The 70,805-nt window shown below is 45.1% G+C and overlaps 3 protein-coding genes across 3 annotated transcripts; 1 reads left to right on the forward strand and 2 right to left on the reverse strand.

Moving 5' to 3' along the window:
* Positions 1–2,532: 2,532 nt before the first annotated feature.
* On the reverse strand, positions 2,533–5,109 carry TMEM186 (transmembrane protein 186). Its single transcript, XM_015825977.1, has 2 exons — positions 5,063–5,109; positions 2,533–3,270 (listed from the first exon to the last, which is right to left on the reverse strand). Exon 2 carries the CDS (start codon positions 3,268–3,270, stop codon positions 2,542–2,544), a length of 729 nt encoding a protein of 242 aa, XP_015681463.1. The 5' UTR covers positions 5,063–5,109; the 3' UTR covers positions 2,533–2,541.
* Positions 5,110–6,034: 925 nt separating this feature from the next.
* On the forward strand, positions 6,035–24,439 carry PMM2 (phosphomannomutase 2). Its single transcript, XM_015825978.2, has 8 exons — positions 6,035–6,142; positions 8,161–8,272; positions 11,060–11,136; positions 13,122–13,213; positions 15,241–15,340; positions 17,099–17,174; positions 21,396–21,511; positions 23,229–24,439. Exons 1-8 carry the CDS (start codon positions 6,071–6,073, stop codon positions 23,331–23,333), a joined length of 750 nt encoding a protein of 249 aa, XP_015681464.1. The 5' UTR covers positions 6,035–6,070; the 3' UTR covers positions 23,334–24,439.
* Positions 24,440–32,561: 8,122 nt separating this feature from the next.
* Positions 32,562–59,345, reverse strand: CARHSP1 (calcium regulated heat stable protein 1). The gene is made up of 4 exons (XM_015825979.1): positions 59,251–59,345; positions 42,441–42,620; positions 36,918–37,040; positions 32,562–33,950 (listed from the first exon to the last, which is right to left on the reverse strand). Exons 2-4 carry the CDS (start codon positions 42,596–42,598, stop codon positions 33,788–33,790), a joined length of 444 nt encoding a protein of 147 aa, XP_015681465.1. The 5' UTR covers positions 42,599–42,620; positions 59,251–59,345; the 3' UTR covers positions 32,562–33,787.
* Positions 59,346–70,805: the final 11,460 nt, after the last annotated feature.

The raw sequence follows: 70,805 nt of genomic DNA on the forward strand, positions 1-70,805 counted from the left end.
TCTGGGTAAACATCTATGAAAGGGTGACCCAGGGGATCACAGGTCATCTACTGGACGTTTAAAATTAAGGTCAACAACAGCAGAGATCCACGTCCATCCTTATTTCTCAGAATGTCTTCGCCTACCAATTCGTTCTTCCTTACCCTAACCCAGTAATGGCGAATCTTTTAGAGACCGAGTGCCCAAACTGCAACCCAAAACCCACTTATGCATTGTCGAGTGCCGGGTAGGTGTGGCCCATTAGGTGGGCGTGGCTGCGGTGGTAACGGCAGACTGGGTGGGACTAAAAAGTTCAATCAATCAATTCCAACTTTGCAAGATCTTTTTTTTTCCCGCGAGAAGTTGAAATTGACTGATTGAACTTTTTTTTTTTGCACGCGGAGGTGGAGGCCTAAAGCGAAAAGGTTTTATAAAACCCAGCTGAAGGCCTAGGACTGGGGCGACGGCATGCGTGCCCACAGAGAGGGCTCTGAGTGCCGCCTCTGGCACCCGTGCCATAGGTTCGCCACCACTGCCCTAAGCCAGGGCTTTTCAACCTTTTCACCCATTGTACCACTTTTAGGATATGGCAATATCCGAGTACCACGTCGCCTAGCAAGGTGTCAAAAACTTGATGACCCCCCCAAAAAGGAAAAAGTGATAAAATACAGATAGTTCTCGACTTACAACAGTTCGCTTAGTGACTGTTCGAAGTTACAATGGCACTGAAAAAAGTGCCCCCCAAGCCACAGCTGAGCAAGACACCTGCCTGGCCGCCCAGTGGCGCTCTTCCTCCTGTCCGAGGTTTCCATTGTTGTGAGCATTTCTGTTGAGGATTGACAGCGGGGGTGGGGTGGGGGGTGTTTGGTTTTTATTCCCCCCGTCTGCTGGGTGGCTACAGCAGGTTTTGGTCACTTCACATGACCCTGGGACGCTGTGACCGTCATAAATATGAATCGGTTGCCAAGCATCTGAATGTAAATCACAAGACCCTGGAGATGCTGCAACATTCCAGCTGACCGGCGCTTCTTCTGGGCTCAGCAGAAGCACCAGGATCAGCGCCGAGTTCCAACTGGAGCCTGGCGCTGATCCTGGTGCTTCCGCTGAGCCCTGACAGCCCTGCAGCTCCAGCCATCTCTTGCTCAAGCTTGTGCGGTGCTGCCACCGGTTCAGCTCATTCCCCTCCCCCGCTACCACTTTTCTAGGATGGTCGCGTACCACCTGCCAGGTGCCAATGTACCACAGGTGGTACCCGTACCACTGGTTGAAAAGCCCTGCCTTAAGCTACCCTATCCCTGCATGAATTTGGTAAAAGAGCTCTAATGCTAAGCTGGTAGTAGAAACAGCTGCCCAAGAGGTCTCTCGGGTGCCATCCTCCCACCAAGAAGTCCTGCTGCCTGCTTCGTTGAAGAATGGCGGCAGGAAGCCATGGATAAATCCATTAAATTCCCGAAACATGCAGAGAGCGGGCTGAGTTCTTGCACAGAGACTGGGCCGCCCCAAATCCCATATCCCCACTTGAGCTTCTCTATCCCCAGACCAGGAACTTTGGTTTACCGATGGGGCTTCATGGTGGAAGTGGGGGGCCCAACAGACCTCTCAAGCAGCTGTTTCTACCACAAGCATCACAGAACAAAACTTTAATTTCTATTCCATCATGGCAATTATCGGTAAAACTATGAATTCATGCTAATTCCTGGTTGGTTTCTTCATTTCCATCTTAAATTTCTTAGCCAAATACAACACCAATAGAATTGAAATAAAATTTAGATGGAACTATTTTAGTAGTATTTAGCAAAGTTACCAAAACACTTAAATTATATTGAACTGTTTTGATTTCAGTTCCGGTTAGTAATTCTTTGTACTACCTACTGGGAAAGTGGCCAACAAAATAAATCTGGTTTGATAACCTCGAGACATCTATGTGTACGAAACAATGACATCAACAATGATGAAAATGAAATAGCTTGTAGGGGCAGAAGTATATACAAAATACTGAACTTTTGAGTGTGCTTAATAGCATATTTTATTTATCCTTAAGATTTTGATTGCTTTTCAAGGTCTCGATGTCACGCAACTACCAAATTCTCAGGTATCCAAAAGATTTTATGATGCATCAGGAAGCGGCAGGGCATAAATTACACTACGTGAAATTTCCTAGATGGGTAAGCAATCTGTTGAGTGTGCATTGCCATACAATACAAAGGAGTTTCATACCTGACTGGTTAGATTTTAGAAAGGAATTGTGTTCCACTTTGGGTGGGCATGATCTCTTGTCCTCGTCATCCAGATCACGGTGGTCCCAAAGGTGCTTTTGTCACCAGGCAATTGGACTTTCTTATTTTTTCCTTTGAAGATGTTTCTCTTCTCATCCAAGAAGCTTCTTCAGCTCTGAGTGGATGGTGGATCCTTCCATTCCCCACCACACAGTCAGAACTGAAGAAGCTTCCTGGATGAAAAGCGAAACGTCTTCAAAGGAAAAACAAGAAAGTCCAGTTGCCTCCTGAAAAAGCATCTTTGGGACATTGTGGATGTTAAAATTTCTCTTCCCCCCTCCCCCTCTCACACAGACTTAGGAATAACACCGAACACTTTGCCAAAGGCTTCTTGATTCACAACCTGCCCCCAAAGAAGTGAAAAATACAAGACTTTTTTCTGGTCCTGCTGTCTGAACTTCAGGAGGTGCCTGTTGCTCTCTCCGCCTTCGACTTCCAAGGCCACGACAGACTCCACCGGACAGCAGAAATCCCTCCTCTTCCCCCAAAAGGTCAAGTGGGAGATCTTCAAGAGAGTCCTGCTTTCGCTCAGATACATGAACCCGATGACCCGTTGCAGAAAGAAGCTGAGGGCGTACAGAAAGACGAGGGTGAAGGAGAAGAGGCCTGTGGCGTAAAAGCCCTGAGCGAAAGTAACCTGGTTTATCCCGTGGAGATACCAGAGCGGAGGGAGGACCACCAGAGCGAGGCCCGTCTGCAGCACCTTCAGCCTCGAGAAGAGTTTCAACAACCTGATGCTGGGGAATCGGTAAATCAAGGTAAACTTCTCTGAGTTTTCAAGGCTAGATTGTGGCTTCGGATCGTGTTGAGACAAGTCAAGGCTACCCAGCCAGCGGGGCTGCACCCGGCGGACGACGGGCATCCGGCTACCTCCCTGTTGCAGAATTGTAGGACTTTGAAAAGAATGGAGCATCTGGTGGCCTCTTTTCCACAACTGAGGAGCAAAGCTGTTTTGAAGACAACAGGGCCTGAAGAGGACCAAATGCCGACGGGCGCAACCAACAAGGGTCTTCATCTGGAATGAAACAGATCAGGTTTTCACCCAGTCGCAAAGTGGAGTAGAACTTTCACAGCAATTGTGTGTCTTTTCAGAAAGCAGCACATTTGTGACCAGGCTCGTAAATTAAAAAAAAATAGAAGCTATAATTTAATTAGAGGCTAGGATATCTTATTTTTTGTTTTTCCTCCAGGTAGTTACAAGGATTTGATTCTTTATATTTCCCATTCCCAGCTTTTGTCCCTCAGTTGTTTTTTCCAAAAGGCAACTGAGCTTTCTTGGTTGTTTTCTTTGAAAACATTTCCCTCCTCGCCCAAGAAGCTTCTTGGGTTCAGTTCTTCGGAACTGAAGAAGCTTCTTGGATAAGAAGCGAAACTTCTTCAAAGAAAACAACCAAGAAAGTTCAGTTGCCTTTTGGAAAAAAAGACCTTTGCAACAACAATTGAGAATCTCTAGCTTTTGTCTTCACAACAACCGTGTGAGGTGGGCCAAGGTGACCAGTGGGGACTGACTCTCAGGTCCCCCAACATGCTGCTGGTCTGTCCAAGATAAGAAATGGCTTCCTAGCCAAAACGACTCAGTAATATTATGGGATTTTTTCCAGCCTTCTGGACCCAAAGCAAGGCTTCCGACCCTCCGACCTCTTCCGTAGGTCTTGAGGCTGGTCTTCTCTAATGTGTTGGACTACAACCACCATCATCCTCACGGGACGATGGAAGGTGCCATTTTAACAGCCTCTCAGCAGCAAGCTTGGATTTGGAAAGGGAGCAAACTCAAACCCAGTTAGGACCTGGATGAGAGTCCATTAGCAACTCCCAGAGCTTAGGTGAAACCTGGAACATTTTGGGAGGAAACCGAGGCAAATTATAACCGTTATTCGGAGAAGAAAATTGTTTCCATGTCAAAAGAGACTTCATTTGTTCTGCTGAGGCCGGCCTTAGCAGGCTCAGCCCAAGTGAGCCTGTGGACAGGACACCACCAAGAAATGCCAGGGACGCCAGCCAAATTAGGAGGCCCCAGGCACCCCCTACAAAACCAGACACAGAGCTTACAATTCAATGCCTGATGGAAGCATACAGACAGCCCTCGACTTACAACAATTCAGGTCAGTTTAGTGACCGTTCAAAGTTACAACGGCACTGAAAAAAGTGACTTATGACTGTTTTTCATTGTTCCAACCTTTCCATTATTCCCATGACCAATCTGATCAAAATTGCTTTGCAACCTGTTCATATTTAGGACGGTCAGTGTCCCCGGGGGTCACGTGATCCCCCTTTGGGACCATCTGACAAGCCAAGTGAATGGGGAAGCCAGATCCACTTAACAACCGTGCTAATTTAACAACTGCAGTGATTTACTTAACAACTGGGACAAGAAAGGTCGTAAAATGGGGCAAAAGTCACTTAACAAATGTCTCGCTTAGCCACAGAAATGTTGGGCTCCATTGTGGCGTAAGTCGAGGACTACCCGTATTGTAATAGAAAAAGACATGCTGCGATTAAGAGGTCAAGGTGCCCACTATTCCTGGTGGTCTCCTCTCCAAACCGGCCCCCAGACCCAACCTGGCTCAGCCTCTTTGGAGATCAGCCAGGACCGCCCTCCCCGCACCCTGGTGGTCTCGCTGGGTGGTCTCCACTCCGCAAGGAGTCAACCCCACGCCCGATGCACCCTGCAAGAAGCCTCGCTTTGCACGCGTGACCGCCGCACCCCCCGTCCCCAACCCGCCCGTGCAATGCAATCCCATAAAGCCCACCCACCCCTCGCTGGGGAAGATGGGCCCTGCAGTCCAAGGCGCCGAGACCCCGATCACCTTCCCCGCGGAGGCTCCGAAGGCGCCGGGAGCTCGTGCAGACACCCCGGGAGGCGGCGCGGCGCGGTGCCTGCTGGGAGTTGTGGTGCCCGCGCGTGGAGGCGGCTGACGTCACTTACGGGCGGCGGGCTGGGATTCCCGGGGCTGCCGGACCTCGCGCAGCCACCAGATGGCAGCAAAGACACGCCGGGGGGAACTCCCGGGATTTGCCGCCCCTTTTGGTGCTCAGAGTCTGGTCCGCGAGGGGAAAAGGCGCGGTGGGAGCAAAACTCCACCGTTCAGGCTAGGAAGCAGGTTTTTCCTCTTTTTGCAATGCAAAAAAAATGCAAAAGTGGGAGCTGTTCTTAACATTTCATTTTTCATTTTCATTTTATTAAATTTATACCCCGCCCTTCTCCCGTAGGACTCAGGGCGGCTTACAGCCAGTTAAAAACAGTTCATACAATACAATAGAGGTTTTAAAAATCATTAAAAATAAATGGGGGAATATCTGGAGGAAGAATCCGGGGGGCTTTTTCTGTTTTCGTTCGGATGGGCAAGCCCACCGGATCCTCTCCTCGACTGCCAGGAGCTAAACTTGCAGGTGCTATTTTGAGTTAAATCGGTGTTTCTCAACCTCTAACTTCAAGATGGGGGAGGCTTCAATGGGGTGGGGGGAATCATGGTGGCTAGTGGATTCTGGCCGTTGAAGTCCAACCTTCCTGAAGCTGCAGAGGATGGAGAAACTGTGCCCTAACCGGACCTAACAAATCCCGGCGAGCCACGTAGCTTTCCCCCACTACTCTTCCGCCCCGCATTGGGCGGCAGCCGAAGGAAAACCGAAAGCGACGAGCGCCGCCCGCTCCTCCCGCCTCTACGCGCTCTGCGTAGGCCTCCGCCGTGCTTGCAGGGGAGGCGCGCGCATGCGTAGAGGTCGCCTCGGCCGGGAGGCATGCTGGGGCCTGTAGTTTTTGCTCGGCGCATCCAGTTCGAAGGAGCCGCGGCGCTGAGCAGGCGGCGGGCAGAGCCATGGAGGGCGAGGGCGGCGGCTCGGTTCTCTGCCTCTTCGACGTGGACGGCACCCTGACCGCGCCTCGGCAGGTAGGACTCGGGGGATGGCGAGCAGAAGGGTGCCTCTGAGCATGGGCAGAGTGCTTTAAGTCCGGGACCAGCTATGCAGTCAGTTCCTCGCCTAAAAACTGCTACAAGCGAGTAGTGCAGCTGCCTTTGCCGTTTACACAACTGCCTGGCAATTAGTGGGTGGCAAGTTACAGGTGGTCCTCGACTTGTGACTACATTTCTGTTGCTAAGCGAGACTGCCGTTAAGTGAGTTTTGCCCCATTTTACGACCTTTCTTGCCCCAGTTGTTAAGTGGATCACTGTAATTGTTAAGTTAGTAACACAGTTGCTAAGTGGATCTGGCTTCCCTATTGACTTTGCTTGTCAGAAGGTCGCAAGAGGGGATCATGTGACTCCAGGACGCTATGCGACTGTCATAAATATGAACCAGTTGCCAAGTATCTGATTTTTGATCACGTGACCATCGGGATGCTGCAACAGTCATCGCTTTTTTCAGTGACTTTGCAACTTTGAACAGTCACTAAACAAATTGTTGTAAGTCGAGGACTTATCTGTATTATTATTAATTATTCTCTGATTAATAATAATAATAATAATAATAATAATAATAATAATAATAATAATAATAATAATAATAATAATAATAATAATAATAATATAAAGTTGGAAGGGACCTTGGAGGTCATCAGGTCCAACCCCCTGCTCAGGCAGGAAACCCTACACCATTTCGGACAAATGGCTGTCCAGTTTCTTCTTAAAAACTTCCAGTGTTGGAGCATTCACCGCTTCCAGAGGCAGGTTGTTCCACTGGTTAATTGTTCTGTCAGGAAGTTTCTCCTTAGTTCTAGATTGCTTCTCTCCTTGATCAGTTTCCATCAGTTGCTTCTTGTCCTGCCTTCAGGGGCTTTGGAGAATAGCTTGACTCCCTCTTCTTTGGGGCAGCTCCTGAGATATTGGAACACTGAAAGCTGCCTACTGGCCTGGCTTTTAATGCATTACATAGTATTCCATTACATCTTGGGTTGCTCCTCTTCAGATTTTAATCTTTATCACAGTTTTAATACGTAGTTGCAATTAATGGTCGATACTCTCTTTGTAATGAGAAGCAAGTAAACCTGGATGGGAATGAATAAACAGCATCCTCAGTCGTGGCAGCCTAGAAGCTCTGTTTCTTGTTTAACTCTTGATGGTTCCTTGCTTGGAGTGATTTATGCTAACTTAGTTGTGAGTTTGTTGAACTTTGTAGTTTGGGGGCATTTGATCAGTAGCACCTTGGTTTTTGTGAGCAGTTGTGATTTCGTAACTCCTCACCTTACTTTCATCCCAGATCAAAGTTACCGTTTTTAAAAGGAATTAATGATAAGGACCATGATTAGAGTAGAATAAAAATGCAGTTATTGTGACAAAATTGTCTCTAATTCAAGACCACTTCCTGATTTGATAAGCTAGAGCTAGACATTTTATTTCCTTGTGGCAATGGTAGAAAAGGTTATTAAAGTCATTTCTCCATTTCTTCACCTGCAGTTATATAGGCCAGGGGCAGGCAACCTTGGCTCTTTTATGACTCGTGGACTTCAACTCCCAGAATTCCTGAGCCAGCATGGCTCAGCTTGGAAACCTCTCCCTTTTCCCTCAGCATGGCTGGCTCAGGAATTCTGGGAGTTGAAGTCCACGAGTCATAAAAGAGCCAAGGTTGCCTACCCCTGATATAGGCTGTGAGAATTTGATTGATTGATTCACTTTCATTATATACATGCACTGCCCTACCTTGTAAAAACCTCTGAGGTCCCTCCTAACTCTGCTATTCTGTTAAGAGAGCTTGAAAGTTGGGCTTAAGGTGTGCTCATTCAACCCTGTTGGATCACTTCATGGCCTCCCCTCCTACCTCAACGGCACCATTTTAAGAACAAGATGGAAAGAAATCCACATTATGAATGAATGGTCTGGAAATAATAAGGGAGATCACCAAGAGAGCTTGTGAGTATAATCCCTGCTTGATCTGATTGACACACGGATTTCTCTCTTCTCAACCGATCCAGAAAATCACTTCCGAGATGGCAGATTTCCTACAGGCTTTGCGGCAAAAGGTGAAAGTCGGCGTGGTGGGAGGCTCAGACTTCGAAAAGATTCAAGAACAGCTGGGCGAGGACGGTAAGTAGAAGGTGAAGGTGTGGGAAGCCGATCCAGGAGTGGCAAAATTGATGAATCGCCATTATGGGTTGGGCGGCTGTTCTCACCTCCTTTATTGCATTCACTTCTGAGGTCAGCGGGTTCAAATACCAGGTATGGCTGTCAGCCAAGCAGATAGAAGAACGTGCCACGTGGCAACGGGCATGCCTTAAATTGAATTATTCCTATTTTCAGATTGGAAAAACCGTGTGGCTTGAAATCGGGGCAGGAAATCTCTCCACAGCTTTTCAGCCCTGTGGCTAATTAGCATCTGTGAATTTAGAGAGAGACTGTCTTTCTGAGAAAGAAACCTTAAGAGAAAACAGAGCTGCTGATTGGATAAACAGTTTGTGCTGCGCCCAAAGTCACAGTTTGGGAGACATTATTATTTAATGGTGACTTTATTACAAGGGCTTGTAACTTGCCAGGAGAAGAAATTTACACCATCAGCAGAATACGGAGTCTAAAAGAGGTATTGGAAGAAGGAGGAGTGGTTTGAATTTTTCATGCCAAAAATGGTTTTTCAAAAATGGTTTTCAGCTTTACGAAAAGAAGAGTTAAAAATAACATGCAATTAATAAAGGGCATTGGAAAGGGAATCCATTATTCCAATATAGCTCGCCTGATACGCCAGTTGCGCCCCTTTCTGGATCGGGACGCCCTACGCACGGTCACTCAAGCCCTCGTTGTTTCCCGCCTGGACTATTGCAATGCTCTCTACATGGGGCTCCCCTTGAGGTGCACCTGGAGGCTCCAGCTAGTTCAGAATGCGGCCGCGCGGGGGATTTTGGGGGCGTCTAGATACTCCCATGTAACATCTCTCCTGCGCGAGCTGCACTGGCTGCCGGTGGCCTTCCGGGTACGCTTCAAGGTGTTAGTAACAACTTTTAAAGCCCTCCATGGCAATGGACCTAGGTATTTGCAAGACCGCCTCCTACCAAATATCTCCCTTCGACCAGTCCGCTCCCACAGAGAGGGCCTCCTTAGGGTGCCGTCGGCCAGTCAATGCCGGCTGGCGACCCCCAGGGGGAGAGCCTTCTCTGTGGCAGCTCCTGCCCTCTGGAATGACCTACCCCCCGACCTACATACAACTACGGACCTGCGCCTCTTCCGCCAAGCCTTGAAAACCCATCTATTCCATGCGGCCGGCCTGGCGTAGTTTTGATTGGGCTTTGCTAGGGGTTTTATATTTTAGAGCAGGCTTTTATGTAATATTTACTGTGATTTTTATTATTGCCTGTTCACCGCCCTGAGTCCCGTAAGGGAGATAGGGCGGTATATAAATTTAAATAATAAATAATAAGTAAAATAAATAGAAATGGCACTTAGAATCAAGTGGTAGAAATACCTGGCAGAAGAGAGACATCTTGACTTAATGCCAAAAATGCACCAAGTTGGATGTTAGGTGGGCTTTTGGGGGGGGGGGAACAAGGGTGCCAGAATAACCCCCAATGAGGACGTTCCTTAGCTTCCTTTGTTTAGTGGTTTATTATATTTATTCAAGCTTTCAAGTGCTTTAGATTTAAAGGCAGACAGAATCTTCAAATCATCCTTTGGTATTTTAAGGTGCAAACTCCTTAAAACAGCCGTCCCTTTTACCAGAATTGGCAATGTAATCTGAGAAAAAGATGTATCTATACACTACTAACATTCTTGTTACCCTGACTTTTAAGTGGGCAAAACGGTGAATCATAGGGCAACAGTTTTTGAGCCAAGGTCTCAAACTTACAGAATGTATCCAAAGTCTGGGACCCAGGACTCCTGAGGGAATGAAATTTGGGGGGGTTGCAGTCCTTCAGTGCTACTAACTGCTGCTACATTTTCAACTTTCTGTGACAGTTTCTTCATTTTCAACTTTCTGTGACAGTTTCCCAGCCAGTCTTGCAATCCCTTGCCCCTCCCTTACCCAGCAGCAGGCACTTGCTTGCCTGCTGCGAAGGGGAGGGAGGGAGGAAGGGAGGAAGGAAGGAAGATTTCTGATGTTCTCCACCACATTTCCACAAGGAAAATCATTGGGGAAGACAGCAGGAAGTCGAAGGTCCCTCTTGCTCCCACTGCTTTTTTGCCCATCCTTTGTCATTTTGTTTCTCTGTTTAAGTAAGGCAGTATCTCTGAAACTATGACTCGGTGGGGCGCGGATTGTCTAGTTTAGTTTAAGGGTCTGCTGATAGCTGATATTAAGGGCTACAAGACACCTTCTTGCCTTCAAATTTGCTACTGCACAACTCCCCTTGCCCCATCCCCTTTCCTCCAGACAATTTGTCTTCACAGCAACCCTTTGAGGGAGGCTGGCTGAGAGATACAGACCAGATCAAAGCGAACATTGATTTGAACTTGGAGATAAACCTATTCCAAAGAGGGGGGTGGCACCCACCCTGCCAGCTTCATTTTCAAAGATACTGTTTGGTTTATTTGGGGCCTGGAGTCATTTTTGTACAATAAATAAACATGATGTTAAAAACTGTCACTCTGCTTTGTAACACACCAGTTCTCTGTGGAATTTTTGTCATCTGGAGACACAGAGATTGTCAGTTATTCTTGGGCATATTTACCGCACATCCTCATGTAATCAATTTGCCCAATTGCTTTGAGGTGTCTGTACAGACTTTTTTTTAAAAAAAAAAAAAATCAGGTGCTTTATGAATTCAGAGGGGGGAATAGGAAAGAAGATTTTTTCTGTTAATTTCGTGGAAATTTTCTCTGAGTAAATAATAAAAATTAAAGCTCCTTTGTTTGTTTGTTTTTCTTCTCTTTTTTTCTGGAGGGCAGTGGTTGGAAAATATGACTATGTTTTCCCGGAAAATGGTCTGGTATCATACAAAGATGGAAAACTTCTTCATATACAGGTTTGTAAGTTAGGATCAACTGACATATTGTGTAGCATCTGATATTTTGATATTAATGCAGGATTAGACCTTAAGGCAGGGGTAGGCAACCTTGGCTCTTTTATGACTTGTGGACTTCAACTCCCAGAATTCCTGAGCCAGCCATGCTGAGGGGAAAGGGAGAGGTTTCCAAGCTGAGCCACGCTGGCTCAGGAATTCTGGGAGTTGAAGTCCACAAGTCATAAAAGAGCCAAGGTTGCCTACCCCTGCCTCAAGCAGTGCTTCCCAAACTTTTTCCTCATTACCCAAAGCCACCTTGAACTTTGAAGACTAATCATAAAACCCTTTCTTCAGCACTGCCATCACTTCAGTCACTGAATAAATGATCGTAACTCAAGGACTAAAAGAGAGCTCAAAAGAGACTAAAAGAGAGGACTAAAAGAGAATTCAAATGAACATTTTATCTTAAAAATTCTCACAATCTTTAACCAGTCCTCATATTCATTAAAAAATACATGGAATTCAAACAGAGAAGGATATAATGTTTGAGTACAGCATATCACACTGAGAGATTTTTTGTTACCAGGATAAATATCAGAGACCTGAAATCAAAAAAACCAAGGGGGTCCTAAAAGTGATAAGAGGGAAGAAAAGTATATGCACAAAACTTTCTTGGAACAGAATGTTCTGGAGAAGTCCAGAACATTATGATCCCTTTTCTCTAAACCCTACTTTTCTGGCAGTTTTTCTCAAATTAATCTTGGTGCAGTGTGAAAAGAAGTGGAGTGTTCCATTTTCAGGGATTGTTTCAGGTGAAAATCCGCTTAAACTGATTTATTGCTAATCATGCAAGAATCTCCTTAACTAGCGGTTAGCCCCTGCAAGAGTCAAAGGAATTCAAGGCAGGGGGGGTGGTGGTGTCTGGACTTAATTTTTTTGTGGCTATGAAATGATGCTAGTCTGATTCCTCTTTTAACTCTGCCCCCAAATTCTATCACTCCTTCACCTTTGTACGCCCCTCAGAAAGAAGGCTTCCTTCATTTGTCAGTTATAGGTTGTCTTCGACCTACAACTTCTTAATTAATTGTAGTATTTAGGTATTTTTTGACTGTTTAGCTTTGTTGTGCGGCACCAGTCACTTGCTTGACGAGATGGGCAGTTGATAAATTGGACAAATAACTAGCTAACTAAAATACTTTGAGATTGAAACAGTCCAGACTCCCATTTGGGGCTTCTCCAAATGTACAAGGCAAGGGGTCACTCTGGCCTCAGAAGAGCCTCTTTTGGGGTTCAGAACCTGTCAACCTTGAAAGGTTTTTGCACATCTCTAACTCTGGCTCTGCTCCACGGCTGCTCCACAGAACACACCAACAGAAATGCCTCTCCAACCAGGGCAGAATTCACCTATGGAATGGTTGGCCCAAAGATGTGAGAATGGCTCACGTATAGGTGGATTTAAAATCAATTAAGTCCCGGAGGGTGATGGACCTGAAGGAAAGGTTGCAGCACGGAGAATATCCGTTCGCTTTTCTGAGAAACACTCTGTTCCTCCCTCAGGTCTCCCTCTCCAGAAGGCCTTCTTAGTTTAATTTAACATAATCTAATTTATGATAATTTGCCTTTATTTGACAGGTTGGTTGCCTGTTTTGGTGTATTCTGTTTTGGCGTATTGGATGTCCCCATTTGTCACTTAATTTGGCAACAGTAGTGAATGGTGAAAGGTATACTGTTCTTTTGCAAAAAAGAAAAGAAAAGAAAAGATGTTTAGCTGCGGTGAGAGACACGGTGGACTTTTAGCCTAGTCGTGGCTGCTGAACCCGTGTAAAAATCACCCTGTGGGGACCTTGCCCATCTGATCCCTGCCTGGTCAGTAAGAATCCCCCAGATTCAGGAAGAAAAAGTCCTCCAAAGCTTTGAGAAGTAGAACCCAGGAAGTATTTTGTCTTGAGAGTTGCTTCTTGGGGTTTGGGACTCTGGCATGATTCTTCTTTGCGTCTTCTGGGCAGAGCATCCAAGACCATATGGGGGAAGAGCTGCTCCAGGATTTGATCAACTACTGCCTGAGCTACATTGCAAAAATTAAGCTCCCCAGGAAAAGGTATGTGCATTTGTGCTTTATAGTCCTCAGCTTATGACTGGCCACTTAGTGACAGTTCAGAGTTATGACTGACTTCCCCAGGGGTACTTATGAACCAACTCCAAAGTTACAACAGCAACAGGATGGTCATATGACTGCATTTAGGGCACTTGGCAAGTAGCCTGCATTTAATTTTTAAAAAAAAACTAAATTGAAATTTTTAATTTGTCAAATGAAAATTACAATTTCGAATGAGCAAAATGGAAAAACATTAAAATGTGACAGGGGTGATAGGCATGTCAGTGCACTTACTTATGAGTGCCCCTTTAGGAACCTCTTAAATGTGAGGTCCACAGAAGTTAAATTAGAATTAAAACTGCGAACGTTAGTAGCTGAGACAACTGAATTGAGTAAATGTTCCAGACTTTGACAACTCTGACAAAGAAATCTAATGTTTGCAGTCAGGTTTAAAGTGGTTTACATTAAATTTAAAGCGATTGTTTACATGCATTGCGTTACAATTAATACTAAAAAAAAGTCATTTACAGGTAAAAATGTTACTATTTACAACCATTTGCAGCATCCCATGGTCATATAACAACAGCATTTTAGAATGTTTTTGCTGAAAATTGACATTTACTTCAGTTTTTCAGCACAACCAGCCCATAGTAAACAATGGATTTGCTTTACAACTGTGGTGGTCACGTAACAAACACTGCAGAAAAGGTCATAAAATTGGGTCTCTGCAACAGTCACAGTTTGTGACCCTAATGGTCAGGCTCCATTACAATTGTAAGCTGAGATTACTCATATGTAACTCTTCCTTGGAAAAGGCGCATGGTAACTATTTCGTTTAGTATTTCCTGAGAACTCTGCAACATCAGACCACAGTGTTTTGAACACAGCACCCTGGGCAAGCCACAGCATGAAAGTTAGAGCCTCCTCTGGCTTTTGTTACACAGCGAGTCAAGCAAAGAGTGCGTCACCTTCTCATCCTTGACAAAATAATTAACCAATATCACATGTCTTCCTCCGTGCAAAATAAAGATGTCAATCTGGATTTATGTAAAAAAAACCTCCCAGTACAGAATAAACTAGCTAATCAGAGAAGGGACCCCGATAAATATCTCTTGAATGCTAGCTTTCTATTGCAAGGCCCTTGTATGGAGAAAATGCAGTCCTGCAGCTACAATAAACAAGGGGAACACTGCCTCCCTGGTCCTTTTTGTGCAATATGGCTCTTGAACATTATAGTTTGTGCTAGAAACACCCTAAAAATGGATAGATTCCCTTTGGTTATTATGCGGTTACTCTGGTGGAGTGCGGCTCAATCAGAATAGAGGTGGAAGAGACCAGGGAGGTCTTCTAGTCTGACCCCCTGCTCAAGCAGGAGACACTATACCATTTCAGATAGGTGGTTGTCCAGTCTCTTCTTGAAAACTGACAGCGATGGAGCACCCACAACTTCCGGAGACAAGCCATTCCACCGATTAATTATCCTCACTGTTAAGGAAGTTTCTCCTTAATTCCAGGTTGCTTCTCTCCTTGATTAGTTTCCATCCATCGTTTCTTGTCCTGCCTTCAGTGCTTTGGGAAATAAGTTGACCCCCCTCTTTTTTGTGGCAGCCCCTCAAATTCTGGAATACTGCTATCATGTCCCCTGTAGTCCTTCTTTCCTCTAGACTAGCCATATCCAGTTCCTGTAATCGCCCTTCATATATTTTTGTCTCCAGTCCTTTAATCATCCTAGTTGCTCAAATCAAATCATTCTAGCTGAAAGTCCTGGGTGTGTGGTTCCAACAACCACAGAGGATTTAGGCCAGTCCCTCTCTCTCAGCCTAAGCCACCTCACAGGGCTGTTGTGCGGAAAATAGGAGGAAGGAGAAGGGAAAAAATGTGTGTGTGTGTGTTCACTGCCTTGAATTATTTGTAAAAGTAATAAAGGCAGGAAAAAGTCACTTATATCTGCCGTCCCCTCGCCCAGGGGGCTTGGTTTATTCTGTCCTCCAACTATATATACATGGTCTTTTTCCCCCCTCTTTTTTTAGGGGCACTTTCATTGAATTCCGAAATGGGATGCTAAATGTTTCCCCCGTTGGCAGAAGCTGTAACCAAGTGGAACGGATGGAGTTTTTTGAGCTCGATAAGGCAGGTGATGGGCTCGCGTTTGATCCTTCCGGTGCCTTCTTAGTCATCTGGAGTGTTTTGGGGGGGGGGAGGCAGGAATTGAGTCAGGTTTTAGGCCTCAGTGAACCATAGCTGAGCAATTTTTGCATGCAGGAAATCCTTGTGTTACAACCGTAATGGCACCCGCCCATCATGGTTGGAACTCGTGATGGTTGTAGAGCAGGGCGGTGACTGGCCCAATTCTCCGACATTTTTGTGGCAGTCACTAAGCGAATCCACAGTTGTTAAGCAAATGCTGCCATTCTTAAGTGAACCAATGGTTTATTGTAGGGGGGGCAGTTTTACCGAAAACCATAAGTTGAAAACAATAACTTGTAAAATGAGGTCACGTGATTGCCTGATTGCCAAAGCCCTGAACTTCTGTCATGTGACCGCAGGGGGCCCAACTATTGGGACCTCAGATCTGGGTCACAAGTATCCGCCTGGTAGGTCCATCGGAATTTCAAACAGTCACTAAGCAAGCGGTCATAAGTTGAGGACTGCCTGTATTGGGGTATTTTAAGAGATGTGACGGGTGGACAAAACCAGTTATTTCACCATTCAAGCATCTACCCAAATTCCCAGAAATTGATTAGACATTTCTGGGAAACTGCGAATACAGGTAGCCCTTGGTTTACAATAGTTTGTTTAGTGACCGTTCGACGTTACAACAACACTGAAAAAAGTGACTTATGACTGTTTCTCACACTGACGACCATTGTAGTATCCCCACATGATCAAAATTCTGAGTCACAGGACACTTATGTGTCCCGGGATCATGTGATCAGCTTTTGCGACCTTCTGACAAGTAAAATCAATGGGGGAAGCCCAATTCACTTTGCGACCGTGTTACTCGCTTAACAACGGCAGTGATTCACTTAACAACTGTGGCCACAAATGTCGTAAAAACTCACTTAACAAATGTCTCACAACGACAGAAATTTTGTGCTTGATTGTGGTCATAAGACAAGGACTATCTAGAGGTTGAGGGCCTCATGGTACCATTTCTGAAGCTGGTCTGTGGGGCACAGACATGGAATTGTGGGATTACAGTGCAAATCTCGTGTGCTCAGAAGTACCGTATTTATCGGCGTATAACACGCACTTTTTCCCCCTGAAAATAGGGGGCAAATGATGTGTGCGTATTATACGCCGATATAATGTTAAGAAGTGGTAATAATATTAATAAAAAAAAGTTCTGAGCTACCCTTATTTTGCTTCAAAGTTCTTTATTTGAAATTTAAGTTTTTTTCCTGAAATTTCCCTCTTAAAATGAAGGTGCGTGTTATACGCCTGTGCGTGTTATACGCCGATAAATACGGTAGTTGCCTTTGAATTCGGTTGAATTACACCCAAGTAACTACATTTGTGCTAGCTATTTATTAGTTGTGTTGATGATTGTCAGTCCCACCAACTGGTTCCACCAGACTAGACTAGGAAATCAGTTCCACAAGAAGGCTAACATTTATATTTATTGAGATTGGCTGATTGGTTTTCAAAATTATAGTGTATATGCATAATTCGTTGCCGTTATTTCGAACTTTTGTAAGGGGTGGGAGAATATATCAGAAACGTTCTAGGAGTGCGGGGTATAAAAAAGGTTGGGAACCGCTGCTCTACAATGACATAGTCATAGAATGTTATCTTGGTGTAAATTATTTTGTGATTGTGGCATCAGGCTATTGGAAAAATCATCTTTTCTCCTAAACTGATGGGTTTTTTTTTTAATTTCTTGAACAGAGGGAACAGATCCGGGAGAGATTTGTTGCTGATTTACGTCGTGACTTTGCCGGAAAAGGCCTTACGTTTTCCATAGGTACCACTTTTTAAAGAACAGAAGTAGCTGCATTCAGAAAGTATCCTAATTGCCTGAAGATCCAAAAAATACTAAGGGAAGACCCTCTTCTCTTCTGTGCCAGCCTAGTGGATGGTCTGTTTTCGGAGGAAAAAGCTCCATTGTTTCTCAGCCAGTGTGAAGAGAAAACAGCCTGTCTCTTTTGCTGGTTTTCTCCCATTGGCTGTTTTCCAGGGGTGCTCAGAATCCCTCTGGGATTTAAAACCCATTTCAGGTGGAGGTCACCAAGTTGCATAAAACCAGGCTGACTTGGCAGTGCAGGTGGTCCTCAACTTACGACGGCAATTGGGGGCCACAATTTCCATTCGCAAACAATGTGGTTGAAAAGCATAATGTCACATGACCACATTGCTTAGCAGGAATAATCCCTGCAGTCCACATTGCTGTCTCCTTTTTATAATTCAGCAAGCATTGTGGGCCATACAGTGAGGACCTCCTCACAAAGCCCTGTTGCTTTCAACAAGCAAAGTCAGTGAGGGGGGCCGAGCACCTGGGCAGGAAAAACCAAAGGTACAAGTACAGATTAGGCAAAACCTGGCTCACAAACAGGAACTGTGAGAGGGACCATGGAGTCCTAGTGGACGATCACTTAAACCTGAGTCAGCAGCTAAAAAAGTTAATACAATCCTCGGTTGTATAAATAGAGGCATAGAATCAAAATCATGTACCACTTTATAAAGCCTTAGTAAGGCCACATCTGGAATACTGCACCCAGGTTTGATCACATTACAAAAAAGATGTTGAGACTTTGGGGGAAAAGTGCAAAGAAGAGCAACTAAAATGATTAAAAGCCTAGAGACTAAAATAAAGAACGGTTGCAGGACTTGGGTTTGGCTAGTCCAGGGGTAGGCAACCTTGGCTCTTTTATGACTCGTGGACTTCAACTCCCAGAATTCCTGAGCCAGCCACGCTGAGGGAAAGGGAGAGGTTTCCAAGCTAAGCCATGCTGGCTCAGGAATTCTGGGAGTTGAAGTCCACAAGTCATAAAAGAGCCAAGGTTGCCTACCCCTGGGCTAGTCTAAAGAAAAGAAGAAATAGGGGAGACATGATAGCAGCATTCCAGTATTTGAGGGGCGGCCACAAAGAAGAGGGCATCAAACTATTCTCCAAAGCACCAGAGGGCAGGACAAGAAACAGTGGCTGGAAATTGATCAAAGAGAGAAGCAACCTGGAATTAAGGAGAAACTTCTTGACAGTGAGAACAAGTAACCAGTGGAACAGCTTGCCACCAGAAATCGTGGGCACTCCATCACTGGAGGTTTTTAAGAAGAGACTGGACAGTCACTTGTCTGAAATGGTATAGATTCTCCTGCTTGAGCAGGGGGCTGGACTAGAAGACCTCCAAGGTCCCTTCCAGCTAATTCTGATTGAAAAAGTTTCAGGTGCCAGGCAGCTTTGCAAACAGGCCAGTGGCTGGAAAAGTGGTGGCAGCTGAATTTGCACGTGCCCAGGGAGGCAGAGGATCAGCCCAGCAAGGCCTGGGGACAATGTATGTACGGGGGAGACTTAAACCAAGTGATATGGGACCTTTCCTGCCAGCCTCCCCATTGACTTTGCTTGTGGGAAGCTGGCAGGGAAGATCACAAAGGATGAATCATGTAGCCATTAGATGCTGCAACCAGCCACAAAAACAAACTGGTTGCCCAGCTCCGGAATATTTTCATGTGGCAGCAAGGATGTTGCAGTGGATGGAACCTCAAGGACTGTTCGTAAGTCCCTTTGTTCAACGCCGTTGTAACATTGAACAGTTACTATACTAGTGTCGGTAAGTGAGGAGCACCTCTAGCAGAATGCAAGTTGTTGCCCCTTTCGCAAACAAAACAGCAAAAATGTCCAGTGTTGGTGTCAGAATCAGATGTACGGACAGTGGAAATGCAACTGAGATGCTGAGTTTTGGAAGATGCAACTAATATTTGCTGATTAAAACTGAGATTGTTGAGGGATGTGACAGCTCAAGAGTTGCAGAGATGACGATGACCATCATCCACCAAAGGATTGCGGTCTTAGCCTGCAATTGTGTAGAAATTAATTATTATTTAAGATTTAATCTTCAGTTTGATTCACAGTTTGGGACTGGTAAAAACCTAACAGTTCAAGGACCCAACAGCTTTTAAAGTAGTGTCTGGGTATATAGGCAGTTCTGAGTAAGGTGTTTTTTTTTTTGCAAAGTCAGGGTATTCAGGTCTAATGTTGTTGTAACAGCCAGCCAGCTGATCAGACTGGATATGGCATTTTTGTCCACCTACCAAGTCCTTCCCAAAGACTTGGGATAAGCAGTTGTTGTTGTTATTATTCTCCTTTAACAATATGTAGCACAAAAAAAGAACAGCAGAGTTTCAACTATCCAATAAATTTAGCTCAGAAAGCACTAAACAAATGCTGACCTGAAAGCAGCACATTTAAAAACAATGTCCTGGAATAAGATGAAATATTAGTATATTCATAATAATTGACAAGCTGAGAGCTGGTGGCATTTCCCTATTGGGCCTTCCCCACTGAAGCTCCAGCTTCAAGGGAAGAAATCTGGTATCTCACATGCACACACACACACAATCACACCATTGCTAGCCTTCCGGGTGGGCTCTTTCACGGCTGAAAAGTTTATGTAAATTGTTCAGGTTTACTGTGAGGTGCAGAGGCTCTCCAGGATCCCCACCTCTTCAGAGACATGTGCACAGGACTATATATAAAGGTAGCCCTTGATTTATGACTAGGGAAATCCAGGTCACGGTTGTCCCAAAGATGCTTTTTCAGGAGGCAACGGGACTTCCTGTCAGAACTCGTATCTATCATATTTCATACTTCCCTGGATCCTAAAGCACCCCGACCCAGATAAGCCGTTCGTAATCCAAGCCGATGCAAGTGACGTAGAAGTAGGGGCAGTATTGCTGCAGAAAAACGACAAGGGGCAGCTACACGTCCAGAAAGCTCTGACACGGAGCAACGTTGGGCAGTGTGGGAAAAAGAGGCGTACGCCGTAAGGTGGGCACTCCTCACCTGGCGGCACTTCCTGGAAGGGAACAAAATCCCATTCCAGGTCTGGACAGACCGTAAGAACTTAGAAGCACTAAAAATGCCCAGAAAGCTCAGCCCCAAACAAGTCTGGTGGTCACAACACTTCCACCGGTTTACATTCAAAATCAAACACTTGCCAGGGGGGAGGAATTTCCTGGCAGATACCCTATCCCGCATGCCCTACTACAATAGCTCCCGGCCAACCATCACCAAGCCGCTCATGCCGGAAGCGCAGCTGGCATGCAAGTAACCACAAAGAGCTCAGGCAAAACGAAAGCAACTGGTAGCCAGCCAAGCAGGGATAGAATTCAGGAAGGCTCTAGAAACCGACCAATGGTTCCAGAGCCACAAAAGCTTTTCAGCTCTGACTGAAGCTCCATTCCCCCCCCCCATCCAGTCAGAGCTGAAGAAGCTTCTTGGATGAGAAGCGAAACGTCTTCAAAGAGAAACAAGAAAGTCCAGTTGCCTTTCTGAAAAAGCATCTTTGGGACACCTTTGATTTATGGCCCCAATTTACATTGCTGAGCAAAGCGATTGTTAAGCGAGTCTCACCTGATTTTACAGCCTTTTATGCACACCTGTTAAGCGAATCACTGCAGTTGTTAAAGTGAGTCACATGGTCATTAAGTGGATCTGGCTCCCCCTCCCCATTAACTCTGCTCGTGGGAAACTGTCTGGGAAGATCACAAATGAAGATCATGTGTGCCTGGGACCCTGCAGCTGTCCTAAATACATGTCAGTGGCCAAGTGCCCTAATTTTGGTCTCCTGACTGGGGGGAAGGGGGGCTGCAGTGGTCATAAGTGCAATAAGTCCCTTTTTTCAGGGCTGTTGTAACTACGAAGGGTCGCTAAACAAACGATCGTAAATCAAGGGCTACCTATAATCTATCGCAGCTTCATAACTGACCAGAGATGTCCCACCGAGGGCTTGGAGTTTTGGAAACCCTGGAATTTTCCCCATTAGAGGAAAATTAGAGGGACATTTGAGCCAGGAATGCCACCATTTATGGTCAGGGCTGAACGCTCTTTTGGGTTCATTCATGGGCTCCTGCGTTCTGCGTCTTTGGATTTTTGTTCCATTCGGAGCTACCCTTGCTCAAATCAGCTCCGTCACTTCTGTTGCTCAGCCCACCCATCCCACTCCTCTCCTCTCTTTTGTCTCTGCAGGAGGGCAGATCAGCTTTGACGTCTTCCCCAACGGTTGGGACAAACGGTACTGCTTAGGAATTGTTGCCCAGGACAACTTCGAACAGATCTATTTCTTTGGAGATAAGACCATGCCGGTGAGTAGGGAACCATAAGAGGTTAGAATGCAGTATTGCAGGCTATTTCTGCTGACTGCCGGCTGCCAGAAGTTTGGCAGTTCGATCCTGACTGGCTCAAGGTTGACTCAGCCTTCCATCCTTCCGAGGTCGGTAAAGCACTGTAAAGCGGTATATAAGTCTAAGTGCTATTTTCCTTCCTTCCTGCCTGCCTGCCTGCCTGCCTGCCTGCCTGCCTGCCTGCCTGCAATATTGAGGGCTGACTTTGCCCACAGTCAGAAGTTTGAACCTGACCACTCAGAGTGGACTCAGCTTTCCATCCTTCTGAGGGCAGCAAAGTGAGGACCCAGATTGTTGGGGGGCAAAAGGCTGACTCTGGTGTAAACCACTTAAGAGAGGGCTGCAAAGCATTATGGGGCAGTATATACGTCTAAGTGCTATTGCTATTGCACAGCCTTGTGCTGCTTTGGGGCCACAGCATTGGGGGGTGGGCTTCCAGATTCCAAATCTACCCTTCAGACCTGAGTTCTCCTGCCATCCAGGCCCTGTCTAGCTTCTTAATGTCAGCCACAGCCAGATCTAAATGTACAGCAGTACCTTCTCTCTTTTTTTTTTTTTTGCAAACTGAGCTGATTACAAATTGCGGCAGTTAAGCAGAGTGGCAAGGGATGGCCTCCTTATTTCAATGAAACATTTGAAATAATGAAAAGGAAACCTGGTTGGGGTTTTTTTGCAAGTAAACCACTGCAATCTTTTATGAACACATTAAGGGGGGGAAACTTCTCTTCCACACCTAGTCCTCTACTTACCAACCACAATTGGGACCAGGATTTCAGTCGCTAAGCTAGGTGGTTGTTAGGTGAGTTGCAACCCATTTTAGACCTTCTTTTGCCACGGTGAAGCAAATCAGTGCAGTTATTGAATGAATCACATGGCCATTAAACAAATCCAGATTTCCCCACTGACTTTGCTTCTCGGAAGCCAGCTGGGAAGGTCGCAAATGCGAACACGGGACCCTGGGAGACCGCAGCGGCCGTAAACCTGTGACGGATGTCAGGTGCTCGAATTTGGATCGTGTAACTGTGGATACTTTGATGGTCAAAAGTGTGAGGACTGGTCTTGCCCCTTTTTCAGCGCTGTTGTAACTTTGAACGGTTGCTAAACATAGCGTTGTAAGTCAAGGACTACTTGCACAGATGATCCTTGACGTACGGCCCCAATTGAGCCCAAAATTTCCGTTGCTAAGCGAGACAGTTGTTGGGTGAGTGTTGCCCCATTTTGCAACTTTTCTTGCCCCAGTTGTTAAGTGAATCAGTGCAGTTAATCAAACAAAATCTGGCTTTCCTATTGACTTTGCTTATAAGAAGGTCGCAAAAGGGGATCACATGACCCCGGGACACTGCGACCGTCATAAATGTGAGTCAGTTGCCAAGCATTTGAATTTTGAACACGTGGTCATCGGGATGCTGCAATGGTCATAAGTGTGGAAAATGGTCATAAGTCACTTTTTTCAGTGCTGTTTTAACTTCAGATGGTCACTAAACTAAAAGTTGTACGCTGAGGACTACTTTCATAGAACTTTTCCCTCTGGAACATAGCTGCTGAAAATCGGAACAGAAATCTTAGCAGGAATATCCTGGGCTATTTGTTCATTTCCTGGGCAAAGTGGGCTGAGAGCCTTTTTTTCCTTCTGCCGTTTCATGGGATCAATTTCTTCCATTGTTCGTCTCCTTCGCAGGGCGGGAACGACTATGAAATTTACACGGACCCCAGAACCCTCGGGCACAGCGTCTCTTCGCCTGAGCAGACGAAGGAGATATGCGAAGCCTTGTTTTTCAAATAGATCGCGGACTGCCTTTGCACCGAAGGGACGCAAGCCGGGTTCAGGACCACGATTCGAATCCAAATCATGGAAATCGGGGAAAGGGTTAGGGTAGCTTCAGGAATGGGGTTGTGGGGCGCTCCAATTATCCCTTTTGTCCCCTGGGCTGCTCTGAGCCATTGCACAAGGCTACGCTTTCTTCCCCTCTACTTAAGGGACAGTCTTGGGTTTGCATCATGCATTCTGCCCTAAACCAGGATTCCTAATTCATCTCTGCACAAACTTGGTTCCCCAGAATAAAACAGCCCGTTTGATGGCTTAGTGCAGTTTGTGGATCAGCTCCGTCTTGGGAAGGAAACAGCCATTTTCCATGGAGAAAGGAGAGGAGGGGAGGTCTTATGAGTGAAGTCACTTCGAATCTTGTTTGGGAGTCTTCTAACTTTGGGGGACGAGTCCTAATCACAGAGACCTTTTCCCAGCACCTGCAGGATTTTCTTGGTCTCCCAAGGCCCCTTTCAGATGGCCCTTGTCCCCCCATCAATTTGTGGGAACAGCTCATGTGACTTGCACAGCTTCACATGTGCCTGTTGGGTAAGAAATACGCCACTGGCCAAAAATACACAATCCAGGCTGTTAATGACTTTCTACGGCTGAGTAATTCTTAAACTCTACTGTTGAGTCATGATTCAGTTTTCCTCCTACAGAATAAGAATATTCTTGTTCCAATGATGTTTGGATGTCTTCTGAAGGAAGTTGGCTGACACCGTGCTTGTGCCTTCCATTCTCGTGCCATGCCTGCAATCTGACCAGCCCCACAGTTTGTAGAGCCTTTTTTGGAAAGATAGTCCAAAACATCTGGAGAATGTCATTTGGGAAGCCAGGTTTAGAGAGATGCCCTTACTTTTCCCTGAGTCCACCTGTGTTCTGAACCGTTCTTGAACCTGGGACAGTGTTCGATGCTTCTCTTTTATGTTTGGAATTTAATGCACTGGAGAAAGACTGGAGGGTTTTCAAGTCTAACAAATCAGCAAGGTTGATCTGGAATGAGGTTTCTGGAAACTGTACTGTACTGTATTTCTGGATCAAGCTGGATCCTCTCTGATTAAAATCTCTGTGAATCGTTTGCATTTTCTGTCCAGTCTTTGATCTCCAGGGGCTTCTCTTTCCACCCCTGAATCCAGAAACGGATGTTGCCGTTCCTGAGGTTTTGAGATGACCGGAACCATCAGGACCCTCAAGAACTCTTGAACCTGACTTTAAAAATTAGGATCGGCATTATGCTGCCTTTTGAGAAGTTTGGAGTCTGCCTTTTAATCAAACTGGAAGGAGAAAAACTCTTATGCAAAGTTGGCTTTAAAATTAAGACCCTGCTCAATTAACCTAACTGATCCTTTGAAAGAAGGAGAACCAAATTCGTCACACTCAAAACATTGATGGTTCCTGAATAAACCACAGGAAGTTGGATTTGTTCCCTTGTTGGGAGCAAACCAGGTTTTGGTTCGTTTAAACTTCTGTAATATCGGTTTAGTTCAGGATCTCAAGGGAAACTAAATGGTGCTCCTTCCTTCCAAGTCACAAAATATTTGCTTTATACTTAAAGCAAAAGACCATTTTTAAAAAAGTATGTTGGATCCTAATTTTGTGCCAGGAAAAATCATTAATTTTGCCCTATTGTGCTGTCATCATTTTCATATTTTTAGGCAGTCGCTATATACCTTCCTACAGAAACATAAATATGATCTTATTAGGAATTATTTACAACAGGGGTCCCCAGTCCCCAAGCTGCAGACCGGTCCCGGTCCATGGCCTGTTAGGAACTGCACCACACAAGCAAGCAAAGCTTCATCTGCACGTGTGGGATCTAAGTTGCACATGAAACCATTCCCCCCTACACACACACACACACACACACTGGTCTGTGGAAAAACTGTTTCCCACAAAACTGGTCCTTGGTGCCAAAAAGGTTGGAAACTGGTGGTTTACAACACATATTCAGATTTTATCAATTTAAAGTTATGGTTTTAAGTTTCTAGCATCCTGCAGCACATTTATGCCTCAGGAAGCATATATATATATATATATATATATATATATATAAGCATGATTTACTGTAATCATAGCTCTGTAATTAAGATACAGGAATACCTGGTAAACGTACAACTTTTCAATTTTTTACTTGAAATATTTAACTCTTGTAGGAGGAGAGCCAGGTTAGTAGCAAAAACCAGGAGTCTCTTTAACACCTGGAACCTCTCTCTGGCACCTTTAAAATGGGTGGACTTCAACTCCCAGAATTTTGGCAGAGTTGAAGTCCACCCATCTTAACGCCGTGAAGGTTGAGAAACACTGCTTTAGACAAACACGTTTTATCAAAAAGCAAAACTGTTGGTGAACTGCAGTGCACTTGAGCATTTTTTAAAAATACGTAATGTCAAAATGGCATCTTTGTGACTCCTTGCAGAAAACTCCTTACTGAAATCTCAGCGTCCAGGGTGTAGACGTTGGGGAGTGGGTGGGGTGGGCTTCTGCATCCTTCCCATTTCCAGGAGAGTGTAATTAATCTCAATTAGGCAAATGTAGAGGAATGTAGCAAGAATGTCCCCAATTCAGGAAGAAGGAAATGGACTCGGCTTCCATATAAGCCAAGAGATACCATAAATAAAATAGTTCAGCATTGCATAGATAGAGAGAAGTGGGAAGTTGTGAACTCCCACAGTTGTTTTCTTAAACCAGCCAGCAAGTCCATGGAATGCATTTCCTGCCAGTTAAAGGAGGGGAAATGGCAAAAGAGGAATAAACAGCACAGAGTTATCAGAAATATGGAATTTTTCTTCCACTAATAAATCTCTGGAGTTGCAAAGATGTTAAAGAGGACTTTAAAAAAGACCTTTTCAATGAAAGGTAGTCCTTGGCTTACGACCCCAATTGAGCCCTTGCTAAGCAGGACAGTTGTTAAGTGAGTTTTGCCCCATTTTATGACCTTCGTTGCCACAGTTGTTAAGTGAATCACTGCAGTTGTTAAGTTAGTAACGTGGCTGTTAAGTGAATCTGGCTTCCCCCATCGACTTTGCTTGTCAGAAGGTTGCAAAATGAGGATCCAGTGAGTTTGGGACACAGCAACGGCCATAAATATGAGTCAAGACGCTGTCACCGTCATAAATACGAGCCCGATGGCAAGCATCCAGATTTTGATCACATGACCACAGGGATGCTGTGAAAGACGGTCGGAAGTCACTTGTTACTTCAAATGGTTAGTAAACAAATTGTAACTCGAGGACCACCCATACCAGCATGATGGCTTCAGGACTGAGGGGCAAAATCATCTCCCGTTTGTGAATCTACTGGAACCTCACAAGATTTAAACTTTCAGTATTTCCCAGATCTTGCTGTTTGCTATTTCTATTCTTTTCTTCCTGGTCTGGTGTGTCACTTTAATCTTTCTATATCATCTTGTTTGCAATTAGGTGGCATCGTCGTCATCGTTGTCATCATCATCATCATCATCATCATTATTTTTATTATTATACTTTTATTCATTAAACATGAACCTCAGTCAACTGAACATTCAAATTGGCTGGCGCTGATGGTTGACACGGATTGCTACCAGCATCCTAGATGTCAACCAGGTACCTCCTTAAAATATAAGATGTTCCGAGTAGCGCAGTTTTTTGTAACATTGCTGGAGTTATTGCAGGAAGCTGCAGTTTCTTGATGTGTTTTGCAAAGTTTTTGGACATAGTTCCCAGTGCCCCAATGACAATGGGTACCACTGTTACACGTTTCATCCATAATCGCGCAGTTTCGATGGCCAGGTCGCGATATTTCGTAATTTTCCCAGTTCTTTTTCTTCGACTCTGGCATCTCCTGGTACAGCGATATCAATCAGCTGTATGCTTCAGTTCTCTACAACTGTGATATCCGGCGTGTTGTGTTCCAAATGGCGATCTGCCTGTATTCGAAAGTCCCACAAGATCTTCACCCTCTCATTCTCAACATCATCATCATCATCATCATCATTATTATTATCAACATCATCATTTCCCTAAGGTTACACATTTCCTACCATGCAAAGGCCAAGTTGGCTGGGATTTTAAAAACTGGGAAGCTCCACTACTTTATTTGCTGATGACCAAATGAGCCATTTATTGCCAAATTGAAAATGGGTATAAAAAGGGTGGCTGGTCTATTTTAACAGGAGGCTTTGCTAAAATTCTTCCCCTTCTGCCTGTTAATTTTGGACATTAACTTCTCACTGGCCAGTTGTGAGGCTAAATTAGGAAGATGCCAAACCCCAACAGGCATTTAAAACCCAGTCTGAAGAGATTTAAAATCAGATGTGGTTCATTCACAATTTTATTTGTTTACTGGTTCTGTCTGCCAGCACCAATACCGCAACCAATTGTAAAAATTGGAAACAAGAAAAAGAAATTCTCAGGGATAACATCTCCACTTGCTTCGGAGGTATAATGAGCCAGAAGAGATTTTAATTTCCTCTTTTTTCAGACTGCCACAGATAATAAACAAGGGAGCCTGGTCAAAGGCTCTCAGTTACGTCAAAGGCTCTCACAATCCATCAATAGCAGTAACTGCAAGAGGGATCTTGGAATCCCAGTGGACCACCACTTAAATATGAGCCAGCGATGTGTGGCAGTAGCCAAAAAAGCCAATGCAATCCAAAGTTGCATTAACAGAGGGATAGAATCAAGATCACGTGAAGTTCTAGTACCACTTTACAAAGCCTTATTAAGACCATACCTGGAACACTTCATCCAGTTCTGGTCACCACAATACAAAAAAGATGTTGAGACTCTGGAAAGAGTGCAGAGAAGAGCAACAAAGATGATTAGGGAACTGGAGGCAACGGTTGCAGGAATTGGGTATGTCTAGTCTAGTGAAAAGAAGGACTAGGGATAGCAGTGTCCCAATATTTGAGGGGCTGCCGCAAAGAAGAGGGGGTTAACCTATTGTCCAAAGCACCAGAAAGCAAGGCAAGAAACGATGGAAACTAATCAAGGAGAACAGTAACCTAGAACTAAGGAGAAATTTCCTGACAGTGGAATGGCTTGCCTTCAGAGGTTGTGGGTGCTCCATCACAGGAGGTTTTTAAGAAGAGACTGGACAGCCATTTATCTGGAATGGTCTAGGCTAGGGCAGGGGTAGGCAATCTTGGCTCTTTTATGACTCGTGGACTTCAACTCCCAGAATTCTGGGAGCTGAAGTCCACGAGTCATAAAAGAGCCAAGGTTGCCTACCCCTGGTCTAGGGGCTCCTGCTTAGGCAGGGGGCTGGATTAGAAGACCTCCAAGTTTTCTTCCAACTCTGTTATTCTGTTATCCCTAGCAGTCTGGTGCTCCACAAAGGAATTTGGGAGCTGCATTCTCAAACGAGAATGCAACTTTTTACAGTTACAGAATAGGAAGTTCTACTTCTTATTGACACCTGAAATGTTTTATTCTTGGAGTACCTAAGACCCTAATAAGAATAATAAACACCCTAGACTCAACAATTATCAATAAGAAGGACAAAACAGCTGGATAGTGGAGAAAATGACAAAATACAAAGTCCTGCAAACTGAAATAGAACGACTGTGGCAAAAGAAAGCAAAGGTAGTCCCAATAGTCATAGGTGCCATGCCAAAACATCTGGAGGATCACTTGAACAACACCAGCATTGACATCCCAGTCAGTCAATTGCAAAAGTAAATTTCACGTGGAACAGTTTACATCTTGCAACAGTATCTGTAAAACCACCAAACAACAAGACCTGCCTATCCCAAGTCCTTGGGAAAGACTCTGTAAGTGAAAATGCCAAATCCAGTCTAAACATCTGGCTGACTGTGTGACCACCTAGAGAGATAATTTATTAAATTTCTATGCTGCAATTTCTATGCTCACTGATTCTGGGCAGATTTCTGGGTTGCAGTATGTATACATGAAAGTAAACAGAACAGAGCTAGCTGAGAGCTGCAAAGGTGAGCAGGAATGATAAGATTAGTAAATTATTAAAAACAACTGGATAACAATCTCCATGGGAAAGAGGAAAAAAAAACCTTGAGGTTTGTGGCTTTGCTTTGCAAGATTCAGGCTTCCAGTTTTGGATGAGCAGCAGGAGGTAACCAGGATACTGAATTCATAAAGTGCTTTTTTACTTTGATTTTCATAGCCCCCCCAGGGCTTTCAGACTTCCCTTAATTAATTGACTCAATTTAAAGAAAACTCTCTCTCCCTCCCTCCCCTCCCTCGGGAATATACACATACAGCATACATACAAATAAAAATTAACGTGGCTTTGGGTGGTGCCATTTTAAGCGGTGTTTTTAATGCAACCTGCCCTGGAAATTACTGAACAGAACCTGAATCACCAAGCAAAAACTCAGGAATATCAAGACGAAGAACAAAGCCACGTAGTCAGGTGTGGGTTCCTTTGTCACCAAACTCCAAACCTGAGAGCACCTCAGTGTGTAAATGTGTTCCTGATCTGTGCAAAGGTCACACTGCCCTCCCTGCCAAGAAGCAGCATGCTTGGCATCCAGGGGTTTCTGCTGCTAATTGAATTTGAAATTATCAGCTGCAATGAAAGCTATGCCCAAATCCACCCGGCGACAGAGGCTTTCTGTTGTTCTACCGTCTCCAGGATGCCTGGGAATTTCTCTTGGCAGCATTTTTTACCAGACTTTGTTGGAGATGCTGAGGGTGTAACTGTTGTGTTTCCTGTGACGCAACTTTGCATTCCTTCTGGGTACCTACCACACTTGCTAATCTGAAAAACAACAACAACTTTGAATACTTTTCCTTCAGATTCAATTCAAGGACTAAGCCAGGGAGGCTGGAAAGATGGGGCATTCAGAAAACAGCACAGGTAGTCCTCGACTTATGACAGAATAAGATTTGGAAGGGACCTTGGAGGTCTTCTACTTCAACTCCTTTACCATTCCTGACAACTGGCTGTCCAGTCTCTTCTTAAAAACCTCCAGTGTTGGAGCACCCACAGCTGGTTGATTGTTCTCACTGTTTCCATCCATTGTTTCTTGTCCTGGCTTCAGGTGCTTTGGAGAATAGCTTGACCCCCTCATCTTTGTAGGAGCCCCTCAAATATTGGAAGACTGCTATCATGTCTCCCCTGGTCCTTCTCTTTATTAGACTAGACAAGCCCAATCCCTGCAACCTTCTTCCTATGTTTCAGCATCCAGCCCCATAATCATCTTTGCTGGTCTTCTCTGCACTCTTTCCAAGGTCTCAACATCTTTTTCATATCATGGTGACCAAAACTGGATTCAATACTGTACAACAAACACAATCCGAACCAGAATTTCCATTGCTAAGCAAAGCAGTGAGTGAGTTAAGGTGCAACTTAAGTGAGTTACACCTAATTTTAAGGGTTTTTTTTGCCATGGTTGTTAAGTGGATCAGTATAGTCCAGGGGTAGGCAACTGTAGCTCTTTTATGACTCGTGGACTTCAACTCCCAGAATTCCTGAGCCAGCTGTGCTGGCTCAGGAATTCTGGGAGTTGAAGTCCACGAGTCATAAAAGAGCCAAGGTTGCCTACCCCTGATATAGTCAATAAGTGAATCGTGTGGTCATTAAGTGAATCCATCTTCTCCCACTAACTCTGCTTGTCTGAAGCCGGCTGGGAAGGACGCAAGTGGCGATCACATGACCACATAATCCTACAACTGTTGTAAATACAGATGTAAATACAGCCCTGAAATTAAGACCACAATGGAGCCCCAAATTTCTTTTGCAAAGTGAGACAACATTTGTTAAGTGAGTTGTGCCCCATTTTACAACTTTCTGGCCACAGTTATTAAGTGAATCACTGCAGTTGTTACGTTAGTAACACAGTTGTTAAGTGAATCCGGCTTCCCCACTAACTTTGCTTGTTCAGGTCACAAAAGGGGAACACGTGACTCCGGGATGCTGCAACCGTCATAAATATGAGCCAGTTGCCAAGCGTCTGAATTTTGGTCACATGACCATGGGGATGGTGCAATGGTCATAAGTGTGAAAAACGGTAATAAGTCACTTTTTTCAATGAGGTTTGTAACTTTGAACTGTCACTAAATGACGTTTTAAGTTAAGGACTACCTGGCAACATGCTGGTTGCCAAGAGCCCAAACACTGATCTCATGACTGGGGATACTGCAATGGTCATAAGTGTGAGAACTCGCCACTATTTTCAGTGCCATTGTAACTTTGAAAACAAATGGTTGTAAAATGAAATTCAGTGGTGAAAAAAGTAAGGTTCTGCATTTAGGCAAGAAAAACCAAATGTGCAGGTATAGTATAGGGGGTACCTTGCTCAACAGTAGTAACTGTGAGAGGGATCTCGGAGTCCTAGTAGACAATCCCTTAAATGTGAGCCAGCAGTGTGCTGCAGCTGTCAAAAAAGCTAACACAGTGCTAGGCTGCATTAACGGAGAGATAGAATCAAGATCACGTGAAGTGTTAATACCACTTTACAAGGCCTTGGTAAGGTCACACTTGGAATACTACATCCAGTTTTGGTCACCACCATGTAAAAAAGATGCTGAGACTCTAGAAAGAGTGCAGAGAAGAGCAACAAAGATGATTAGGGCACTGGAGGCTAAAGCATATAAGGAAAGGCTGCTGGAATTGGATATGTCTAGTCTAATGAAGAGAAGGACGAGGGGGGACATGATAGCAGTGTTCCAATATCTCAGGGGCTGCCACAAAGAAGAGGGAGTCAAGCTATTCTCCAAAGTGCCTGAAGGCAGGACAAGAAGCAACAGGTGGAAACTTAGCAAGGAGAGAAGCAACCTGGAACTAAGGAGAAATTTCCTGACAGTTAGAACAATTAATCAGTGGAACAACCTGCCTCCAGAAACGGTGAATGCTTCAACACTAGAGGTTTTTAAGAAGAGACTGGACGGCCATTTGTCTGAAATGGTATAGGGTTTCCTGCCTGAGCAGGGGGTTGGACTAGATGACCTCCGAGGTCCCTTCCACCACCACCATCATTATTACTATTATTACTATTATTATTATTATGTCAAGAATCACCTGTATCTCACACCCCTCCCAGGCACCCTCCAATTAAATCAATCCAGGCATGGCCCAGTCCACCTCTGAAAGGCCGAAATGCTCTTACCTCTGAAACAAATTTGACAAGAGAATTTTTTTTTTCATCAAACTGAGAAATGGCAGGAGAAAATTAAGAGATAATTTTGCAACATGGCACTAAACGTAATGAGTTTTGTTCAAGAAACAGCATGGATAGTTCAAGGTTTCTGCAAACTGCAAGTATTTTATTTGTCATATTTTATCTGTCATTGGTCAGTGATTGTAATACTTTCACACACCATTCCCCCCCCAAAGGGAATTCATTTCAAACATCTTATTTTCCTCCACTCTCCCTAAAAGTTTCTAAGTTAAATACTGTTCAAGACAATTTTTTTTTTTTTTGCTGGACAAAGATCAGAAGCGTTTGAGACAAAGATGAACACAAAATTGGCTGCAAATTACAAACCTTTAAATCTGTGTGTGTACACAACAGTTGTAAGAGCAGAGATTGTCAGCTGAAGAAGCCGACAATGATTTCAAAGTGTGAATCAGGGCTGGGGGTGTGAGGTTAGGGTACATGCAAGCAAGCCACTGCCAAAAAAAACCCGCTGATGTATATATATATTTTTTTTGGGGGGGGGAGAAAAAGAAAAGCAACTACACACACTAATATTCAACCCAAGCACCTGGTACTAAATCCATGTAGGAAAGGTTTCTATGCGAAAAAGCAGGTTTTTGTCGCTTTTTTAGCTACTCTAAAAACAATGAAGAACAACATCAAATTATAGGACACAAATCCTCTGGAGGTATTTCCTCAAGCTAACACCTTGGCTTCCATCATCCAAAAAGCAAGGCAAAAAATAACCAGCAAAATCAGCTAATTTTCTGCTAGAAAACAAAGAAACATTCTCCTAAATTGTTTGCCCCTAAATACTACCATCAAAGCAAGAAAACCTCTTTAACTAATCGGCTGCTGCCTTCTTCAATCTGATCTATTCAGATGCGTTGGGACTTCAAAGACGATGCTGCACAGCCGGCCTAGCCTTCTGAGTGGGAGGTTCAAGTTCTAAGAGGTTTCAGATTGAGGAAGGACCACCCAGAGGGTCCCCTCTTTTGAGGAGGTGGGCCAGTTCCGATTTCTTCCTCTTCTGACGAGATCTTTCTAAGATACTTTGAGTATCCCACTCAGTTAAAAAAAATCAAATTGTAAATCAAGACCTAAATGTCTGCTTTCCTCCTAGCCCAAACACTATGACTTTCCCACTTACTAATTTGTTTACTTTGAAAATCATGGTGCTATTTTTTTTTTATTTAAAAAAAAGGGTTTAATCTGGCCACTTTGGAACCCTGTTTTCAATTACACAATCTGCAAAAACTCATCGGGCTTGGCTACTCTTAAGTTGTTGAACACCGTCCAATAGTCCTCTTCAGTCAACATGGCTTTAGAACTCCCTCTAGGAGTTGACCACGTGTCCCGACCACGTCTCATGTTTCGTGCCCGGGGCTAGGTGAGTGATGTTGACCTCTACAGCTTGGAGCTTCTCATTCTTTGGCGGAATGGAGCACACCTTGTAGGTGACTTCATCACCAGATACCGGGACATATTCTCCTTCAATACTGTAAGAAAAGGAAAGAAGATTGTAACGACTTCAATAGGAGGGAACCAGCTCTCCCAATCCACCACCTCCATCAGGTCCATGGAGATTCTCAGTCATCCAGGTCATGGTTGTCCCAAAGCTGTTTTTTTAAAGAGGCAATTGGACTTTCTTTGTTTTTTCTTAAAGATGTTTCACTTCTCATCTTAAGAACACAGAACTCTTGAAATATCTCTTCCAACAGGTATCTTTATTAAGAGAACATGGTTGCAGGTGTTCTAGACAGGACCTGAAGCCCCATTCCTACCATTCAAGGTTTTAAGTGTTCCCAAGCAGCCCCCCACCCCACCGTCCTTCCAGCGACAATCCCAGGTGTTACATTTCCACCCCCTTTTCCTCACGGCCGGCGGAAGGGAGACTTCAGAGAGGAGTAGATGAAAGCTGATGGGCCCTATTGTTATGGTCAGTCCTTTTGGTGAGATCCACATTCAGTCCCTTTGAAGTTGTAAGGAAGGAAGTGAGAACCATAAAACCCCTTTGCTCATCCCCCTTCCCCTTCGTAGTATGACAGAATCCAGAGAGGGCAGAAATGGGGTTTTCTATAGTCGATAACTAGAGATGAAATATAATTGGATTCTGACAGGACACCTCCATTAGGTTTAGCTTCGTCTCATCCACCATCCAATCCACCCAATGTACCACAAAACTAAGATCAATCTTCTGGCCCAATCTGAACACCAGAATATGAAAAGAGCTCTGGAGCTGGATTAAGGCCATGAGCCCAACTGCTCCAAGGAGAGGTAACTTGGTGTCCACAGAAGTTTTGGGTTTTCCCAGCTAGCCCAGCCAACAGAGTCAATGACAAAGAAATGTGGAAGTTGTGATCCAAACATCTGGAGGATCCCAAATAACCTATGCCTCATCCATTCAAATTCTTTGCCTTGAAGTGATCAACCAGGGTTATTCAGAAACCCCAGAAACATTGACGGGAATATGATTATTTTTTTCACTGTTGCCCTGGAGTGGCAACGAGGAAAACTATTGTTATTTCAAGGAACATCGTGAGATGTTTTGATTCCCCTTCATTTGATGAAAAGTAAAGACGCTTAGAGCTCATTTTGAGCTACTCTGCTTGTTTTTCACTTTTGCTCGCTGGATAAAGGAGAAAAGATTCCCCTCCCCTCCATCAGAGAAGGGGGGGATGGAATCTCCACATAGCTTCAAAGCTTTTCTCACTGAGAAAGCCTCAGACTTTTGATTCCCATTCCAGACTCATGAGCCAGCCAGTCAAGTTCAGATCTTGCAGTCTGCTGATCAGACCTTGGACCACAAAATCCTGGTGCCAGGTTTTGATTAAAAAAAAATAATTGCGGGGTTGTTGTTATTAGTGAGAGCTTCTACAAGGAACCTAGCGTTAGGTGTATTTCTGCTCTTGTTATTAAGGAGTTCCTAGCAGCTTGAAAGAGATTTGGGTATCGTAACATACTTATGTTATGATTTTCAATGGTTTGCTTCAGCTAATAATAAAGTTCAAAATCCCTTTGTCTGCTGGAGGGTTTATTGTCTCTGGAGCCAAAAGAAATAATTGGCTGGGCACCTGATTGCTGCCCTGACACTTGGCAAAACATGCCCTCAAAGACTGGCACTTAAAGCCCCTTGCATGCCGATCGGGAACAGCCGCCACGCCTTCTTCCTAGCCATTTCGTGACCTCTTTTAAAACCGTCTTGCTGACAGCACATTCGCTCTTGACTCGGACCCTTGTAGAGAACAACTTCCTCTTATCGGCTCCCAGAATGATTTCCAGCGGCTGAGCGTGTTGTTCTAAAACTGGAAGAGGGAATGCATTTCTATCCACGTGTCCTACTATGTGCGTGGATTTATTTATCTTTAACTCCCTTGTACTTTTGATCTAAATTACAAAGCACCAGCACTTTTTTCCACAGAGGATCTGCTCTCAACCTGCTTATTATTTTGATTGCTTCTTTTTTCTTCCCTTCCCTCTTTTCTCCTTGTTTTGCTGGAGAAACAACTCAAATTATCCCCTGTGTTCCTTCTATGGGCACGTGATGAGATGTAGAGGAAGGCGGTTTATTTTCAACCCACTTCCCAACGTTACCTTGGTTGACTTTTGCACTGACCTCTTCAATGTGGTTTCAAGACTGAATCCTGATCGTTCCCAACAGCTCAGATCCCACCAATGAAATGAAAACATACCGAGTTTGAACCCCACCAATCCACCCCTCTGGTAGCGTTGCTCTTGTCCAACTAAGTTTCCCTACAGATAGTCCTTGACACACGACCACAATTAGGATCAAAACTTCCATTGTTAAATGATGTGGCCATTAAGCGAGTCCCCCCCCCATTTTACAACCTTTTGGGGCCACGGTTGTTAAGCGAATCTGGCTTCCACCATTGACTTCGCTTGTTGGAAGGCCCCCCCCGGAAGGTTGCAAATGACCATCACGTGACCACGAGATGCTGCAATGGTGGTTAAGAGTGAGGATTAGTTGTAGGTCACTTTTTTAAAATCATCATCATAACTCTGAATGGTAATTAAAGAAATGGTCCTAAGTTGAAGGGCAGCACGGTGGTCCAGTGGTGAAGACGGAAAGCTGGCAGCCCCGGTTCAAGACCCGAGCGCCACAAAACGGGGCGAGTTCCCGTCCTCGCTCCAGCTCCTGCCCACTTAGCAGTTCAAAAGAATGCAAACGCGAGTAGATAAATAGGTACCCCTTCCGTGGGAAGGAAACAGAGCTCTGTGACATCACGCTGTGGAAATGTCTGACTGCGGAAATGTCTCTGGACAGGTCTGGCTCAACGGCCTTGAAGATTGGAGATTAGCAGCGCCCCCTATAGGCGGCAACGATTAGTGGAGTAAAATCTGCAGGGACTCCTTTACCTAAGTTGAAGACTACCTGCATTTTGAATTATGCCACAGCTAGAAAGCAAGAGGACTAGCACCCTGTTTCCCAAAGGAGGTTTGCTTACTCAGAAATATGGACGAAGATCTCTGGGCCTCCATCGCCAGGGGTGATGAAACCGTGGCCCTTGGATCGGCAGAAGCATTTACACACCCCACTGTAGGTGGGCCCTTCAGCGGCTCGCGTCGTCCTACAGAGAAAGACAAAATATTTTATTTAAAGGAAGTTCTAACTCCATCATTTTGTTCTAAGCTGGCTAGGCTTCCTACCAGTTTCGAAGCTTCTGCTCTCCAAAATTTAGCTTTAGTTTTACATAAAAGCCATCCCCATTCAGTGGGTTTTACAAGGGCAAAAGCTGGCTTCCTAAATATCTCGGGAATTGTTTTTCAAAGTCAAGTATCTCATCCTTGGCCTTGAAAATGGGTAGACGAGCCTGCTGGATCTCAGAAACCCTGAACATCAACAGAGAGACAGACATGGAGTTCTGCGGGATTTAGCCAAGGAAGAGAATTCTACCAAAGGAGGAAGAATTCTAAAAATGAGCTGTAGAAGTCAGATTTTGTATACTGAACGATAGAGAAGCTGGTTCCAGATAGGTTTAGACTGAAAAAAGATTTGGGTTTTCGGTGAATACCCCAACTGCACCAGACGGGATGGTTGAGAGAGGAAGGGAAGTAGGTAGAGAGGGAGGAAGGAGGAGAGGTAGTAGATCCGGGGGGGGGGGGGGGGGGGGGGGGGGGGGGGGGGGGGGGGGGGGGGGGGGGGGGGGGGGGGGGGGGGGGGGGGAGGGTGTGGAAAGTGAAAGAGGGGGGTGCAGGGGGGGACACCGTACACTTCCGTGAATGTATTGAATAGTGTTATTTTCTTTTTTGGTTGATATTGTGACTAAATGCATCATATTTTTGTGATTGTTTTTAACTGAAAAATTAATAAAAATTTCTAATAAAAAAAAAAAATATTTGGGTTTTTAAGGCAGAAACACACACTTTTATAAGGGGCTTGCATGGATGACACAGAAGAGCAAAGGTGTGTTCCATCACAAAACCAATTCAGAGATTCTCACGGTAGGGCAGATAGCCATAATCCTCAGATGACATCTAATCGACAACAGTCGTAAGTCATGTTGCTCATTTTGCAACCTTTTTTTGTGGCGGTCATTAACTGAACACCATGTTTGTTAAGTGAACCCATTGTTTCTATGGGCTGCTTTTTAATGGAAACCAGAAGTAAAGAGATATGGTGGGTTTTAAATTGTGGATATTTAACTGGATTTTAATGCTGTATCACCCAGAGCTCCTGGCCATGAGGTGACAGCTCTATAAATTTGTTTAATAAATAAGTAAATAAAATAAAACTTGAGCATAAACACAGTACAGAAATGTGAAGAAAAGCCTGCAAACATTATTGCAATCTTTTTTTAAAAAAAACCCTCAAATAAAATGTATAGCTAGACCAAGCATTAAAATCAGAAAATGAGAAAGGGGGGAAATACTCAGAATCAACTGTCCAATCCATCATTTGTCACTAACATCTGGCTTTGACACCCACCGAGTTCCATGTTCTTCCTGAAATGTTGCATACATGTGGACTACAAATTCTGGTCTACCTAACTCAATGCAGCTTGGAAAGAAAGAATCAGAATCTGGCTGGCAACTGTTGGCTCATCCTTCAGAATTAACAGTATAACTGAGTTGGAAGGGACTTTGGAGGTCTTCTAGTCCAACCACTTTCTCAAGCAGGAGACCCTCTACCATTCCAGACATCTGGCTGCCCAAACTCTTCTTATAAACCTCCAGTAATGAAGCACCACAACTTCTGGAGGCAAGCTGTTCCACTGATTAAAGGGGAAACAAGGGGGAACTTTGAGTTACGAGCTCTTGCTTGGACTTGTGGCTACACCTGGCTGAGAGTTTGGAGCTTCTCTCTCACCTTGACTTACTGGACCGAAGTGGTTCTGATGCCATGGAGATTCCAGGGTGGTTGCACACCCTTCCTACCAACTAGGAGTGGGAGAAGCTGGGAACAGCTTGACTCCCATGTCCTTCTCCTTCCCTCCTGCTCACCACCTCCCTCCCTTGCACAACTTTTGAGCTTCTGGCCTGGATGCAATTGTGACACAACCACCTGTGGCTGAGTCATGTGTGCTTCTCACTTGGTCTGATGTCACAGTCACTGGTGGGTGCAAATCCCTTTCGGAGCACTAGCAAATGAATCGTTACTAGGTTGGTCATAAGATGATGCCTTCATTTGGACCAGCCAAAACGGTGCAAAAGGGATTACAATAGGGTTTCTCTACCTTGGCTACTGTAAGACATGTGGACTTCAACTCCCAGAATTCCCCAGCCAGCAGTTGCCTTCCAGCTTCTGATTCCTCCTCTTCAAGTGCATTGAGTTAGGTGGACCAGAATTTATGGTCCACGTTTAAGACATTTCAGGAAGAACATGGAACTCGGTGGGCGTCAAAGCCAGCTGCCAGTGGCACTCCATCCTAACTATTCCCCACTGTCTCCCCAAACTCTTTGCCAATTTTAACCACACCCATCCTGCAATGTCATATCCTAAATGCCCCGCCCTCAAGGACATCAGGTACACACAGGAGGGACCCCTCCCCAAGTTGAAAATGCAGGCCCTTCCCGCCCAAACCTAAGTAGGTTTTATTAATTCATTTTTAAAGGCTTAAAATAATATAAAAGTGGTCAACTTATCATATACAAAAGGAACATTACACAAGAATATGCATGAAATAAAGTATAAAAACTGTAATTACAACTGTTTCCAAGTTCACCCGATTTTGTAAGTCTTTAAAAAGAAAAATTAACCTTTCGCCTTAACCAGGTTTGTTCACGAATCTTTTCCAAATGGAGAGATGTGACATTTTTTTTGATTAACCAAATATATAAAGTTCTCAAAAATGGCATAATCACCCATCTCTGCAGATCAATCCTTTATATTTGGAATTATAGTATTTTTCCATCTCTTAAGGATTGGGTGGTTTTTTTTGCTATTGTTATATCATAAAAAATTCATCTTTATTGTGAAGATGTTAAATTCCAAGCAGTTGGTATCCAGGACAATTCGTCTCTCTTTAAAAACCAGGGTTTTTTTTCACTATCTTTGTCAAGATATTGCATAATAATACAGGTAGTCCTCGACTTATGATCACAATTAAGCCCAAAATTTCTGTTGTTAAATGAGATAGTTGTTAAGTGAATTTTTGTACATTTTATGACTTTTTTTTGCCAGTTATGTGAATCACTGCAGTTGAGTTAGTAACACAGTTGTTAAGTGAATCCGTCTTCCCCATTGACTTTGCATGTCAGAACGTCACAAAAAGCGATCACATGACCCCAGAATGCTGCGACCATCATAAATACGAATCAATTGCCAATCATCTAAATTTTGATCACATGACAGTGGGATTCTGCAACGGTTGTAACTGTGAAAAAATGTCATAAGTCACTTTTTTTCAGTGCTGTTGTAACTTTGAACCGTTACTAAACATACTGTGTTGTACGTCGAGGACTACCTGCTCTCCAAAAGGGGTCTAAGAAAGAACATGACCACAACAGATGTTAAACACCTCTCCAATTTCTTGCAACACCAGCATCAATGATCATTTCTTCATCCTTTGTGAAACATTCTAGATCAAGGCTTTTCAGCCAGTGGTACGGGTACCACCTGTGGTACCACCTGGCAGGTGGTACGCGACCATCCTAGAAAAGTGGTAGCGGGGGAAGGGAATGAGCTGAACTGGTGGCAGCACCGCACAAGCCTGAGCGAGAGATGGCTGGAACTGCAGGGCTGTCAGGGCTCAGCGGAAGCGCCAGGATCAGCGCCAGGATCCAGCTGGAGCTCAGCGCTGATCCTGGTGCTTCTGCTGAGCCCAGAAGAAGCGCCGATCAGCTGGAATGTTGCAGCCTCTCCAGGGTCTTGTGATTTACATTCAGATGCTTGGCAACTGATTCATATTTATGACCGTCACAGTGTCCCAGGGTCATGTGAAGTGACCAAAACCTGCTGCAACCACACAGCAGATGGGTGGAATAAAAACCAAACACCCCCCACCCCACCCCCACTGCCAATCCTCAGCAGAAAACCTCGGACAGGAGGAAGAGCGCTGCTGGGTGGGCAGGCAGGTGTCTTGCTCGGCTGTGGCTTGGGGGGGGGCTTTTTTCAGTGCCATTGTAACTTTGAACAGTCACTAAGCGAAATGTTGTAAGTTGAGGACTACCTGTACTTCATCACTTTTTTTCTTTTTGGGGGGGTCATCAAGTTTTTGACACCTTGCTAGGTGACTGGTGGTACTCGGATACTGCCATATCCTAAAAGTGGTACAGTGGGTGAAAAGGTTGAAAAGCCCTGGACTAGATGGTGTCCAGTTTAATATGAAAAACAACCTTTTAATTTCAAACCGCAGGCCGTAAACTCATCATTCTTAAGGTGCCCTCCTTAATGCAAGTCATATCTGCAGAGCCCTCCAACGGAAGAGCATCCAAGGGACACTTCGGTTGTTAGGAAAATACGGTGCCCACTGAAACCTGTGAGAAGTTTTATATCAAAATATATTTTATACTGTTTCCATTTTCCCTTAAAACATTAACAGAATCCACAACGGTCTGAGAATCAGCGTCTCCACTAGATAATTGATAGTCAAGCTGAAACTAAATCAATCAAGTAAAAATAGCAAACGGGGGGGGGGGGGGAAGCTCTTACTCAAACTTCCTCAACCCCCCCCAATAAGTTACCCAGACCTAATCCACATATCAAAAGAAAACGGCTGCAAACACAAACAGAGTTAATTAAATTAGGTTTCCCAGAGGAGCTGCATGTTCACAAGAATACACACTTAAAGATACACACATGGCCCTCAGGTGTCACCCTAGAATCAGCACGTAGTAGACCAGTGGTTCTCAACCTGTGGGTCGGGACCCCATTTGGGGTCGATCGACCATTTCACGGGGGTCGCCAAGCAAGGCTGTCCGCCATTTTTTTTGTCCGCCATTTTTTTCCCCTTTTCCGGCGGGTGCCTTACCTCCCTTGGGCTGGGCCAGCTGGTGGTCGGCCTGCTCCGTCTCTGCCGCTTGCCAGCTATGCCTCGGCCGGCGCAGGGGGCAGAACCACGCATGCACGGCGCTCCCGGGCAGGGAAAGTCCTCGACTTACAACCGGTTGGGTAGTCCTCGACTTACGACCGGTTTAGTCCTCGACTTACGACCGGTTTAGTCCTCGACTTATGACCGGTTTAGTCCTCGACTTACGACCGGTTGGGGTCGCGGCATTAAAAAGGTTGAGAACCACTGTAGTAGACCTTTCACACCCTGCACAAGCTCCCCCTATAAAAGTCTGCTGCTGCACCCCACTTCTCTGCAGCTGCCCCTAAAGGCAAACTCCTTGCTTTTAGGAACAAATATTTCTTCTTTCCTCACAGCTATCTGGATCTCATTTTCATTTATTCTTGCATGGCCCTGTCTCAAGTTGGAACCTCAAATTATATTTCTGACAAACTATACTATTTCGCGATGGGCAAGGATTCCCTAGATACCTCCTCATCCTACCCACCCATGGTCTCCCTTCCTCGCCTCCCTACTTACGCTGAAAACGTGCGGTTCCTCCGAGTGGGAAGTGGGCTTGGGATGAGATAACCTCTCATGGGGGAAGGAGAACGTTCTCTGGTCCGGCGACCTTCTGGCAGATGGAGTGCCCTAGGAGACGGGGACCGTTTGTGGGCCGAAGTTGAATCTGAAGACATTTTGGAGACAGCCAGTGGGAAGCTGAAAAGAAAGAAGACAGCACTTTAGGCCAGGGCTTTTCAACCTTTTCACCCATTCTACCACTTTTAGGATATGGCAATATCCGAGTGCCACCAGTCGCCTAGCAAGGGGTCAAAAACTTGATGACCCCCTCAAAAGAAAAAAAGTGATAAAGTACAGATAGTTCTCAACTTACAACAGTTCGCTTAGTGACTGTTCGAGTTACAATGGCACTGAAAAAAGTGCCCCCTAAGCCACAGCTGAGCAAGACACCTGCCTGGCCGCCCGGTGGCGCTCTTCCTCCTGTCCGTGGTTTCCATTGTTGTGAGCATTTCTGTTGAGGATTGGCAGCGGGGGTGGGGTGGGGGGGTGTTTGGTTTTTATTCCCCCCATCTGCTGGGTGGCTACAGCAGGTTTTGGTCACTTCACATGACCCTGGGACACTGTGACCGTCATAAATACGAATCAGTTGCCAAGCATCTGAATGTAAATCACAAGACCCTGGAGATGCTGCAACATTCCAGCTGATCGATGCTTCTTCTGGGCTCAGCAGAAGTGGCAGGATCAGCGCCGAGCTCCAGCTGGAGCCTTGCGCTGATCCTGGTGCTTCCACTGAGCCTTGAAAGCGCTGCAGCTCCAGCCGTCTCTCGCTCAGGCTTGTACGGTGCTGCCACCGATTCAGCTCATTCCCCTCCCCCACTACCACTTTTCTAGGATGGTCGCATACCACCTGCCGGGTGCCAATGTACCACAGGTGGTACCCGTACCACTGGTTGAAAAGCCCTGCTTTAGGCCACCTGAATCCATTCCAGGACACTTTGCTCTCTTGTTGAGCTTGCTTGGCCCCAAGCAGGATTCTGCACCAGATGAGAAGATAAGATAAGATAACCTTTATTGTCATTTTTATACTGTGGGCACAATGGCACACATCAAAAATGAAATTTAGTTGCCCGCTCTCAAAGTGAAACACATACATGACACACACCTAAACATACTATGAACAACATACAGTATGTATAGACCCACATCCCTATATATACGTAGCAAATAAATATTAAATATTGTCCATCTTGAATATATAACGGAAGGAGGAAGCTTGAGAGTTCACAAGGTTAATGCTGTATGGAATGAAACTCTGGCTCAATCTGGATGTTCTGCTTCGGATACCACGGAGCCCCCTCCTCCCAGAAGGGAACAAGGGAAACAGGTCGTGAAGAGGGGGTGTAGTGTCCCAGATAATCTTGCGGACCCTGCTCAAGCAACGCTTCTGTGCCATGTCCTGGATGGGAGGGAGGGAACAGCCAATGATCTTTTCGGCCATTCTCACCACTCTCTGCACCGCCTTCCTGTCTGAAGCAGGGATGCCTCCAAACCAGACTGTGATGCTGTATGACAGGATGCTCTCAATCGTCCCCCTGTAGAAAGTGGTCAGGACAGGGGAAGGAAGATGTGCTTTTCTCATGTGGCGCAGAAAATGCAGGCGCTGCTGTGCCCACTTCACCAGTTTCTCACTGTTGAGGGACCAAGTCAGCCTACTCATTAGCTGCACACCCAGGAATTTGATGCTAGTAACCATCTTCACAGGTGAATCATTTATGCACAGAGAAGTGTGGCTGTGCCTGCCTTTTCTGAAATCGACAATGATCTCTTTGGTTTTTCCGGTATTTAAAACTAGGCTGTTTTCCTTACACCAGTTCACCAACCCTTCAACCTCCTTGCGGAACACCAGAAAGAGCTGTACATTCATTTTCTCAGCAGTTGTAAAAAGTGATAAGCCAAATATGGAGCCTTTGGTCACACAAAGGCAGGATACCCTCCAGCTGCTGAAGCCAGGAAAGAAACCAGGGTTGCTCTCAAGAAAATCATACTTTTTCGTGGGCTCCCTAGCAAAATTTCTCTGCAAAATTCACGGACAACCCTTGGTAGCCCCACTCCTGGGGACTCCAACGCAACCTGCTGCTCTTGAAGGAACCCGTCTTTCTCTGAAGGAGAAAATCAAATTTTCACTGGTTAAATGAAGGCCTCACTATCCAAAAATGTAATGGAAAACAAAATAAGCTTTTGACTCAAGAGGCACAATTTGCACCCAGGTTAAATCAATTCAATTCAAGTTATGGTCATAGACCAGTTCAGATAATAAGCAAAATAAAGTTTAAGACGGAATTAAGATGTAAAACAATCTAACATCTATAAGTGAGGTCCAAGAGACAGGCTATATTAAATTACAGTATAATATAAAAAAGTAAAACTGTAAACACTAGAATTACAGTAAATATAATAACATCTAAAATTGCAACAAAGAAATTGTATCTAAAACTATCAGTAAATTCTTACTGGTGCATTTTATCTCACTGTCCTAGCCACAGAAAATGCCCTTTTTGATTACACTTGAGTCAAACCAATGATGTGAACATCATCCAGAGTAAACAGCAAGCAACTCCTGTGTCGGTAGGAGTCGAGGGGTCTTTTGCACTAAAATTAAAAGTAAAAATGAAACAATCTGGATGTTTCTGGACACATGGCATTCCTGAAAACCAAGGGGGTGGGACTACTGTACCCCAAGAGCTTTAGGGAGGGCACCAATCACTTGGGGGGGGGGGGGAGAGGCAAAGTCAAGATTTCTCAACCTGGGCCTCTTTTAAGATGTGTGGACTTCAATTCCCAGAATTCCCCAGCCAGCAATGTTGATGGTTTAGCCCAGGGATCTCCAAATTTGGCAACTTTCAGACTTCAACTCCCAGAATTCCTCAGCCAGCCATGTCATTGTTTAGTGCTTACTGTTTTAAATTACAAAATGAAATTCATGAGGACCTTACTGAGAAAAGAATGGTCCCCATGCTGGCTAGGGAATTCTGTGAGTTGAAGTCCACAAGTTTTAAAGTTGCCAAGTTTGGAGAACCCTGGTTTAACCAACCATAGCTTACAATGTTATGCAAGCCATTCTTTCAAAAACCAACAGAGAAAGTAAGACTCTTACCAGGATTCTTTCTTGGGGGGGGGGGGGGAGAAACCTGTTTAAAACTGAACATGAATCAAGACAATCAGAAAATGTCAAATCCACACAAGTGTTCCGCCCTCTCCATTCTTCCCATTATGTACACAGAAACCCATTATTGACGCAATGTTTTCCATGGCATCTCAGTAAGTCAAAAGAAGAAAGGAAGGCGGCGGGGGGGGGGGGGGCTTGTGAAAATTTTCCATTCTGTTTTCAAGAGTGAAAAAATAGTATTTAAAGCAATCCCTGTCCTGGAGTCTTTTGCTCTATCCAGAGAACGTTTCTCAACCTCGGCAACTTTAAGATGGGTAGAATTCGATTCCCAGAAATTCCCGACTCAGGAGTTGTGCATTAACTGTAGCCCTCTGTTCTGTCAAGTTACAAACCCCAATCTGTGGAACGAAACTAAGCTGTCATTCCCACCCAAGGATTTGGGCAAATGGCACAAAGCAAACTTGAAGCCAACATTCTCCGTCTGACACACACACACACACACACACACACACACACACACACCCGTGGGTAGAAGCTCAGCTGGCAACTCATGACCAATACCCAGGAGCATCAGGGAAGAAAGAGGCTGTATTGGAAAAGAAAATGGCAAAATTTGTTTAAAAGACTTAGAAAATGAAATAGGTGACCCAAGAAAGGCTGTGTGGTCACTGCAGGCACCGCTGGTTTGACTTGGCCCAGCGCGTTATGTGAACCCACCCACCCACTGGGCATTTTCTGAGCCAAAGACCCACCTGGTCTTTTTTGGGCTGGGTGCCCAAAATAACAAGGTCAAAACTGAATAAAATGTCAGCTCTCCTCCAATGGAAGAATTGGGATTTGACAATGAGGCCTGTTTGATTATAGAGAGGAGGTTTTTAAAAAAAACATATATTTGTAAATTGTATCAAAGAAGGTTGGACGTTTCTTTTTCTATTTCCCTTCCTTTTATTCCTTGCACTTTTCTCTCACTAGTTCTTTCATTTTTTTTTCTGATATTTCATCTTTTGTGGAAATTCAATGACACTGTATTTATATATATATATGTGTGTGTGTGTGTACTGTGTGTGATTTACATTCCATAAAAGCAGAAGGCTGTTCCTATATTGAACAGGAACTCTCTTCTGTTGCCTTTAAAATGACACTGCCTGTAAAAAAAACCCACAAAAACCAGCAGTGGCTGCCATCTTGACTTTTTTGAATGCCTGCAAGCCACCCCTGCAATTAGTAATTGATATTGGCCCTCCCTCTTTAGGATGAGCCGTGGTGGCGCAGTGGTTAGAATGCAGTATTGCAGGCTAATTCTGCTGACGGCCAACTGCCTGCAGCTCAGCAGTTCGATTCTCACCAGCTCAAGGTGGACTCAGTCGTAAAATGAGGACCCAGATTGTTGGGGGCAACAGGCTGACTCTGTAAATTGCTTAGAGAGGGCTGTAAAGCAGTATGAAGCAGTATATAAGTCTGTGTGCAGGAAGGAAGGAAGGAAGGAAGGAGCAAGCCATGGTGTCGCAGTTATTAGAATGCAGTACTGCAGGCTAACTCTGCCCACAGCCTGGAGTTCGATCCTGACCGGCTCAAGGTTGACTCAGCCTTCCATTCTTTCGAGGTCGGTAAAATGAGGACCCAGATTGTTGGGGGCAACAGGCTGACCCTGTAAACCGCTTAGAGAGGGCTGTAAAGCACTGTGAAGCGGTATATAAGTCTGTGTGCTATTGCTATAGGCTTTCAAGCCTTCTGGAGTCTCTGATTTTGCGGATGTAGCAAACGGCGGCCTGGACAATAAGGAAAGTCTGCTTTTCCTTGAGTGCATCGGCCTGCAAGACAAAATTGCCCCTATGTCATTTGCATTGTCTGCCAAGTTTCCATCCCACCTCCTTTCAATAAAATTCTCAGTTGCTAGATCTCTTGAAGCAGTCAAATGAACCGTCGTTAACAGACGGCACCATTTCAAACTGAAGGTGGGATGCTGCTTTATTTTGGAACATAAATTGCATAATGTGTGTTTTATCCAATGTGTACGTACATCACACGTAGACACATTATACGGTTACAGCGCTTGTAAGTAAAACATTCACAATAAAAAAAACCTGCTTCTTCCTGCTGGGCTAGCTTTCTACTTGCAGGGAGATCAATCTCGCTCTGCTACTACGGACTGCTAGCAGGACCCTACAGAGAACTCTTTTGAGCAGAAGAGCCAGCCTGGGTAGGTTCCAGCCCTCTAATTCTGGAAGCAGCCTGGCTGGTAGGCAAACTTGCCCCTTCTGCTCTTATAGACCTTGTGGTGAGAAAACCAGGTTTTCATATCACACCACAAGAGGAAGAGGCGTGCCAGGAAACAAACATATACAATACTGGTTCTGTAGCAGAGGCCATGCCTGGGGGGAAAAAAAGGCAGCCTATTAAAACAGGATACTTGGCCTTTCTTTTAATGTTTATTTTAAAAAAAAAACCAAGCAGAATTTGTTGAACAGATGTACATAGGTCTAAATTAAATGATATATGCACCCACCCTATTTTAAGCAGCTTCTCTCCGATCCAAGATTATATCGACACCTTTTAAGCCAGGGTGAATCATAGAATCATAGCTCTGGAAGGTCCTCGGAGGTCTTCTACTGCAACCCCTGCTCAAGGCAGGAGTCCTTACACAATCCCAGACAAATGGTTGTCCAGTCTCTTCTTGAAGACCTCAAGTGATGGAGCACCCATCACTTGTTGAAACTCTAGAAGGAGTGCAGAGAAGAGGAACAAAGAGGATTAGGGGACTGGAGGCTGAAACACATCAAGCAGGCTTGCAGGAATTGGGTATATCTAGTTCAGTGGTTCTCAACCTTTTTAATGCCGCGACCCCAACCGATCGTAAGTCGAGGACTAAACCGACCGTAAGTCAAGGACTAAACCGGTCGTAAGTCAAGGACTACCCAACCGGTCGTAAGTCGAGGACTTTCCCTGCCCGGGAGTGCCGCGCATGCGTGGTTCCGCCCCCTGCGCCGGCTGAGGCGTAGCTGGCAAGCGGCAGAGACGGAGCAGGCCGACCACCAGCTGGCCCAGCCCAAGGGAGGTAAGGCACCCGCCGGAAAAGGGGAAAAAAATGGCGGACAAAAAAAATGGCGACAGCCTTGCTTGGCGACCCCCGTGAAATGGTCGATCGACCCCAAATGGGGTCCTGACCCACAGGTTGAGAACCACTGATCTAGTTTAATGAAAAGAAGGACCAGAGATGACATGAGAGCAGTGTTCCAGGGTTTGAGGGGCTGCCACAAAGAAGGGAGAGGATTGTCAACTTATTTTTCAAAGCACCAGAAGGCAGGACAAGAAGCAACAGGTAGAAACTAACCAAGGAGAGAAGCAACCTAGAATTAAGGAGAAATTTCCTAATGGTGAGAGCAATCAAACCCATGGAACGGCTTGCTTTCAGAACTTGTGGGTGCACCATCACTGGAGGGTTTTAAGAAGAGACTGGACAACAATTTGTCTCAAACGATATAGGGCAGTGATGGCAAACCTTTTAGAGACCGAGTGCCCAAACTGCAACCCAAAACCCACTTATGTATTGTTGGGTGCCGGGTAGGTGTGGCCCATTGGGTGGGCGTGGCCCATTGGGTGGGCGTGGCTTCGGTGGTAATGGCAGACTGAGCGGGACTAAAAAGTTCAATCAATCAATTCCAACTTTACGAGATTTTTTTTTCTCCAGTGAGAAGTTGTAATTGATTGAACCTTTTTTTTTTTTTTTGCACACGGCGGCGGAGGCTTAAAGCGAAAAGGTTTTATAAAACCCAGCTGAAGGCCTAGGACTGGGGCGATGGTGCGCGTGACCACAGAGAGGGCTCTGAGTGCCACCTTCGGCACACATGCCATAGGTTCGCCACCACGGGTATAGGATCTCCTGCTTGAGCAGGAGGCTGGACTAGAAGACCTCCAAGGTCCCTTCCAACTCTATTATTCTGTGTTCTATGTTCTAACTCCATGAGGCAAGCTGTTCCACTGGGGTTCAGTTGCCCTGCCAACTGCCCTCCCTTATTTCACTGCCCCAAGGTCTTAATCATCCCACCACGGCAAGGCTGGGAAAGGCAGGTGTGCCTCGCAAATCCCCTCAGGCTTTCCGGCAAGCCAATGGCCTCTGCGCAACCGAGAGCAGAGTTTTGTCATGGAAATACTGAGAGGTCGTGCTGTCTTCCGCTCCTTCCAGGCTCAAATTTATGTTGCAATCTATCCCCTCAGCGCTGGAAAAAGGAAATTGCAGAGAATTGGCACCGGAACGTAGTTTCTTGAAACCCAAAGAAAACAGGCAGAGTTTCAACATGACGACAAAACTCCAGATTTTACCCTGGATAAAGCTGGGGTAATCAGAGAGTAGAGATTTTTTCCAACACAGATGAGTACAGAAAAACATATTAAAGAAATAGATCATTTTTTTTCTTTAATTTCAAGAATTTTCACCCAGCGTTTTCTTGTGTCTCCCAGAGATTTTTCAGCATAATGCCTAACCATAAGAGCTAGAAGCTTAATTGCATGTTTAAAAAAAAATAAAAGGAGAGTAATTTGATTCTACCTCCTTAATTGTGCAGGTTTGTAATTGCTGGGAAAGGCCAGGAAGAAAAGCAATAGCTATTTAAATAAACAAGCAATTTAAATTGGGTGAACCCATAAAACCCTAAGTGTTTTAGTTATATTTTGAGAAATAATGACAACCCACTAAGCAAAACCATAAAATTATTTTAAGCAGGTTATTCTGCTTGCTGACGCTGCTCAGGATCTCTATTAAAAACAAAAAAATCCAAAGTCTGAGTCAGGACAAACATGGGCACCTCTGAATAAAAATGTTGATCTTTCCATGAAGTTCAAGAGTTTTATTTAAATAAATAAGAATTTGGCAGCATCAGAGCTGCAGGAGAGATCAATTACATGGAAGGGATACAATTCCGTTGTTAAATGATTCCTCCACCCACTTTATTTATCTGATGAACTGAAACAGCAGCCTTTATATGCTGGCATCAACCTCTCTCCGGAAAAGAGGAGAAAACAAGGCTATTACAACTGCTTCAGCCATCAGTTAAAGTCATGGCATAATCATGGCTTATTAAACCACAGTCTGAAAAAGCCGTCTTCTCATTTCAATATTTGCTTGCTTTCCATTTTTTTCTCTTCTTTTCAGGACCAAAAAACCAAAAAACGCCGGAGTGAGATCTAAATGGCAAAGTTTACACTAGTGATACTAGTGATTTGCAGAGTTTGGGGTGAGGGTGATATGCGGTTTATAAATCCTGGTTTGTGGCTCAGTATAATGTGCAATCAATAGCTTGCTCAAGAAATTGTGGTTTTGCTTTTTGCTCAAGTCTAGCACTTTAATATCTACAACACAGAGAAAAGAGAGAGAAATATACAGGAATGGATACAGATGGTATATAAATTATATATAAATAATATATAATAGTTGTTATACATATATATATTTAGCTACACAAGTGAAAGCATGACTCTTGGGTATATCCATATTTCAAAAAAGCAATAAGCAGTTGATCACCAAGAGAATAAGACATATAAAAACATATAAAATGTATAAAAACGTTTAAAATTTATTTACTAAACCAAGCTTTCGTCAAGAGCTCTTGACATCATCAGGGTGTGCAAGCCATGGTTGGGAGTCACTTATATGTAGCCGCTAATCATCTGCATCCGTTTTTATACATTTTATATGTTTTTATACGTTTTACTCTCTTGGTGGTCAACTGCTTATTGCTTTTTTGAAACATATATATATGTATTTATGTATGTATGTATACACACACAGAGAGATGATAGTTATAGATTAGATATAGACACAGATATGAATGATATAGATTAGACATAGTTTACATCAGTTGAATCCACACATCTTAAAGTTGCCAATGTGGGAAAACCACTATATAAACCTGTGTTTCTCAACATTGGCTACTTTTAAGACGTGTGAACTTCAATTCCCAGAATTCCCCAGCCAGCATGGGGAACAGATATATAGATGATAAATACAGATTAGATAAGTACTGATAGAGTAACTGAAGTACTGAATTAGAAATGTGGTGGACCAGTTCATAAACCCCTCAACTGTGAAGTTTGTCAAGCAAGGAAGTTTTCAAAAATAGACTAGACAACTAGTTGACTGGGATGGCGTGATGTCTCTTGCCTTAAGCCGGGGGTTGGACTAGAAGACCTCTGAGGTCCCTTCCAGCCCTAGGATACTATGTTGTGAAAATTAAACAGAGGGGCAGCTTTCTAAGTTGCCTCAGTTTTGGGGAAGAAAAATAAGATAGTATGAGCCTAATCAGCAACCCTACATCCTTCTTCCATGCTGGGATGAGGTAACCATGCCCTTTGTGTCGCTGAATGCCGCCTGGAAGCATGGGGCAGCATGGCCTATGGGGCAGAGGAGAACCAGGAGCATGTTCTGGGGCAGAAAGCTGCCTATCTGTTCTCTTTCCCAGGTGATGCTCAGCACCACCCTTAAGGCTGGACCGACATAACATGAGCACAGCCATTCTTCCTCAACCTGGCCTGCCTTGCAGGGTTGTTATGAAGACCTTTCTGGTCCTAATTGAATACTCTCTGATCTTCTCATCTCCATCCTTCAATTTCAGTTTTTGGGCGGTTCAAGGAAGAAGGAAAAGTCACCATGCAGGTCACACCAAGCAGGACAAGGCTCCAGCTTTATTTATTTATTTATTTATTTAATTACATTTATATCCCGCCCTTCTCCTTGCGGACTCAGGGCGGCTAACAATTAGGTAAAATACAAAAATACAATACACCTTTAAAATTAATTAAAAAGAAATATTTAAATCTAATCTGATTAAAAGTAATTAAAACCCCTTTAAAATCCCTTTAGGCCAGTCCCGCAAGCTGGAACAACCATGTCTTGAGGGCGCGGCGGAAGGAAGGGAGATCAGGGATCGCCCTGATCTCTGGGGGCAGTTCATTCCAGAGGGTGGGAGCTCCCACAGAGAAGGCCCTCCCCCTTGGGGTCGCCAGCCGGCACTGTCTGGCCGACGGCACCCTGAGGAGACCCACTCTGTGGGAGCGTACAGGTCGATGGGGGGTAATCTGTGGCAGGAGGCGGTCTCGAAGGTAGCCAGGTCCGATGCCATGGAGCGCTTTAAAGATGATAGTCAGCACCTTGAAGCGCACCCGGAAGGCCACCGGAAGGCTTTGTGTTTCTTAACCTCACAATCCCTCTTTTTGATTTCCCATTCATTTCCCAACTGTTGGTTTTGGCAGGCCAGGGCTGGACAACCTAACCTTGGACAGACTGGGCAACTGCAGTCCACCAGAGAGGTTCCCAGTCACGGTTTCTTCCATCACTGCCCAGAAAGGCAGAGCTGTCCTGAGAGATTTGCTTTCTACTTGCAAGGAGAGGCAATTCCCAGAACCCACAACACACCCCTCAACATCTTAATTTTGGTCCTCTCTCCATCAAAACAAGCGTGGCACTGCTCCCTGCCTTTCTGGGGGGAATATGCTTATCGGTGATTCATCAGCCACGAATCAAAGAAGCTGTCCTGGGATTTTCCCCCTGACAATTAAGACATATTTAATGATACTCAGCTCATGTCAAATACATCTTGATCCTCTTGTTAAAAGCAAAGTCTAACAATCAAACAAAAAGGGTTAAAAAAAAGAGCTTTAAAGTGCTGAACAATGAGTCAGGTTGATGAGTGTTTTCTGGAGAATATCAAACAGGGGTTGGTTGGCCCCCTCCCCAGGAAGGTTTCCAGCACAGAGCAGCGGGTTGGACTAGATCAGTGGTTCTCAACCTTTTTAATGCCGCGACCCCAACCGGTCGTAAGTCGAGGACTAAACCGGTCGTAAGTCGAGGACTACCCAACCGGTCGTAAGTCGAGGACTTTCCCTGCCTGGGAGCGCCGTGCATGCGCCAGGGAACGCCTCTTGCGCCGGCCGAGGCGTAGCTGGCAAGTGGCAGAGACGGAGCAGGCCGACCACCAGCTGGCCCAGCCCAAGGGAGGTAAGGCACCCGCCAGAAAAGGGGGGAAAAAATGGCGGACAAAAAAAATGGTGGACAGCCTTGCTTGGCGACCCCCATGAAATGGTCGATCGACCCCAAATGGGGTCCCGACCCACAGGTTGAGAACCACTGGACTAGATGATCTCTAAGATCCGTTCCAGCTCACATATTTTATAATTCTAAGTTCAGCCAGGAGGAGACAGAACCTGAACACTCCTATTTCCAACTGGTGACTGGGCCTTCACTGTGTCAACCACCAACTGCATTAGACACCCCTCAAAAGATTCAATCTCTTAAAGCAAATTTTCTTAAAACAGCTTCTTTTGAGCAAACTCTCAGTGCTGTCAATCTGATTTTACTGCCTATCATTATTGCTTGGCTGCAAATGGTTTTTATATTAATGATCGCAAAGCCCTGCAAATATGATTCTATGTGTGTGTGTGTGTGTGTGTATACACACATATATTAATCTTGTATGCCTTATTTTAATTTGTCTGTTCTATTTTGTAGCTCCACTTTGCAGGTTTTATTTAATCAGTTTTATTTAATCTGCTTTGCTGACCTGCATAAAGGATTTGACCTGAAGTTTAATTATGGATATTTGTTTTTAAATGTTAATTTTGAAAGTTATCTGCTGAAAGCTGGGGCAAGTGATTTACTAATAACAGTAATAAGAATACAAAAACTCACACATGAAGGCAAATCTACGTGTCCCAGGATAATGTTGCAAGATCCAATCTGGTTTGGTCACCAGGATCAGGGCTTTTACTCTTCAGTCAGTTTACTCTGGGTGACTGACCCAGACTGGATCTTGCAATACAAAAACTGTTACGAGAAAGAGAACTAACTACAACCAGATTTTCTTGCTTCATTCAACAAGCCACAGCTTGATACCTGATGTGCAATATCCTGCACAATATTACATACCTTATAAAATGTAATATGTGGTATACCAGCATTTCTCAACTTTGTCAACTTTAAGATGAGTGGACTTCAACTCCCAGAATTCCCCAGTCAGCATACTGCAGATCAACTACACATCTTGATAGCTATAGTGTATATTCTCCATACAGGTAATCCTCAACATACAATCATTCATTTAGTGGCCATTCAAAGTTACAATGGCACTGAAAAAGTGATTGGTGGTCCTCGCCCTTACAACCATCACGGTAGTTCCACAGCACCTCCTCCATAATTAAAATTTCGGCTGGCAACCAACATGTATTTACAATGGTTGCAGCATCCTCCCAGCTCCTGGCAAGCAACATCAGTGGGGAAATTAACAGCTACAATGATATACTTCATGACAGTGGTAAAAGGTTGTAAAATGGGACACGATCCACTTAGCTACCTCCTTGCTTAACTGACAGAAATTCTGGTCCCCCTTGTGATCATAAGTCAAGAACTTTATCTATATGTACTATACGTGACAGTACATATCATCTTAGCTTCCTTTGCTTAAATGACAATAAACTCAAAAGGAGTTTAAAAACAACAGCCATTTGTCCGAAATGGTATAGGGTTTCCTGCCTGAGCAGGGGGTTGGACTAGATGACCTCCAAGGTCCCTTCCAACTTTATTATTATTATTATTATTATTATTATTATTATTATTATTATTATTATTATTATTATTATTATTATTATTATTATTATTATTATTATTATTATGGATCATCGCACAGTGCAGCCAGATGTTCAGACTGGATTTGGCATTTTGTCTATCTATCGAGTCCTTGCCCAGGACCTGGGATAGGCAGATGTGGATGTTTGATGGTATTACAGATACCGTCGCAGGATGAAAGCAGTTCCTAGTAAGACCGCCTTTTGCAATTGACTAATGGTGAATTTGTCAATGCCGATGGTGTTCAAGTGGTGCTCCAGTTGTTTTGGGATTGCACCCAAGGCGCCTATGACTATTGGTACTACCCTTGCTTGCTTTTGCCACAGTCTTTCTATTTCTATTTGTAGGTCTTTGTATTTTGTTATCTTCTCCACTTCTTTCTCGTCTATTCTGCTGTCTACAGGCACTGCCACGTCCACTATCCAGACTTTTTTGTCTTTCTTATCGACAATTGTTAAGTCTGGGGTGTTATGTTGCAGGTGCTTGTCTGTTTGAATTCTGAAGTCCCAGAGCAGTTTAATTTTATCATTTTCTATGACTTTCTCTATTTTATGATCCCACCAGTTTTTGCTTACAGGCAAATGATATTTCTTGCAGATNTGGACTTCAACTCCCAGAATTCCTGAGCCAGCCATGCTGAGGGGAAAGGGAGAGTTTCCAAGCTGAGTCGTGCTGGCTCAGGAATTCTGGGAGTTGAAGTCCACGAGTCATGAAGGGGCCAAAGTTCCCCCATGCTGGCTCAGGAATTCTGGGAGTTGAAGTCTATGAGTCATGAAGGGGCCATAGTTCCCCCATGCTGGCTCAGGAATTCTGGGAGTTGAAGTCCACGAGCCATAAAAGAGCCAAGGTTGACTACCCCTGCGCTAGACTGATGGCAGATTTCACCTCCCCCTCCCCCCCTCCACCCAACAGGTTTTTGATTATCATATTGATCTGGACAGTGCTTTTTTTGTAAAAAAAATAATAAAAAAAGGTGCCGGAACTCACACACATTATACAACCCGCCTTGCCTACCCTACAAGGTTCCATCCAAAAAAGGTGCCAGAACTCCGTTCTGGGTGTTCTATGACCAAAAAAAAAGCCCTGGGTGTGGAAAGGGACAGGAGTGGGATAGGGATAAGAATGGAATGTAATAGGTTTATTGGCCAAGTGTGATTATGCACACAAGGAATTTGTCTCTGGTGCAGATGCTCTGCGTGTACAGCGAGATAGGCGGCAAATAAATTTAACAATTAAATAAATACTTTTTCTCATCACATCCAAAGCATCAGACAGCCCTGCCCGGGTGGGGGGCAACCATCATCTGAGGTTGCTCGGAAAACACTACAATGCAATACAGCTAGTCCCCGACTTACAACAATTCATTTAGTGCCCGTTCAAAGTTACAACGGGATTGAAGAAAGCGACTTATGACTGTTTTTCACACTTATGACCGTCGTAGCATCCCTGTGGCCACGTGATCAAACTTAGGATGTTTGGCAACTGACTCATATTTATGACGGTTGCAGCGTCCGTGATCCCCTCTGTGACCTTCTGACAAGCAAAGTCAATGGGGGAAGCCAGATTCACTTAACAACCGGCTTAGTGATTTAGCAACTTCAGTGATTCACTTAACAACTCTGGCAAGAAAGTTCGTAAAATGGGGCCAAACTCACTAAACAAACGTCACACTTAACAACAGAAATGGGCTCGATTGTTGTCGTAAATCGAGGACTAGCTGTAGATTGTTAAGGTCGCCAAAGGCAGGTTGATCTTTTTCAGCAGGTCCCCACCACCACCCCACACGGCAGAAAGGCAGCAGATGGACCCTCCCAAGCTGTCCCGTTTCAGGCAGGGAAAAATTAAAGTTTTAACTCTTAGAACAGTGGTTCTCAACCTGTGGGTCAGGACCCCATTTGGGGTTGATCAACCATTTCACGGGGGTCGCCAAGCAAGGCTGTCCGCCATTTTTTTTGTCTGCCATTTTTTTTGTCCGCCATTTTTTTCCCCTTTTCCGGTGGGTGCCTTACCTCCCTTGGGCTGGGCCAGCTGGTGGTCGGCCTGCTCCGTCTCTGCCGCTTGCCAGCTACGCCTCGGCCGGCGCAGGGGGCGGAACCACGCATGGGCGGCGCTCCCGGGCAGGAAAAGTCCTCGACTTACGACCGGTTGGGTAGTCCTCGACTTACGACCAGTTTAGTCCTCGACTTACGACCGGTTGGGGTCGCGGCATTAAAAAGGTTGAGAACCACTGTCTTAGAAGAACCCCTGAAATGACTCCAGCCCCAAACCATAAAGTTGGTGAGGAAAGGCAAGGGGGGCCTTTTTCCCCCCCTCCCTTGGAGAAGGCAAGCCAAGATCCTGCCTTATTCCTCCAAACAGCCATTGCAACTCCACCCCCTCCATCTGCAATCCAGAAGACAACCCCCCTCCCGCCACCCCATCGGCATGGAGCCAGGCCAGACAGCCGGACAAGACGGGGGGGGGGGGAATCAAAAAGCAACTTGTCTGCCAGCTGAAAAGCCAACTTCCCCCCCCTTCCCAGGTTTTTAAGTCGCCTTAGAAAAAGAGCTGGAGTTTTGTGCACACACACACACACACATACACAAACCCTTTGTCGAAGGAGGCCTGGGTCTGCAAGGCTCCTTGGAGCCCCACCAGGAAAAGAAAGAGAAGAGATGCTTAAGGAGGAAGCAGCCCGTAAATCAGATCTGTCCAACCTTGGCAATTTTAAGACCTGTGGACTTCAACTCCCAGAATTCCCCAGCACAGCTATGCTGTGGATTTCAACTCCCAGCTATGCTGGCTGGGGAATTCTGGGAGTTGAAGTGTTACAGGTCTTAAAGTTGCCAAGGTTGGACAGATCTGTCATAAATAAAACTCAGCCCACTTTGCCTACTGCTGGGAAAACGGGGGGGGGGGACCTCTGGTCGCAAAATGAACCTCCCCCTCCCCTGGGGTTTGGTAAGTAAATCCGGCTACGCCCCCCCCAACACCCCCCTACTTCACAGGTGGTTTTAATCCAAGACATCCATTCTTTGCCCTGATATTTACATCTGCTGCCTTAAATGATAAGAATGATAACTCATAAGGATAATACAGTTAGTCCTTGCCTTATGACCACAACCGAGCCCAAAATTTATGTTGCTAAGTGAAACATTTGTTAAGTGAGTTTGGCCCCATTTTACCAGCTTTCCTGCCACACTTGTTAAGTGAATCGCTGCAGTTGTTAAGTTAGTCACAAAAAGGGGATCACATGACCCCGGAATACTGACACGGTCATAAATATGAGTCAATTGCCAAGGGTCTGCGTTGGCAATTGACTCATATTTATGACGGTTGCAGTGTCCCACGTGATCCCCTTTTTGGGGCTAACTTGGCAGCCTACCTTGCAGGGCTGTGGTAGGCACACGGCAGACTCGGGGAGAGGACAGACATCCGCAAAGGAAGGAATAAACCTCGGGGCGGCGCCCCACTTTTTCCAGGTGGTGCTCCGTCTTGCAAAGCATCCCGGCGCCCCCCACCCAAGGCCAGGGACTCCCGAGAGCCAGCCGGGGGTAGCCGCCCCAAGACTGCCCCCCCGTTTCCCCCTCTTCTCCTGGGGGGGGCGGAGAGGAAGCCGGGCCAGCTCACCCCCCCTTCCCAGAAAGGGAACTGCGGGGGGGGGGTCAAAGCCAGCGAGCGAGGGCGCTCCTCGCTGCCAAGGGCGAGGGGGCTCCCAGCCCCCCGAGGAATTTCAACCATTCCCCCCCAGCGCCTGGCCACGATCTCCGCGCCCCTCGAGTCTTTGTCTCCCGGCTGCCACGCTGCTCAACTCGGGGGTTGCGGGTGGGGGGGCTCCTCTTCTCGTCCCCCGCCCTTTTCTTTCCCTTTTGCAAACTTTAGCCCCCTCCCGTCCGTTTCCTTGGTCCGCTCCCGCAAGTTTAACTGGACGAGCCGCCGCCGCCGCCTCCCGCCGCCTGAGCTTCCGAGCAAAGGAGCGCGCCCCTTTCCTCTCCCCTCCCCGCGCTCTTTCCTCTGCAGCTGCACCCCGACGGGACGTTCCCCGGAGCAGGGAGCCCCCGACAGCTCACCGAGTCCTGGTCGAAGGGCTCCCGGGTCGCCAAGAACAACAGCCCCGATTCCCTCCGCCGAGACGACTGTCGCTGCTGCTGCTGCGCCGCCCTGCCCTCCCCGTCCAAGGTCCGCCCCCCCCGCCAGTGGGTGGAGCTTGCAGGGAAAGCCCAGCCCAGCTTGCGGTCCCGGCCTCGGCCAGCAGAGGGCGCGGAGGCGCTCGAAGGAGGCTCCGCCCCGAGGACGTTGCAGGGACTGGAGCAGGGGTTAGGCAAGCTCGGCTCTTTTATGACTCGTGGACTTCAACTCCCAGAATTCCTGAGCCAGCCATGCTGAGGGGAAAGGGAGAGGTTTCCAAGCTGAGCCAGGCTGGCTGAGGAATTCTGGGAGTTGAAGTCCACAAGTCATGAGGGGGCCATAGCTTCCCCATGCTGTCTCAGGAATTCTGGGAGTTGAAGTCCAAGAGTCATAAAACGGCCTAGGCCTAGGCCAGGGGTAGGCAACCTTGGCTCTTTTATGACTCGTGGACTTCAACTCCCAGAATTCCTGAGCCAGCCATGCTGAGGGGACAGGGAGAGGTTTCCAAGCTGAGCCAGGCTGGCTCAGGAATTCTGGGAGTTGAAGTCCACCAGTCATAAAAGAGCCAAGGTTGCCTACCCCTGGACTGGAGCGATCCAGGTTGCAAAGCGAATCCAGAAGTGCTTTTTTCACGAAGCAGCTGGACTTCCTTGTTTTGCCTTGAAGACACTTTGCTTCTCCTCCAAGAAGCTTCCTCAGTTCTGACTGGATGGTGGGGAATTCCACCAGAACTGAAGAGCTGAAGAAGCTTCTTGGAGGAGAAGCGATACGTCTTTAGAGAAAAACAAGAAAGTCCGGCTGCCTCGTGAAAAAAAAAGCACCTTTGGGAAAACTGGTATGACTGAGAATCTGCGGAGACAGTTGCAAAGCGAAGCGTCTGCGAGCTCAGCTATTGGGGGGGGGGGAAGGGTTGGTGGCAGAGGAAGGGTTGGGTAGGAAAGCGTGCCAAGGCTGGGAAACCGTGAGGTTAGAAGTGCCTCTGGGCATGGACAGAGCGTGCATCGCACTTTAAGCCATCGCAGGAACAGAATCCTGGAAATTTCGGGGTTTGCTTCACTTGTTTTCTCTTTGCTCGTTTGGTTTGGAGGTTCAGGGTCTGCTGAGTTCCCCAGCAAGGATCTTTTTAGTGGGGGTCTTCTTAGCACTCGTTTATTTTCAACGTAATACTTGCAAGCAGAATGTTTGCTACACACTGGTGACATGGCTAAATAAGCTCATTCTCCAATCAAGAACCCCTAATATTCATGCATATATTTATTCATTCGTGTTTTGTTATTAGTTGTGAAGTCGTGTCCGACCCATCGCGACCCCATGGACAACGTTCCTCCAGGCCTTCCTGTCCTCTACCATCTTCTGGAGTCCATTGAAGCTCACGCCTCCTGCTTCAGTGACTCCATCCAGCCACCTCCTTCTCTGTCGTCCCCTTCTTCTCTTGCCCTCCATCTTTCCCAGCATTAGGCCCTTCTCCAGTGAGTCCTTCCTTCTCATTAGGTGGCCAAAGTATTTGAGTTTCAACTTCAGGATCTGGCCTTCTAAAGAGCAGTCGGGGTTGATCTCCTCTAGGACTGACCAGTTTGATCGCCTTGCAGTCCAGGGGACTCGCAGGAGTCTTCTCCAGCACCATAGTTCAAAGGCCACACTTCTTTGGCGCTCAGCCTTTCTTATGGTCCAACTTTCACAGCCGTACATTGCAACTGGGAAAACCATGGCCTTGACTATACGTACTTTTGTTGGCAGGGTGATGTCTCTGCTTTTTAGTGTGCTGTCTAAATTTGCCATAGCTTTCCTCCCCAGGAGCAAGCGTCTTTTAATTTCTTGGCTGCAGTCCCCATCTGCGGTGATCTTGTAGCCCAGGAAGATAAAATCTGTCACTACCTCCATTTCTTCCCCATCTATTTGCCAGGAATTGAGAGGGCCGGATGCCATGATCTTGGTTTTCTTAATGTTGAGTTTCAAGCCAACTTTTACACTCTCCTTCTTCACCCGCATCATTGCTAAATGCCCTGAGAAAAATGGGCCATGCAGTGCACTAGATGACCTCTAGATGGTAGTAAGCAAACAGATCCTCTGCTCTCGCCAAGTGGCCCTCCTCTGGCCGTTCCCAGTAGTTCCCAGTTTATAGCAGGTTGACTCTCTTACCTCCCTTCAAATGTGTTTGGGACCCCAGCTTCTAGAATTCACCCCAGAATAGATAGATTTTGCTTCCTTGGAAAACTTGAGGTTTGTAGTCTGGCATATAAATTTTCTTAACTACATCTGGAAGGGACTTTGGGGATGGTCTAGTCCAAGGGTAGGCAACCTCGGCTCTTTTATGACTCATGGACTCCAACTCCCAGAATTCCTGAGTCAGCATAGCTGACTCAGGAATTCTGGGAGTTGAAGTCCATGAGTCATAAAAGAGCCAAGGTTGCTTACCCCTGGTCTAGTCCAACCCCCTGCTCAGGCAGGAAACCCTAAATCAGGGGTCTTCAAACTTGGCCCTTTTATGACTTGTGTTCAACTCCCAGAATTCCTCAGCCAGCTTGCCTGGCTGAGGAATTCTGGGAGTTGAAGTCCACAAGTCATAAAAGGGCCAAGTTTGAAGACCCCTGCCCTAAATGGACAAGTGGATGTCCAGTCTTTTCTTGAAAGCCTCCAGTAATGAAGCACCCACAACTTCTAGAGCCAGGTCGTTCCACTGATTAATTGTTCTCACTGTCAGGAAAACCTTAAGGTTTCTTCTCTCCTTGATTACGGTAGCTTCCATGCATTGCTTCTTGTCCTGCCTTCAGGTGCTTTGGAGAATAGGTTGATCCTGCTTGTGTATTGTGTATTTGAAAGTGAAACACACTTAATCTATGCTCAGGAGTTAAAGCATCGTTCCTTTTTCACATGTTCTTGCTTTCACAAAAGTCTGTGTAGTCAGAGGAGAGGAAGAAGAGAGACAAATCAAAGCCAGAGGTTGGTTTGTACATATTACATCTGAGGTGATCCACACAGAGGAACATATCCTTAGTCCGCTGTGTGCTGGGACAGATCAGCTACAGGCCTTACTCTGCCCACAGCCATCGGATGGTGTGGTTTTCGTATAACATTGTTTGTGAAGCCGGCTATCCTGATTTCTAAAGCATGATTGAGAACTCAGCATATTGCATAAACCTTAGTCTGCAAAGCTAGCGATGGGCCATCACCTGATTAGCAGGGTCAGCCTTGGAAACAAAGAGAGAGAGAGAGAAAAAAACATTTCCAGTTGCTCCACAAAACTCATGATGTAGACAGAACTTAAATTTTCCCCAGCCCTTTTGAATAACCTTGTCCACGGAGTGGGTCTCTTTTTTTTAAATTTAGATGTTTAGTTTACTCAAGGTTAAAATACCAAATATCCAAAAAAGGACAAAATAATAAAAAGAAACCCAACAAAAAATCATTAAAAAGAAAAAGTGTTTAAGAAAAAGTTGAATGCTGATTAATGTAATATAACAATCATATATAATATTAGTTTCTTATCTCTTGCAAAATAGGCCAAAAGAATTTTAAACTGTTACACTACTAAATCTACTTACAAATTGTTAGCCTGTTATCTATAAATTATATTAATAACAAAATAGGTAACAGTACTAGCAATAAGAGATATATAAAAGCATAAAAATAATAAAAATAATCAGAGAAAGACAAGATTGAAATTCCAAAACCCTCTATTAACAAACTCTTATTGTAATCAACTCCTAGGAAATTTACCACAGCTTCAATCCCAAATCATCCCAAATATTAACCCTAATTGGTCCCGGATTATGGTGTGGATCTCTCAGAGGTTTATCCCCACCCTGCTTCACACCATTGCTAAGAAGCTAAAATACAATCCTGAATTTGCTGGAGAAAGCACAAGGGTCAGGCAGGAAAGCTAAAACAGTTGTGTTTTCTGGTGCTAACAATAACAGATTATAAACTAAGGTGACCAACCGTCCTCCTTTAGGGAGGACAGTCCTCCTTTTGTAAATTCTGTCCTCCCTCGAAAAGTGTCCTCCTACATGTCCTCCTTTTTGATATTTGAAGACTATCAAATTTGCAGGGCTTTTTTTTTCTCAGAACGCTCAGAACGGCGTTTTTTGATGGTTTTTTTTTTCAACTTTTGCATGAGCTGTGCTACTCCCACTATTGGCTTTCAAAAGCCAATAGGAATTGCTGCTGAGCGTGCCAAAACACCTGGCTGGCAAACTTTGCACATGCAAGTTGTCTGTATTATTGTTGCAATGAATAAAATGTTTCTTTTATTTACGATATTTTTTTCTTCAATTTATTTGTGTCCTCCTTTTCATTGTAAAAAAGTTGGTCACCTTATATAAACTGTTGAAGGAAAAATCTTCATCAGGGTCCAGTCCAAGCCGGGAATAAAAGACATGGCGACTGCTTTAGAAAGAAGGTTGTAGTTGAAGGTTGAAGAGGAGAACCAGACAGAAAGATGGCTCTGGAAGAAAAGAGAGTGAGCACATGTAGTAGGGAGTGGGTTGTTATACCCTCTTGGGCTTTTGTTTGGAGTTGTTTCCTGTTCCTGTTTGAGGCTTTGTATTTCCTGTGTCATGTACTTTGACCTGAGTCTGAGTGTGCCCCTTTGGCATCTATGGGTTAATCCTAGTATGTCCTGTCTTAGAGTTTGGGTGGGGTATGTAGATTTTAGGTGTTTTTGTCTTCCTAAGCTTCTAGCTGGGGGCCTCCAACCTTCCTGAATAGATTATTACATCTGCATTTCTACAGAGCTGGTTTCTGCTTGGGGGAGGGAGACTTGGGACTATTAAGAAAAACTGGGCATGCTTTTCTGCCTCTTTAAGATCCTTTGAGGAAATATAATATTCTGCCCTTTTAATATTTCCTACTCGGGGAGGGGGGGCTGACTTCCCACAAAACAATAACAGATCATCATCACATCAGCCTTGATGGATTGCAGCCCACTTTGTTTAGCCTAGCAGCTTCTCTTCTCCTTGTATTTTCTATACAAGGAATGGCATTTTAGGAATTTTGTATAAAAATAGATTATACATTGTATTGGAAAAGCAGAGAGGAATGTTTTCCACTGAGCTCTCAACCCTGCCATGAAACTGACTTGATAAAAAGTCAGTTCAAACTGTGGGGTTTGTTTCGCTGTTCATCGTTCATATCCACTGAAAGATGTAGTTGTAACCACTTAGAGCAGTGGTTCTCAACCTTTTTAATGCCGCAACCCCAACCGGTCGTAAGTCGAGGACTAAACTGGTCGTAAGTCGAGGACTAAACCGGTCGTAAGTCAAGGACTACCCAACCGGTCGTAAGTCGAGGACTTTCCCTGCCCGGGAGCGCCGTGCATGCGTGGTTCCGCCCCCTGCGCCGGCCGAGGCGTAGCTGGCAAGCAGCAGAGATGGAGCAGGCCGACCACCAGCTGGCCCAGCCCAAGGGAGGTAAGGCACCCACTGGAAAAGGGGGAAAAAATGGCGGACAAAAAAAATGGCGGACAAAAAAAATGGTGGACAGCCTTGCTTGGCGACCCCCGTGAAATGGTTGATCGACCCCAAATGGGGTCCCGACCCACAGGTTGAGAACCACTGACTTAGAGGATATCAAAGGGGAAAGTGGACATTCGTGAGGTGAAAGACTTAATTAATAGTTAGTAGTCCTGTGCTAAGTGGAGCTAAGTGGAGCTGGACTGCTTCAGTTGGGAGGGGAGGAGAGTTAGGGAAAGGGAAGGGAGGAAGGAAAAGGAAAAAGAACACAGGAAGGAAGGAAGGAAGGAAGGTCTATCCTGAGCTCGATTAATGTAGGCTTAATTCTTCAGAAGTATTCCTTAAAAGGGCAAGAACATCTGCTTTTTAAAAACAGACTGATCCTGCAAAGTGCAGCTAGGGGCTGTCTACCACCAGACAACTGCTCTTTAATTTATCCATCAGAATGAAATTTAGCAGTGCAGAGAATCAGAGCTTTTGCTTCTACTCTGCAAATGTTTCAGTGCAATTAAATCTTTCATCTGGATTCTATCACTGCTGCAGAATCCATTTCTGATTCTGAACCCCTTGCTCAAACAGTCAGTGGGGCTACTTCAGGCCAGTTCCAGAAACTAAACAGTCTGTCCCTTTGCAGAAAGAAAAAAAAACATGTTGTTTTGAACGTCTCCGCCTGTTTGTGTGTAGGGCTTCTCCCAGATATCTTCAGAAGCAAATTCTAGGAAATTTATCCGAAGCATCTCTGTAGTATACTAGTAAGGTGACCAAACGTCCTCCTTTAGGGAGGACAGTCCTCCTTTTGTAAGTTCTGTCCTCCCTCGAAAAGTGTCCTCCTTCATGTCCTCCTTTTCGATATTTAAAGACTAATCTGCAGGGCTTTTTTTTTCTCATAGAACGCTCAGAACGGCATTCCGGCACCTTTTTTGATGGTTTTTTTTTCAACTTTTGCATGAGCTGTGCTCCTCCCACTATTGGCTTTCGAAAGCCAATAGGAATTGCTGCTGAGCGCGCCAAAACACCCGGCTGGCAAACTTTGCACATGGAAGTTGTCTGTATTATTGTTGCAATGAATAAAATGTTTCCTTCATTTACGATATTTTTTTCTTCAATTTATTTGTGTCCTCCTTTTCATTGTAAAAAAGTTGGTCACCTTAATACCAGGGAAAACAAAGAAATCTGTGATTTTAGAAGGAGCCCAAGCGAAGTGCCCGACGTCATGCAAAAGGGAAAAAGAAGTCCGGGTTAAATTAATGTGGCTTCTATTAAATGGAAACTGGAAGGGAAAATGTAGGAAATAAAATATCTGCAGAAAAGCAGAAAAGGGAGATAAAATCAGTTGAATAATTTTTTTAGAAGTACTAGAAAGGGACAGGATTTATTTATTTACCTATTAGTCCTCGACTTACAACAGTTCATTTGGTGAATGTTCAAAATTACAGGGGCACTGGAAAAAGCGATTTTTCAAATGTATGACCGTTGCAGCATCCCCACGGTCATGTGATCAAAATTCAGATGCTTGGCAACTGGCATGTATCTATGACAGTTGCACTGTCCTGGGGTCATATGATCCCTCTGTTTGTGAACTTCCCAGCCAGATTCTGACAAGCAACGTCAATGGGGGAAGTCAAATTTGCTGAATAACTTAATGTGAAGATGGAAACTAACCAAGGAGAGAAGCAATCTAGAACTAAGGAGAAACTTCCTGACAGTTAGAACAATTAACCAGTGGAACAACCTGCCTCCAGAAGCGGTGAATGCTCCAACACTGGAGGTTTTTAAGAAGAGACTGGACAGCCATTTGTCTGAAATGGTGTAAGGTTTCCTGCCTGAGCAGGGGGTTGGACTAGATGTCCCTTCCAACTTTATATGATGATGATGATGATGATGATGATGATGATGATGATGATGATGATGAACGGTTGCAGGAACTGGGTTTGTCTAGTCTAGAGAAAAGGACTAAGAGTGACATGATATCAGTGTTCCAATATCTCAGGGGCTGCCACAAAGAAGAGGGAGTCAAGCTATTTCCCAAAGCACCAGAAGCCAAAACAAGAAGCAATGGATGGGAAACTAATCAAGGAGAGAAGCAACCTAGAACTAAGGAGAAATTTCCTAACAGTAAGAATAATTAATCAGTGGAACAGCTTGCCTTCAGAAGTTGTAAGGGCTCCATCACTGGAGGCTTTCAAGCAAAGATTGGACAGCCCTTTGTCCGGAATGATGTAAGGTCTCCTGCTCGAGCAAGGTTGGGCTAGAACAGTGATGGCAAACCTTTTAGAGACTGAGTGCCCCAAAACCACCTCGCCCCTGCCCTGCCCCCGCCTCTCCTGCCCGCAGGGCCACCCACCACCTCCATGGCCTGCTACAGCAGATCGCCCAGGCGGCCCAGCGACATCATGGCGGCTACACCCTCTGTCCGCACCGTGCAGCAGCATCTGCATGCGATGGGGCATGAGGGAGGAGTCTTGTCCCCACTGCCCGGCTGCCATGTCCTTGGCTGTGCTGCTTCACGCAGGCTGCGCCCGGGGTGACTCTCCTCCAGGGGGCTGCTGGTGAGGAGGGGGCCACGGGGTGGCGGGGCTGGGGGCAATGGCATGCATGCCTACAGAGAGGGCTCTGAGTGCCGCCTCTGGCACACGTGCCATAGGTTCGCCATCACTGGACTAGAAGATCTCCAAGGTCTCTTCCAACTCTGTTATTCTGTTAAATGTGGGGCTCTGTTTTTTGTCCTTCTCCCTCCTGATCACACTTCATGGACCAGCTCTTCATATACTGATCCCCAAGACCCGCCGGATGTCTCTGTGCCTCCTGTGTGCCCCCTCCCCACCCACCCCCTCCCCTAATGCCTTGTTTTGCTTCCAGGGAGCCTCCGGTGTCAGCACAAATGGGAGAATAGCCTTGTTTCAATTCTCCCAGTGACATCTGCTCTGCTTTGTTTGTTGATATCCTCTTATTGTTCCCCTTGTGCTGATGGGACTGGCAAAGCCCTCTGCAAACTGAAGATTAAAAAGAGAGCGAGGTTTCGGCCAGCAAAAGGGACTGACTGCCCAGCACTTTTTGCTACTTAGAGTTGCCGGTGGTATTTCCCTGCATTGTTGTTGGTGTAAGTCCATCGGGTCACCCCTGATTCCTGGCGACTACAAACACTTGGCACAATGTTTGGAAATGCTTTCTGGTTCGTTCTTCCCAAGAGAGAGAGAGAATGACTGGGCCAAGATGGTCAGTTGGCTTCGTGCCCAAGGCGGCCTTAGAACTGATGGTCTCCCAGCTTCCAGCTCCTTGTCCAACTTCCTACACAACAAGCATCTTGCAAGGTAGGCTGGGCTGAGAGTTCATGCTGAAAGCACCAGTTTCCAGGCTAAGGATGGACTCGGTCTCTCCTGCCATAGTCATACAGTTAAAGTGTTCATTGATACATTTTAGTCTTCATTTTATTACACTGCAAAACTCCCCCAAAATGTTATGTTTCCTTTCCTTTCCTCCCATCTTACCTTCTCTCCCTTTCTCCTTCCTTCCTTCCTTCCTTCCTTCCTTCCTTCCTTCCTCTCCTCTCCCTCCTCCCCGCCTCCTTTCTTCCTTCCCCTCCTCCTCCCTCCCTCCCTTCCCAAAACATCCCTAACAGTTACAACATCCGTAGCAAATAGAAAAATTTAACTAATCAATCTTGCAACAAAGTGAATTTGTAATAAAATCAAAAATGAAAAATAAAAAAATCAGAACAAGATCAAATAAAACAATATCGATAATTAAATCAAAGTAAGCAGTTCAAAGTAAAATAAATTCTAGAAAGCCAGAAGAAGCTCTCTAGAAAAGGAAGCTCTGTCTTTAGTAGCCTCCAGAACACTAAAAGGGGAAATAGGGAGGGAGGTAGGGAGAGAGAGAGAGAGAGAGACTGTGACAAATATGTTCACCGTTTAATTTTAGACTTAGCATAATAAATATCTGTGTATCCCACCCATACATTAAATCCTGAGAAATTAGAAATGGTCAAGAGTCAGTCAGGTGGGGCAGAATAAGCCCTCGCAGCCCCCCTACAGCTCTGCCCTCTTCCGGACACTCCTGTGCTCGCTTCTTAAATCAGACTGAGACATTTTTCAAGATCTGTAGATGGCAGCAACATGCAGGCCAGCCCAGGACATTCGCTTTTGGGTGGAAAGATACATCGTCTTCCGTGCTAAGGTTCAACAGAGAATAATCAAGAAGGTCCCAAGAGAAGAGAAGATCTGCAGCTCTGGGCTGAAATGTGGGGTTCTCTTGGTATCTCTTTTTTTTTTTAAATAAAGTTTTATTAATAATACAAAATTAAAAACACACACATTGGACATAGATATGACGCCACTGGTTCCATACATCTTCTGACACTTTACAGTAATATTAATACTCATATAGACATATAGTTCTTGAGCTTTGCTCGCTATTTATAATATAATATTAACACTTTTTCCCTTATTTATGTATATTTACTTATCTTTTAAATATACATTTGTCTATAATCTATACATCGTCTTCAGTGCTAAGGTTCAACAGAGAATAATCAAGAAGGTCCCAAGAGAAGAGAATATCTGCAGCTCTGGGTTGAACTGTGGAGTTTCTTGGTATCTTCTGAGCATGATGGCTTGCTTGCAAGCTCAAAGAGCACTAAGAACTCCAGGGAAGGCCCCTGTTGCATCGGTGCAGGATACGGCCTTCCTGGAGCGGTGCTCAGCTCCATGTGCCAGCGGTTGTTCTCCCATACAGCCTAGAAGTGATCTGCCCTTGCTTTCCTTGGGAATTCTTCTTTATACTTCCCTATTTAGCATACTAGCCTACACTTCAACCTAGAAGTAGGAAGACATTTCCTGACAGTGAGAACAATCAACCAGTGGAACAGATTGCCTTCAGATGTTGTGGGAGTTTCATCACCGGAAGCTTTCAGAAGAGACTGGAATGCCATCTGTCAGAATTAGTGTAGGGTCTCCTGCTCGGATGGGGGGCTGGACTAGATGACCTACAAGGTCCCTTCCAAATCTGTTATTCTAAATCAGGGGTCCTCAACCTTGGCAATTTTAAGACTGGAGGACTGCTGAGGAATTTTGGGTGTTAGTCCTCCAGTCTTAAAATTGCCAAGGTTGAGGACCCCTGTAAGTTCTAAATACTAGGACTTCTTAATGACTTAGATGTCTCCACCTGCTGAGATGTGATCAGACTCTTTCCTGGACAACTCCAGAACCGAAGTCACACAATCATTGTGTCCATAATTTTTCCAGCACTAACATTTGAGCTGGCCGGCAACATTAATGCATGCAATATTTTACAGAATAACAGATGCCATTTCCTCTCCCCACATCAAAATAGCTTCCATGTTCTTGTGGGGATGTCAACATTCACAACAGGGATGGTAAACATTTGCGGCATTGCTAATTTGCTGCCATTTGGCTTCTGGTGCAATTCAAACTAGTTCTCATTTTTACAGTTCTTCGTGGACCAGCTCCTGAATTCCTCTGTCTCCTTCTCCAGATTGAATTTACCTGCCCAGTGAGAAAGAGCAGGTCTTCTTTGAGGGAATGTCATCTGTGAGATATGGGAGATGAGCCTTCTTGGTGATACTCCAGGTTCTTCGGGATAGTTTACCCCTGAGCCCCGGCCCTCCTCTGCCTTCTTGAGTTTCTGAAGGTCCATAAAAACTTGGATCTTTCAGGATGTGAAGGCTTAGCCACCCTTGACTGGCGTGGACTATGGAGCGTTCATGTTGGGGTGTTTATCCTTCATGTTGAAAGTTTAAAAAATAATCAGATAGTGGCTTGTCCTGGAAAAGAGGCGATTCTCAAATCCCTCTTGAGACATTCAATCTCAGCAAAATAAGTCTGATCAGAAAATCAAGAGCAAATTTCTCAACCGTGGTTTCTGGGGCCTTTGGCGTCTTATAAACCAGAAGCCAAGAAGAGACAATTGGAAGAGCAGGGGGTGTTAGAGGCAGAAAGAGGCTTGAAGCCCACAATCTACATACAGAGGCGCGCACACGCATACACGGATTAGTGACACCAGCCCTGTTGTGCATCATCAGACCGGAA

This window comes from Protobothrops mucrosquamatus, unplaced genomic scaffold (assembly GCF_001527695.2).
Source record: "Protobothrops mucrosquamatus isolate PMUCROS unplaced genomic scaffold, P.Mucros_1.0 scaffold2910, whole genome shotgun sequence".
NCBI lineage: Eukaryota > Metazoa > Chordata > Lepidosauria > Squamata > Viperidae > Protobothrops > Protobothrops mucrosquamatus.

What these genes read in the sequence shown, in the direction of transcription:
- CARHSP1 (XM_015825979.1), bottom strand. Translation starts at nt 42,598, where the DNA reads ATGTCTTCAGATTCAACTTCGGCCCACAAACGGTCCCCGTCTCCTAGG. An exon ending in AGGAACCGCACGTTTTCAGC is followed by an intron (nt 37,041 to 42,440) that starts GTAAGTAGGGAG and finishes CTTTCTCTGTAG; the next exon opens with GACGACGCGAGCCGCTGAAG. An exon ending in ATCTTCGTCCATATTTCTGA is followed by an intron (nt 33,951 to 36,917) that starts GTAAGCAAACCT and finishes CTTTTCTTACAG; the next exon opens with TATTGAAGGAGAATATGTCC.
- TMEM186 (XM_015825977.1), bottom strand. Translation starts at nt 3,270, where the DNA reads ATGAAGACCCTTGTTGGTTGCGCCCGTCGGCATTTGGTCCTCTTCAGG.
- PMM2 (XM_015825978.2), top strand. Translation starts at nt 6,071, where the DNA reads ATGGAGGGCGAGGGCGGCGGCTCGGTTCTCTGCCTCTTCGACGTGGAC. An exon ending in AGAACAGCTGGGCGAGGACG is followed by an intron (nt 8,273 to 11,059) that starts GTAAGTAGAAGG and finishes TCTGGAGGGCAG; the next exon opens with TGGTTGGAAAATATGACTAT. An exon ending in AGTTTTTTGAGCTCGATAAG is followed by an intron (nt 15,341 to 17,098) that starts GCAGGTGATGGG and finishes TTTCTTGAACAG; the next exon opens with AGGGAACAGATCCGGGAGAG.